This window comes from Eulemur rufifrons, chromosome 12, assembly GCF_041146395.1.
Source record: "Eulemur rufifrons isolate Redbay chromosome 12, OSU_ERuf_1, whole genome shotgun sequence".
NCBI lineage: Eukaryota > Metazoa > Chordata > Mammalia > Primates > Lemuridae > Eulemur > Eulemur rufifrons.
In genome coordinates, this window is record NC_090994.1 from 10,233,687 (window position 1) to 10,305,775 (window position 72,089).

Here is a 72,089-nt window from a genome sequence, read left to right on the forward strand (position 1 = left end):
GCCCGCGAGTTCAAGGTTGCAGTGAGCTATGGTGATGCCACTGCACTTCGGCCTGGGCGACACAAGAGATCTTGTCTCTAAAATACACGCATGCACACACACACACACACGCGCGTATATATATTTGTAGTAAACTCATACTACATTGATAAACACTTCAAAATGAGCTAATTGGTATTTCTGAGATCAAATGTCTATCATTTAAACCACTGTATTGATTTTAATATAGTTGTAAAAAGGATCTTAGAGAAAATTTCTAAGACTTTATGCAAAATCACTGAACAGCTTCTTAGCTCTTTCTTTCTTACACAACCCCTAGAAACAAAGGGTTTTGATGTTTGCCTGATATATTATTTCATGAACAGCAAGAGAAAAAAGAGAGAAACCTGGTAGCTAACATTGGCCAGCACTGACCATGTGCGTGCAAGGCACCCTTCTCAGCATTTCACATGGAGTAAGACATTTAATTCTTACAACATCTGTGAGGGAAGAGCTGTTATCTTCATTTTCCAGACAAAGCAGTTAAGGCACAGGGAAGTTGCATAGCAAATAAAGGGCAGGGCAGAGCCAGGGCATGAAGCCGGCACCGCTCCAAAGCCCTTGCAAAAAAGACAGTGGGCGGCCCTGGCACAGCAGCAGGGCCCCCGTGTGGCCTGACAGAGAGGAAGCTCCTCTGCCCGCCTCACCTCTGCACTCCACTTCCTGTCCTGGGCTTTTCTGCAGGTCCCCAGCACGACTCTGTCACGGGACTGTCAGTGGGCGAGAGGACAGGCTCAGGTTCATTTACATACAGACTTTTGGTATTGAAACTTCTCAAAAGACAGGGTCTAATATTATATGGATATGTAATATTTACCAAAGCCTAACTGTGGAATATGAAATCTTGAAATTATGGAAGGTGTATGTCTTAAGTATCTACACCAATGAAATTCATTACTCAATTCAATTGTGTTGGATTTTTTCCCCCTTGCTATATGTTTGCGAAACGTAGAAGAAAAATGCACCCCTGTTCGGACACTCATAAGAATTAAAATAAATTTTTAAAAACTTCAAATTTTAGGACAATTTTTATTTACAAAACAGGTTGATTCTTTTTGTTTTATAAAAATTACAAAAAAATGACTCTTAAAAATAGAATAGCTTCTCAGACTCTTGGGAACTACTTTTAAGCAACCGAGGAGTTAGAACTCAGATGGTCTTCTTCTTTTTAAGAGTTGTGACAGCAACATGTATCCGTGCTGTATGTCTTCCTCCAAAATTTTACAGCTGTGAGCTGTCTCTGGTGGCAAGGTCTCCGGTCAGGTCAGAGTCTGAAGGAGCAAGATCTTCTCATTAATGCAGAACCTGTGCAGTACCACCATCAAATTCTCACCACAGCGGGACACCTGGCGTTCCATGGCCAGGCGGAAGTCCTCCTTCACGCCTTTGGTGATGCCTCGAGTTACCGTGTGGTGCCTGAGGTCAGCGACAGGGAAACAGATGAAGACCAGGGGTTAGCATCAGCATCACTGATCACTACTACTTGGTAGGAATAACGCCTGCCTCTTATCTAAATGTAAATAAGTAAAACACGTTTTTAAAAGAAAAAAAGAAAAGCTGCAACCAAATAAACATTCCAGCCCATTCCTCCTTAGAGAGACTTAAAATTAGAGAGACATTTTCCCCACTCTAGAAAAGGTTATTTCAAGCATTTAAGTGTTGGGTAAAATGCCACCTGCTCTGCTTTTGAATTCCTGAAGCTCTTGATGTTACGCATCCCTACTGCTGACTGGGAACAGTTCAGTTACTTAGGGCCTGATGGTCCAGTCCACACCGGCCACAAAGCACTCGTGTCCAGCCAGGCAGCGGACTCTCCGGAGGCAGCAGCAGGGAGGAGGGAAACCAGAAAGAGCCAGTCACCCAAGGGAGTTCCCTGCCAGTCTCAGAAAGGTTTGCGTTCTACACAGCTGCGGGGCTTGTGAGATCCTCTGTCTCCCAGGACACCAGAACAGGGCAGCTCCTCTACAGTGCTGCGCCATCCATACTCTCATCTGCTTGAGAGAACGCGGGGAGGGGTGGGGGTTCCTGAGACAAGAATCTGCCCCAGGTCAGGAGAGAGAGGCAGAATCCCCAGAGACCACATCTGTCCAGATGCTCAGAGGAGACCCGCACGTGTGTGGAAGTGTCAGTTGGGCACAAGCAAAATGTCTCTAACTATGCCCCAAAGGTTGTGCTTTAGAAAAGGAAATTACAAACGAAATCCCGGAAAACTGAAGACAACAAAATAAAGGAAAAGAAAAATCTATCAAAAACGACTCAGCTCAATTAAGAGGAAAGGAGTTTTAACTACTAGTTCAGCAATTTGGTAGATTTTGACAAATAGAACCTCCATTCCCCACCTTATTGCCTAACTTCCCTCAGACAAAGTAACAAGGACTTAAACTTGATTTTTAAGTATTGGGCAAAATAAAACTGTTGAATGCACTCTAAAATGTATTTTTAAAAACTTACATGATCATATAAAATAAGAACAATAGGAGTTACAATGTTGCAGTACAACAGAAGAAAAAAATCAGGCTTTGTTAGGCAAGTAAAGCTATTATAGGACACTCTACAATGCCCATAGATGTTTTCTAACATAAAGAACTATGTCAGAAAACAGCAGGGCCATAGAGAAAATGCAGTTCTTTGTGAACATTTCTAGTCAAGTCTGGGTAGGTAGCTCAGTGATCAGGATACAGTGTCAGTGAGGTCAAGGCTGAGTCCCACTGGGAACAGATGCAGACAATTTTATGCTGCCCTGAGACACTGCCCTTCTAAGTTCCAGGCTGCAACCCCAATTGGAGTCGACCCTCTGACCAAGTGGAAGTTACTGGCATTTGCAGAGTCAGCTAAAGGGCTTAATACTACTCAAAATATAAGTAAATGTTACATCTTGCTGATCATGGTCCAATCCTATTGTTTCCATAAATAAAGAGCAACACTACTCAATTATATTGATATTAGAGCCTCTGTCCCTCTGGTAGTTTAAATGAAGAAGAGAATTAGTCAGCTTTTGTGGTTTAAGAACAGGAAAAACCAGCTGAGAAATGTGGCATTCTAGCCTATCAAATATTTTTAGTTCAGAATGGTAAGGTCTGAAAATAACAGCATCAGTGGCAGGAAAAGTGGTGCTAATGCTGTTTAGACCCAAAATAGCACTGGTCACTAGTATGAAAATCCAGAAATAAAAATCTGCTTAAACTTCAGCACCCTTAAATATTTATGACCAAAAGCCTTAAGTTTTATCAAAAGAGAATCATACTTTAGCACCTAATCGAATGTGCACTTAATCTAATACAATTTTATATAACTTTAATTTTTTTCCAGATCCATAATGATTTTTAAATCGAACACAAACACACTGGCAACTTATGGAAAAAAATAAGAAATGTTACAATATTACAACCAGATGGTTTGCCAAGGAATGCAGAACAAATTAAAAAAATAAATAAAGCATGAAAAAGAGCACTGAGGAACAAAGAGCAGAAAACCATGGGCAGTAAACATGTTGACAGACAGCACACTATGAGCAGGTGTTTGTTCCACTTGGTACCTGTCAGCAGTCTGTATGCTGGGCTGAAGCACAGGTAAGAATTCCTGCTGCAGCAACCCCATGGGAGGGCTAGAAGGCCTTTAAAAAACAGCAAACAGCAGCATTCAAACACCCACACCGACTCACCCTGCACTGCAAAAACAACACTCCAGAGAAAATACACAAGACTGGAAGCAGACTATACAGAAACTCGGTAACCTCAACAAGCCCCTGGCTGCAGCTGTGTTTTAGGAGCTTAGGGAGAAGCTAGCAAGCCCTCGCTGCACCCGCTGCCGGTGCATGTCCAGAGGCATCTCGGTTCCTGGTCCCAGAGCTCAGCCCACTTGAGATTTGGTATAAAAAGCAACCAGTGAGGAAGAGGACAATGGAATGCAGTTGAATGGCAGTGGGGAGCAGGGTCAACATTTGAGAAGACACATTTTCAAAGCCAGCCTCTTTCCACTCTTCTTGTGCCCACGCCAATCCCAGCAGTCAACCTGGTGACGTTTGGTAACCATCTTTCACAGGATTGAAGCCCCAACCTGGAGGGGCCCTTCCAAGAGGACTAGAAGGGCTGGCAATGTTTTTGATAAAGAAAGGGTGAGTTTGAATTTCAAACAAGTATTGAGAAAAGGAACTGATGCGGGGGAAAAAAAGAGTCTGGAACCCATGGTTTTGCAGAATTCTGTAACAAGGATTTAGTGTATACCTGGTGATCGATCACCTCATAGAACATCATTAGCCACCCTATTCAGAGCGTATACAGGACATCGTTTTCCATTTTAATCCAGTCTAATACAACCAAAGTACTGCAAATATCAGCATAGAAATATTTCTCTATTTTAAAATACTTAAGAGCAAAAGTTCTATACAACAAATTAAGAGCTTATCCGTCCTTTGGGTCAGGCACCAGGTGCCCTCAGTGTTTGTACTGTACCTGCTTGTATCCGAGATGCCACAACTATGGCAGACTCACAACCTTACCTAGGGGAGGAGTGTACACTGCTCACAACATCTCTGCCACTCATCTGGAGGAACCACCCAAAAGGTCTGCAATGGCTTCAGAGAATTTGTATGGAACCCAAAGGGAAAAGGAATATAGATAGTTTTATTCAAGATTCTAATCATACCTCAATTAGTAAGAGCTCTCTGTCTTACGCAGTTTGCTTCTACTGCTGTAGTTTTAGGCATAAGTAATTAACTTTGAGACTCACACAGTGAAGACTGGGCAAATTGCTATAAGTTCAGATCACTAGGTAACAATCCCTATTCCTGCTGCAAAACTGATGAAACTGCAGGTTTCCTAAGAGGCTTGTCTTCTATAGAAAGTTAGAGGAAATTAAGGGTTATATTCATCAAAGTGGGAGAACCTGGAATTATCCCTCAAAAGCCCAGAAATGCACTATGGTATCCTTTACACAAATAACCCCAAACAACCCCTTCCAGTGATGTTATCTGGTTATCTAGTACCCCCTTGCTTTAATCCCTTGTCCTAGGGATTATCTGCATGTCTCATGTCACTGTCAGCTCAGTAAAAACTAGTAAAAGAAGAAAGGTTTAGTACAATGAAGTCTGAGGTTCAACTGTTGATTTTTTGACAATCCATTCTCTCACCCTTCCACAAGCAGTTAGGCATTATCTAAGTAAAACAATAACTATCTATAGGTTTAATCCTATGTACACGGACTTTGGTTCTACTAAGGCTGTCTCTGTATTATGATCATTAGCCTGGTGACTGCTGATGGGAATTAACTAAAAAGTTTTACTAAAGGTATGTTTGTGTATCCAGTTTTAAAACCTAGAAAAAAAATCACAACACAAAAGGGGTTACCTGGGCTCCCATATGAAAAACTTATGCTCAAACACTGTTAAGAATATTTTGAATCATGCAGTTATCCTTCCCATAGTTTTGATTTGCAATCTTAGGAAAGTTGGAGATGGGGCATGCCAGTCCATTTTGCCTAAGCAACCTGATGTATAAAGGTCTTGCATATTTAAAAACAGAGCATTTGTTCTTTCATTTTAAATATTTAGAATATTTAGTAACATTTACCAGATAAAGGGGAAAAAAACAATCTTTCCACGCTTGAGAATGGATTCCACAAGACACTAACTACTCTTGCTAGGACATAAAAAGAAATGTTTGCTATGTACCAAATTACTGAAGTTATAGAAATCCAGAAAGAACATTTCTTACTGCCCTCCCTCAACATTTCTAAGACTCTACAAAGATAGAACAAAATGTGAATGTTTTTAGCCTTGGCCATACTTTCTTCTCATTCAGGGTTCAGTCTCTTGCAGTAACTCTAACACTGACTTACAGACACACTGAATATGCAGGAAGCAGAGGAGGAAGTATGAAAATAAAACTACACGTGGCATTTACAGCAGAGAGGATATATTATCCAAACTACAATGAGGATTAAAGGATAGAAGCAAGATTTATGAGCTATTTAAAAATCATAAATGGTCATACTAACTTGGCATTTTCATCTGGGCCAACCTAGAATTTCAGTAACATCCTGTGGGTACAGGGGGCCATGCCTGAGAACAAGCACTCCCACCATCATTTCTTGGGGCAGGTGTGTTCTTGGAGGCAGTAGACCCAGCTATTTTACTTCATGCTATATAAGCAATGAGGATTGCATAGGAGAGCTTCAAATGTAGTTTGTAAATCTGCAGTTTTTCCTAATCCAGTACAACTTTAATTAAGCATGGCTGTTCTTAATAAAAGCACTCTATGTCTAATCAGAATCAATCTGTAAATTTTGGAAAGAAAGAGATACGATGAGACTTTGTCTAGTGAAAAAGTTTCAAAAGTGACAGAAATACCCCAACTTAAACAATGTTTTTTTTCAGAAATGTAGTTAAGGAAATGCAAGTCTTTCAAAAGGTACCCAGAATCAAAAACTGACTCTCAAAAAGCAGAGACCAAGTTTGGATTCCTGTTAAATTTTTGAAAGGTTTATAGAAATTTACATGAAACAGAGCACTCAGCATGGCAGAACAAAGGATAGTATGCTTACTTGATCAGCATTCCTTGATTAGGCAGTAACTCCAGATGAATTTTCCCACCTTCCTGAGTTCTTAAGTAGGCAAATTCCTCCAGCATATCAATGTCTGCAGGCCAGATTCAGGTTAACCACGTGTAAAACAAGGGAAACAGGCTCTCAGCAGTTGAGTAACTTGTCCATCACCATCCCAATAACAACTGCAGAGTCAGTATTTGAACCCAGGTCTGTCCGATTCCAAAACTTATATCATCCAAACTGCTTCATACAGATAACTCTTGGAATAATATTTGCCAGGCTAAAGGATATGAGGACAACATGTTTTCCATATAGATGATAATTAGACAGATTTCACATAGTCACAGGAGCAAAATTGTTTTTTGTTTTCTTAATAAGAAATGAAAGAAGTAATGGGAGTAGGGAGAATTGTTTTGGGTTGTAGAATATGAAATTCATAAGGATAAAGTGATTATTTCTTCATACCTAGGGTACAATGATTTTTATAGACTTCTGGGGAGGAAGCTTCTGAGTCCCTCAAATTTATGCGAAATGTTGATGACATTCATATATGTATTTTTCTGGTGAAAATTTATATGACTGCCATCAGATTCTCAAAAGTTATCTGTCCCAGAAAGGATTGACAACTATCACTCTGGGCACTTGGACAATGATACCATATTCCCTGCAATTCAAAAATAATGTATGAAGGTAAGCAAGGAAGTAAAAACATCCAAACTGACATGTAACCTTCAATTCAAAGAGGGTCTTTCCCTAACAAACAGTGTGAAATAAAGCATTGCCTAACCTTGAAAGCAGCCACTGTGTTGGGCAGCATCTTTGGTGGGAACCCATTGGTAGCGCTGACAACTATGGCATGGTGCCGTAATACCTAATCCCAGGGGACAGCTGATGTCCCAAGAGGCCACAGGAGGCACTCTTTTGATAGATAAAGGCTAAAGAACTATTTATATTCCATGGCTAAACTAGCCACTCTGGACCCATCAGAACCAGGTAGGCTATAACTAGGCATCTTGGGTACCTTCTTAGAAGTCAACGAGAAGTAGAAAATGGAGCAGAGTTGAGATATTCCTGATTCCTTGAATTATGTCTTTGAAGCCTTTTACGATTTTTACAAGACCAGCTGCTACACCCCATTTTTAATCCGCATTCCTTCTCTTTTTCCCCCAAATAGTAAAAACCATTATTTCTACCCAGAATGGTTCATTGCTTTTTGCATCATGCATTCATTCTAAAAAACCAGAATTTGTTATGCTTAAACAAGAAAAAGGATACTTGTAACATAATTAAAAAAATTCTCATATTGGAAATTTCCTTGTTGGCAAATCTTATTGACAGCTTTCAAGAAAAGATTCTCTCCCCGTGGCCACTCTTGCTGAAGCAATACTATGACGTGTCCCAATGCCATGTCATCTCTGTTGTCGGTGAAAGCTCTAAGCTGCAAGACAAGAATTTATGCAAGACACAGAAGGAAAAGGAAGTCACTGTGTAATCTAAAAAACACCAAATATCACCACCTAAAAAACACTATACACACAGATGTGTAATAAAGGTCATTAGAGTAAGAGAACAAAACAGAAAAGTGCTGGCAAAACATCTCAACTGCCTTCTAAGGAGAGTGGATCCTAATCAAAGGCGGCTCAGGCTCCCTCTGTGCTGTGAACAGGTTGCCGGCAGTGTGTTTGGATGGGAGTTGGACGTGCATGAGTGGACCTGCAGTTTCTGAATTTGGGAATCAGGGCTACACACAACTGAGCTGTCCTGTGTAACAGAGAAAAAAAGGTAGAGATTTCTTTTAAGGGGACTGTTTGGGGTGGAAGGTGGGCAAGAAGCCACCCAGGAAATAAGGGTTTGAGGAAAACATGGGATTGGGGAGAAAGGAAGGCAGTGAGCCACATGGAAAGAAGCTGGAGTGTGAATTAGAGAATGGCCAAAGGACATTTTGTTTTAAATGAGCAGCTATGTGTAAAATCACACTTTAAATTGTTTCTATTGCCCCAAGGGATTCAGATGATGACTTAAGTTTGGGAATTACTGCACTAAAGTGGAGACCCAATGTTGTTACTCTCTTGTACATAAACCTTGAAACAATTAAGATTCTCTATTCTAAGGGTCTGTTCTACCTGCAGCCAAGGGCCTTGCTGTTCTTTCAAGAGTCCTTCAACTTTCCCAAAACTGTTGTGCCTTTACTAGTTTTGATCCCAAATGCCTAAAATGCTTTATAACAAACTCACCATAGCTCTATGAACCCAACTTCTTCTGTAGCTAATATAGTCTGGCTTGCATATTAATTCATAAAATATTTCCCCAACACTTCAACAGGCAAGATTACATTTTACGTATTTGTCCCACTATTATATGTAAACTTCTCAAGGACTGGGAGAATTTCCTTCTCTTCTTGGCCTAGTGAAGTTATTATCTAATAAACATGTGTTAATTCCTACCCCATGTGCTTTTCCCACTTGGCCAACCAGTCCTTAAGAAGTACTAAACTATCAATCCTTAACAAAGATCAAGTCATTTCAGGTCATCAGAATCATACTTCAAATTAAATTTTTTTCAGGCTAATCAACTTTAAGCTTACCTTAAAACAGGCTAACATTAAATGCAGGCAGTATGGCATGATGGCCTTGCTGGTACAAGGCAGGAGCTTCAGATCCGAACCTAACACAAGTCCACAATGTCATGTTATTGTTAATATATGTTGTTATCAAAGAAAACACCTTTGAAAAGCAAATGTTTAAGATGCTTTCATTAAAAAAAAGTAACAGCCACATGATTTCAATTATAGTCAAACATGATGGTGAAATTGGTTTATGATGGCCTGTAGATTTCATTTATCAACCGTCTTTCCTAAACTTGCTTAAATATTTGTTACTATAAAACAGTTCAAATATATAGAAAATTATATAGAAAGAATATTACAAACACTGGTGTGTTCACCACTCAGCTTCATAAAATGTTGACATTTTGCTTTAATTTTTTTTTAATTTTAATACAAATTATCACAAAATCAGTTGAAGGTTCCTGTGTATCCTTCTCTGATCCCATTCTCTTCCTCCCCACTCAGAGGTAGCCATAATTCTGAATGAGGTAGTTGTCATTCCTTTGTGTATTATATACTTTTACCATGTAACTTTGTATTTATAAACACAGAGGAATATTTTGCATATTTCAGTCTACTATATATTAATAAATGATGTCATATTGTACGTATCCTTCTGCAAATTGCTTTTTTATTATTCAACCTCATGTGTTTCAGATTTATTGATACTAATGTAGTATTCTGTCATTTACATACACTATGAGTGATTTATCCATTCTCTTTATGATGGATGGTGACATTTCCAATTTTTCATTGTTACAAACAATACTGAAATAAACATTCTCATATATATATTCTTGTACACTTGTGGAAAAAACTTTAAGCAGTGGCATTCACAGCAAGATTCCAATCTTTTCCTTCACAGTCTGTGCTCCTTATATCCTAAATCCTTCTCTACCTGGAGGCACGAAGTAGTAAGAAATAAATATATTTGTTACATGAGGATCCTGTATACACATACTTATATGTGTTTATATATCTAAAATAAAAGGTTCATAGAATAATATTTACCCTTTCTACCTGAGATGCTATCATTTTAAACATATTATATTCTATCTCATCAAAAAATAAAATTTCTAGTTGAAACTCATGACCCAGAGGATGAAGACACATTTTGAAAAACACCAATCTAAGGTATACAACTAAGAGATGAGGTATATAATTAGGTAATGATATGTTCAACTTGGTAATGCTAACTTGGTTTCCAACATGGTTGTATGAATTTATACACCTTCCAGAAGCATATGGGCAATGTGTTCATTCATATACTGATACTATTGCACTCGTTCATTTTTGCATTGTGATGTGTGTGAAATGATAACTTACTGTTTTAATCTGAATTTCCCATATTGCTAATAGGTTGAAAATCTTTTCAAATAGTTTTGGCCACTTGGATTTCTGCTTCTGTGAATCTGCTGTTCTTATCTTTTGCCTATTTTTCTACAGGGAGGTGGCTGGTTGTTTCTTACTGGTCTGAAGGAGCTCTTTCAAAATTCTGGATACTAAGTTCTTGTTGATTTTATGTGCTAGACAGTTTTCTGGCAGTCTACAGCTTTTCAATTTGATCATAGTATCTTTTGTTGGTATTTTAGTTTTAATGGGATCAAATTTGCTAATCTTCCCATTATGCTATGTGCTGTTTGTAGCCTAAGTCCTTCTCTACCTAAAAGGCACAAAGGTTTTCTTCTGTGTTTTCTTCTAAAAGTTTAACAGTTTTAGCTTTCACATTTAGATCTTAAAATTTAAAGATTTTTGTGTAGTATGAAGGAGGGAATCTCATTTTTTTGTTGTCATGTTTTACATTTGGATAATCAATTGTCCCAAAACCACTTACTGGATAAATTCATTCTTCTCTACTGAATTGTAATGTCACCTGTTTTTCAGTTTTTTTTCTGTTCTGTTGGTCAAACCCTCTGTCAACACTACACTATCTTATTTATTAAAGCTTTAAAATAAGCCTTGACATCAGCTATGTCTCATCTTACCTACTTAATCTGTTTCTGTACCAGAGAGATACTTAATTTTTGAAGGGGTTTGGGCTAGATCTATTTTTTTTTTAAACCTTTTGTTATGAAAAACTTCAAACGTATACAAAGTAATTTGCTCCAGCACCATTTGTTGAAAAGGCTTTCCTTTCTCCACTGAATTACTTTGGGGCTTTCACTGAAAATCATTTGACCGTATCTATGCTGGTCTACTTCTGGATTCTCCATTCTTATGCCAATATTTTGCCAATACTGTCTTGATAACTGTACTTTTATATTAATCTTGCTGTCAGGTTGTATAAGTCACCTAATTTTGTTTGCCTTTTTCAAAACTGTTTTGACTACTCTAGATTATATTTCCATATAAATTTTAGAATCATGTTATCAATTTCTACCAAAAAATGTCTGCTGTGATTTTCGTTGGAATTGCACTGAATCTATAGATACATTTGGGGAAAGTTGGCACCTTAGTAATATTGAATCTTCTGATCTATGAACATGATCTATCCATTTTCAAAAATGTTCTTTAATTTCTCTCAGAAATGTTTTGCAATATTCAACGTGGAGGTTTTGCACATCTTTCATTAAATTTACCTAAGTATATTATGTTTTCTTGATGTTATAAACAGTATCTGAAAATTTGTGTTTTCCAATTGCTTATTGCTATCATATACGAATTGAATTGATTTTTTGTACACTAAAATGTCTTGGAAAATTTTATTAGTTTTAGTAGCTTTCTGGAGATTCCCTAGACTTTTCTATGTAGACTTTTCTATATGTAACTGTGAATAAAGGTAGTCATGTCTGTCAATGGTCTTTTAAATCTTTATGTTTTTATTTACTTTTCTTGCCTACTGTATTGGCTAGAATCTCCGGTATGTTGGAACAGAAATTGCGAGAGCACATATCCTTGCATTGTTCCTGATCTTAGTAGGAGAAAGCATTCAATATTTCATAGTTAGGTATGATGTTGAAGTTTCCTTCTATTTCTAGTTTGCTAAGACTTTTTTAAAAATCATGAATAGGTATTGAATTCTGTCTGCATCTATTAAGACAATCATGATTTTTCTCCTTTAATCTGCTAATGTGAATTCTACTGATTTTCGTATATTCAAACACCTTTGCGTTCCTGATATATTTGGTCTCCTATATTGCTGTATTCAACTTGCTAATATTTTGTTAAGGAGTTGACATCTATGTTCATGATAGATACTGGCCTTTAAAGTTCTTCCCTTGTAATGCTCATTTGGTTTTGCTATAAGGGTTTTGGTGCTATCTCCTCCTAAATTCTTGGTAGAATTCACCAGTGAAGTCATTTGGACCTGGAGTTTAGTTTGTGGGAAGATTTTTGATAACAAATTTAATTTGATAGCTAAAGGAACATTCAGATTTTCTATTTCATTTTTGTGTCAATTTTTGGTAAGTTGTGTTTTTCAGAGAACTTTTCCTTTTTATCTAAAATATTAAATTTATTGGCATACAGTTATTCATAAGTTATTCTCTTATTGTTCTTTTGCTTTCAGTAGGATCTACAGTGACATTCCCTTTTTCATTCCTAATACTGGTAATTTGTGTTCACCTTCTTGATCAATCTTGTTAGGGGGTTTGTCAATTTTATAGATTTTTTTCAAAAGACGTCTGGCTTTATTAATATTCTCTATCTTATTTTCTATTTCATTGATTTCTGCTCTTAGCATTATTATTTCCTATCTTCTACTTTCTTCATGTTTAATTTACTTATCTTTTTGTAACTATTAAGGTGGAAACTTAGATAGGTTATAAATTTAGTTTTTCAAGCAATGTGAAACTTGAGGTGAGCTCAAAATAGTCCAACAGAGATATGCTGAGAGATACTTCCTAATTAATCAAATGTAGGTTTTCCTAGAATTGGTAAAGATATGAAAAAGAGTTCAATGATATTTTTCAAAGAGAACAAACTCAGGAAGAGAAGAGAGCTGTGGAAGAAAGACATTTACAGCTACTTATAAAATCGGAGCCAAGGAAAAACTTGGAAAGGCGTTAACTTTTTTATACAATTTACCAATTCCTACAGATCACAACAGTATTATCTCATTAGGAACTGGAAAACATTTTTCAGCCTTGAGTCCTAAAGCTATTGTTACAAAATAATAATAAAACCTGTCATTGTACCTTTTCTAAATTTGGGCTTTACTTTTGAGGGTTCCTCCTGTGCTTTGCCTCCATCTTGAATGGGGAGCACCATGTAGCACATCAAATCAAGGACTTTTTCACATGTCATCTAAAGAGAAAAGACCAAAAGGAACTAACTTGAAGCTTTTTGAACTGAAATGCGTAGAGAGATAAGAAATCTGAGTTTGTGTTAAATTATGGCATTGAATTTATACAGTACCTATATATATATAAATATGCTTATAATTTTAACTTAATTCAAACATTTATTGTGCCCTGCAAACCACTGTGGTAGGTGCCATGAGAGATTCAAAGTTAAAAAAACACGGTCCCCACCCTATAGTAGGAGGGGCTCAAAAATCTCCTGGGGGAAACACCCATTTCTAAATCTGCTCCTGCAGCACCCTCTCAGGTGTCGTCATCATTGAAATGGAGAATCTGAGGTTCAGGTAAACTAAATGTAAATCCTCTATTTCCCATTTAGTAATGGCCTTGTCTTTCCAAGCACAACAGAACTGATTTAGAACACTAAAAACAAAACCCTCCAACTAAATGGAGAAATAAACAGTAATTTTGACAAGTACAGAAGCCTAATTTCAGAAAAGATACAGTAAAGAGAAAATTAAAATCTCTGTGATTTTTACCCTCAGATTAATAAATCTAAGCAAAAAGATCAAATTCAAGCAAACATGCACTGAATTTTAAAAAGCCACTCTAGGAAAAAGAGAAAGCCGGGTTGGCCTTGTGCACCTCTGGCCCATGCAGGTGCCCAGTACTCACTCTGTACTCGCCCAAGGCGAAGTGGCACGTCGCCAGCTGGATGAGTGCCCTCTGATGCTCCAAGGTGCCCTGTCCCGAGATCTGTGGCTGAGAAAGGGATCCCTGAAGAGCTGCTAAATGGTGCAGGCTGGCTATCGCCTTTTTGTACTGACCCTTAGAAAGACATAATAGCAAGGAGGGACAAAACATTGCCATTAAAACAAAACAAAACAAAACAAAACCCTCCAGAGTTAATTAAGCAACTAAAAAGTAACTACAAATAAGGTCCCTTTGCATGATCATCTGAGGAGAAAAAAAAAACTTGTCAATAGAATCAAATCAACTTATGGTAGATGGAAGTTCTTTATGGAGGTACTCTAAAAGTACAAAGTTTTTCTTTCTGGTCTTAAGTCTAAATAAAATAACAGAAGCCCTTTGGCAAAGTACATTTTGGATATACCATTTTTTAAGAAATATTTCACTACTAACATCACTTCTTTATGAAGGATGGAAAGAGCAACCTGTCCACTTCAACAACATCTATTAGTGGATTATCAGCTCTCTCCATTCTAGGCCTAAGTAGCTGGAGAACAGCACAGCAAGACAGGAGAGAGGAGGGGTGAGAAGTACTCATCTTATATCGAAAAGGAAAAGTCTTACTTTCATAGAGGGGTGTGACTGCCCATACCAAAAGTAACATAGAAAATACGGCCCCGTCGTTTTGGAGTTATTTTGAGATGAAAGTGGACCACACTCCCTCAGCCACTGAAGACAGAACGTTTGTAAACAGCAATGGCCTAGTGCAAGAGTACTCATCCTGTACACACACAGGTACTTGAAATAGATGTAATACTTTACCTGATAGATGATCATATCAGTGAGGAAGATTCTTAACCAAAGCCAAGTATCTGTCTTCCATGCCAAACAAATTCTTGTAAATTCTGAGTGAGAATTCAAAAGCAAATTTACCAAAAATATGTAACATAGAAGCAGAAAACAAAACTAATAAACCCAGCAAGAGAGAACAACAGAGAGACAAATTACAAAAAAATGTATACTAACTTTAGACTTTGATTTCTAAAATCCCACTTTAGAATTTCAATTAGATAGTAAAATTAGAGCATAACACTTATCAGTAATACAAAAGAAAATTTTTTTTAGACACCAACACTTGCTAACCACATACCATGTACCAAGAACTATATAAAGTGCTTTTCATGTATTACCTCATTTATCTTTTAAACTACTTTGCTTTCCCCAGGAAAAGCTCTCATTTTATTATATTTACACCCAATTAAAATAATAAACATACAACAGTAAACATTTTTATTCTTTTTTTTTAAATCAATTTATAACTAAAGGAAAAATCCCCTCCAAAATTGTCACGTACATGACCGCAATTCTAGATGAGACAAAGAGAAACTGAATAATGCTATATTTACCTAGAAAACATGACGTGACACATCTGACCAAGGGCCCTGTATTGGCATGTGACAGGAGCCCAGGGGATGAATGTCCACTGACTAAACGGAAAATAATGGCCTTGATTCCAGATTAGCAAAGAGCTGGTGATTTCTTAGTAATGCTGAAATACTTAATAGTTTAACTGTTATACAGCTAAAAACCCCTTCTAGTTTTATGTCTGGATTCAAAAGAAATAGGCTTTCTGTAGTTTTTGGATTTTGAGTTTTTCAGGCAGTGGGGTTAATGCAGATTAAACACAGCAATACCTTTTGTATTCTTAGTCACAAGCAGCTTGAGGAAGATACAAAGCAGTAGGAAAAGAACTAAAAGCACAAAACAAACCCAGCAAGAAACAAAAGGCCAGCCATGCAAATATTTAAAAGAAAGACCAAATCATCTCCCTCAAACTCCACGCCAACCCTGATTATAATACACCATCAGAGTAGTAGCTAAGAGGTGACTCGTGATTCGAATATTAATAACTGATTAGGTATCATGATCTAAAAGAATTCTATAGAATGTGTGAACTACTATAATCAATTTAATTCTCCATAAGTGACATTTTGGGCAGCATAATGATTTTATATAAAACATTAAACAGCACCAATATGACAAGCACATTCTTACCTTTGTCAAGGAATTCCAGGGAATAGAGCAACTCCCAGCTCTCCCTGGCCAATTTAAAGCTTTCTAACACTTCAATGGAGTTAGTAAGTTCTGCTTTATTGACTACAATGTGACGATTTCTTCCTTTTGCTGAACAATCTTCGTCATCTGAACTCTGCTTAAAGAATGTGAAGAAAAAGATTAATTCGAAGTTACAAATATTATCAAAACACTATTATGTTTATTGCTGCCATTTCTGCCTACAATATGGATCTTATATCAAAGGATACTACATACATCTAACAAATAAATTTTTGAATTTAACAAGTTATCTTTGAAAATTAGTATAAATTTTTCATCTTTATAGTCAGTCTCACACAGTCAATTTTTCTTTTCAAAATTGAGTTTATTTTTTTCTGATATAGGTTCTTAATGTTTGTTTATGTTGGCTTTGGAGAAAAATTACAGAATTAAATTTTCCAATAATTTAAAAATATACCCATTTTATAAAAACCAAAAGTTAGATTTTACATTGAGAGATATAGCTTAAGTGGTGCTGCTTTAGAGGTTATTTTGTTTCCCCCAATATGTGACATTACTTAATTTGCTTCCAAATAATAGTTTGTCATATACTGAAATAAAATTAAAGCCTGAGTCCCCTAAGAAATAATGCCAGAGAATGACCGTTATTTATGTTTTGTTCACTACTCCTCTCTGCTGGCCACCCCCATCTCCAGCTCTGCCCCCCCAGTGCAAGGTGTCCAGTCAGGAATTACACTTGTCCACATGGATTTAGCAATGCGTTAGAAAAGGTTTCTACTTTTCTTGCTCCTCATCTCAAGTAACGTAAAGCCAAAGAAAATAGAGGGCTATGGAAAAAAGCAACTACGGGAAATGCCACTGGGTAGAGTCAGATCAGACATTTTGCCAAAAAACCAGAAAAGGTAAAAGAGCTCTACGGATTTTATTTTGCTAAGAATTTCTTGACTCTTTAATTCCACCTTGGTCATTTTACTAATTCAATGACCCAAATTAAATTCTTCCTGCAGATCTTTATACTCTGCTAAGATCATTTATAAATATGTACAAATGTTTTTGCTAAAAGTTCCGTTCCCCAGACTCATCTCAGCTAAGATAGGAAGCCGTTCGCACCTCCCTCCCACTGCGCACCCTTCTCCCTGCCTCCTGAGCTTGGTGTCCTCCTGCCATTACCCGCCTGGGGACTCTACCCCATCCCACTGCCCAGCGCCCATGTTTTTATCCGCCTTAGTAATGACACACATGCTTTCACAATCAAAACCTACCTGTCAGGTATTATTTCACCAGGGGCCATTTCTTGCCAAGTCGTGGCAATCTAATACCGTACACTAACATGAATGGTATGCTCATTAGTGTTGCAACTTATGGAAAACAATCCTGCTTCAAAATGAGATCAGGAATTTAGTAAAGGCCCCCAGGTGTGGCGGGAAGTAGTGTGTGGAGTTCCAAATGTTTGTAAAATTTAGAGAAATGGATTTTGAAACCTGCAAGTACAGTTTGAAGCTCCGAGGGCATGCTCTGAAACAAGGGCCCTGGCTGCAGGGAACACACACAACAGCGTGCTGGGTGGGGGGACAGACTGCCCACAGGAGAGGACCGCCCCCCAGCCCCAGCCGTCTGGCGTGTCACATGAGCCAGTGAATCAGGCTGGGTGGAGAAAGTACTCCCATCAACTGTGGGCAGCCACCACCCAACTCCAGTTGTGGGCCACCACAGGGGCCACTGTTGCCAGATGTTCCAGTTATAAAATGGAAGTTGGAAAGCTGGGTTATGAGAAATGCTAGGTTTCTAATTTTTAAATGCTAGATTATTAAAAAACCACAACATCAATACTATGAGCAAAGCAAGATGCATCTGTGAGCTGAACTCATGGGCCATCAGGTGTGTCCTCTGCTGTGACAGGACACACAGACTGTGGGATGGGATGAAAACCAGCAGAAAATCAGCTAAGGCAGTGAAAACAGAAGTGGATGGAAATCCCAGATCAGCTGGAAGGCCAGAGAATGAGAACAGGGCCTGCTCAATGAGCATGTGACAGGTGAAAAAACAGAAGGATAGGCGGGCTCAGAAGATGTAAAGTTACTCTACAGCCTGGATGCCCAACCTGGGAGGGGTCAGTGGGAATTCCCTCCTTTACCAGATGTTCGCTGAACGCCTGCTTTGGCTCAAGCACTGTTCATATGCTCGGGGCACAGTTGTGGATAAGCTGGACAAAGTCCTAGGCCCACGGAGCTTGTACTCTAGTGAAGGGACACACAGTAAACCAACCAACAAGCAAAACAGAGTTATACAGGGAATTAAAGCAGAGTAAGAACAAGAGAAAACTGGACAGCTACTAAAGATGCATGCTCAGGGGAGGCCTCAGAGGAGAAATGTTTGGGCTGGGACCAAACGCCAAGGACCTAGCTTGAGACCTGAGGGAAAAGCACCCCACTTACAGAGCACAGCCTCGACAGGGGCAGAGGCCGGGAAGCAGGGACTTGCTCAGGGAGGCCAGTGTGTCTGCAGCACGGAAGGTCCTGCTCAGGAGGTACTTTGTAAGGCAAAGTGAAGAGTCTGGATTTTAGTCTAAGCGTGATGGGAAGCCCTGAGAGGTTGAAAAGCAGGAGAGCCACGTCTGATTCATATTTCAAAAAGATCATTCTGGCTGCTGGGGCAAGAAGAGGTTGTAGGGCGCAAGGCTGAAAACAGGAAGACAACATAACTACTCTGACTGCCTAGGAAAGAGACTGATGGCTTGAGCAGGGAGGCAGCGTAAGGACGGAGGGAAACTGAGGGACCGGGGCTATGCTATATATGCAGAATTTTATGGGGGCACGGCATTACTTTTACTTAAAACTAGTAACATACAACGTGTTATCTGCATGGAAGAAAGAGGTGTCTGTGGTCTTCATGTGCAGTCCCTGGATCAACTAGCACCGTCAGACACCAGAGGGAAGAGCTAACAAGACTTACTCCACCTGGGAATGTCAGGCAAGCAGGAAAGCATAGACAGGCTTATGGGAGCACCTGGGAAACAAAGTTCTCAACCTGGGGTTTATGGGTGGGCTTCAAAGCAGCTGTCAACCCCTAAAATAATTTGCAAATTGTGCATATGTGCATTTTTCTGGGGGTGGGGGGGGGAAAGAACTTAAATAAGTTAATCAAAAGGGTTAATAACTTTATAAGCATCCAGAACAGCTTTATGTCTTCCATCTCCAAACCATCCTCTAGAGAGTCTACAGAGACATCAAATTAATGAATGTGATCTTAAGGTGTATCTCTCATAGTGCCCAGGATCTAGGAAAATGTTACCCAAGGATGGAAGAAGCAGAACAAAAAGTGGGTGAGGCTCTTGGCTCTCTTTGGACATTTCAACTAGAACAGGGATTAATAAACTATGTCCGGCAGGCCAAACTCTGTTTTTGCAAATAAAGTTTTATTTAAACATGGTTCCCTCATTTGTTTTTCAGATCATCTATGGATGTTTCTGTACTATCATAGCAAAGCTGAGTAGCTGCAATAGAGACCAGATGGCCTGCAAGCCAAAAGTATTTATTACTTGGCCATTTACAGAAAAAGTTTGCTGACTCCTGAACTGCAGCAGCTCAACTTTCCTGTTACACACTGGGCCTCCACTAAAGATTTTATTGAAAGAAAGGGTTCTTCTGCTTAAGTAAAAGTTTGCAAATCACTGTCATGCATAGCTTATTACCTGGCCAAGTTAGAAGACCAATGGATCTTCACATTCTCTGGCTCTTGCATCTTTGCATAAACTATCTCCACTCAACAAAGTCGGCCTCCCAATTCCAACCGATAAAGCCCTAGGTATCCTTCAAGGCTGATTTCAAATGCGGGACACCTTCATGAAACCTCTCCAGCATCTCCTTATGGCTTGTTCAGGCTACCCTGAGTGCCTCAGCACTTTCCATTCTGAGGCCAGAACCCAGCACAGCTTCCTGCTCTAGATGTCCAATGCAGTTTGGGCTTTGTTTTTTAAATTTAATCAATGCCATTCAGTCACAACATGTATAAGTAACATACCAGGGTTTCTCAACCTCGTCATTATTGACCTAATGCCATCCTGTGCATTGTAGGATGTTTGGCAGCATTCCTGTCCTCTACCCACTAGATGCTAATAGCAACCCCTCCCCACCAAGCCATGAAAATCAAAATTGTCTCCAGATACTGCCAGATGTCCCTGGGGGGCAAAATAGCCTCCAGTGAGACCACTGACTTACATAGTAATTATATTGTATAATTTATCTCCAAAGCCATATTACATAAAGATTCAACTCTAGCAAACCATAAACATATAATCTGTTAATAATTATATCTGAAAGGATTACCATGGTTTTCTCTCTTCCCTCAGCTAGTTTCCTCTTTTTATGTATGTGCTTGTTACGATCAATTTCTACATCACCATACACATTGGATACATCTTCAAGAAGCACCAGCGGAACCTGGCTTGGGGCATTAGGACCTAGGGATAGAGAGAAAACACTATCACTTAAAAATGCAGCAAGGAAAAGAACACTTAATATGAGGGAGAAGTTTACTCAACTGTCATGAGAAAATAAAGATCATTAAAAATATGTTCAGTGTGATCCCAATTAGGTAAACAAACAAGTATGTGCATATAGAGAAAGAAAGACTGTATAGCTATACACCAAATTGTTAATAAAGATTCTCTCTCAGTAGCAGAATACGAGTGACAGTTCCTTCTTTGTGTTTGTTCTTATGTACACGCAAATTTTTTACAATGACCATGAATCATAAAATTACCATAAAAAGACTACAAAATTGTACACACATTATGTTACAAATTCCACACAAAGTCTAAGTACATGTAAGACTATATATAAGGCAATACATAAAAATGAGAGCTGTATTATACTGGAAGGATTATGGGAGATTTCACCCTCATTTCTATTTTTCAAACTTCTTAGCCTATATAGATGCATATATTATATATAAAACATGTATTTTACTTAAGAATCTTTGCCTATTGTGATATACTTCAATAATCTGTTTTTACAAAATAAAAGCATTTAATATGTGTATTTAGTTTCACATTACCACCACATCCTTTGATAATAGAAATTTTTAATGAAAATATACTTATATAAAAGCTACCAACTAATAAGCCAAACTAACCGTAACTAAATCACCAGCTATAAAAAGCCACTGGTACCACCCCATAGCTATTTGGATCCAACGATAGTGGTTAAAGTAAACATTTTCGTCATTCTTACCATCCCCACTGAACCAATATTTTGGGACATTCTAAAATTTGTAAACCAACCTTGGAAAAGAGAAGGCTGTATGCTGTTGACATACTGGAATGCATTTTTAAAGAAGACCAACATAGTGGAATAAACCACTTGGTTTTTATATTTTGCATGTGCTTCGTTATCGAAGTTATTCATGTATCTGCAGAGATCCTTCATTCTATGCAAAATATCACCATAACTTCTGAAAAATAAAAAATGATAAAACTTAGTCATTTACTCTGGGCTTGTTGGCAAAAGGTCTAAAAAAAAGCTCTGGTAGAAGCATTACATTTACCAATTGTAGCTCTAGGCATGTAAAATTATTCTTTACTGTCTGCATATGAATGGCAAATTTTTCTTTCTGAATCAGAGCAGTGATCAGACCAAGATGTCATGACACAAACATACCAAGCAGCTTCTCTTTTCTCTGAACTACCAAGAAGAGTTTCAAACTCAACATCACCTTAAGAGTTCATACTTCAGTTAGGAATCCTCTGATAAAGTGGAAAACTACCCTCTTTTGCATAAATATTAAATGTAACAAAATTTGCCCAAAGAGGAGTGTACCTGTGCACTGTATGGTTTTTAAAAGTGTCCTATTATACTTTTATACAATAATCAAAAATTGAATTGATTGAATTATGCAACCAAAAGATTTGATAGGCTATCCTAGAAATAAACTATTTATTACCGTCTTCCTTTATCCATCTGCCATTCACATCTCATTCCAACAACATTCAAAATCTTGAACAACCTCTCCCAAGGATCCACAATCTGGGACGATTTTTCGGTCAGCCCTTCTATTATGTATTTCTGAGAGCTACGTTTGCTAGGAGACATTAAATCAGATGAATCTTGGGCACCTGTGATATGAGGAAAAAAGTAGCCTGCAATTAACATTACTACTTAATATTTATACGCTACTTGATAAAGGAAGAAAAAGTCTGATTCTTCATTCAAAAAAAAAGAGTAAAGAATCTCAACACATTATATGTTTTGCTCAAGGACCCACAACTGGCCCTTGGTATAAGCAGGAAGTGACTTTCCCTACCTTGCAAATGTGGTGCATGTGTGACGTTCAGGGCCCTGAAGCTACAGTTCAGCAAGAAGACTGTTTTGATCAAGGGGTGGCAGTGGTTCTAGGAAAGTCTCATGTCTTAACTCAAGTATCGTTTCCTAGACACGGTCTTTGAGAAACACTATCAAACTGGAATGCATCCCAAGGAGAATGATCAGAATGCTGAGGACTTCTGAATTTGCAATTTTACTAAAGCCTGTCTAAATGAAAATGCAGGGTATTCCCACTTACCTTGGTGCTGATTTTCTATCTGAGTAGACCTAGTGACGTAGTTGATATAAAATTCAGCTGCTTTGTTCAAATATTTATATAATAAATTGGCAGGCAATCGAACATCATGGTTGTTAATTATTAGAGGGAGGACATCACAAACTGTTGAAGGGGAAAAAGAAAGAAAAACTGATTAGGTTGTCTACCCTAGGGTTCTGGCAAAAACAAAACTTGTTTTAGAGTTCACTTAATGTGGTATCTAAAATACACAAGATGGGGGAATCCCTCATGGCACATTTATTTTAAAATTGCCACACAGAAAGGCACTGGCAGACAGAGTCTGCAAGGAAACCCACGAGCAGATTCTACACTGTGGGTGGAGGTCTAGTTCTTACCTAGGTGGGGGTTCAGGTGTTTGTTTATTATTATGCTTCATACTTAAATGGTTACATATATTCTTTCAGAGGTATCAAATACTACATAATAAAAGTTTAGACGTTGTTTAAAATGCTTTCTAGGTCGAAAAAACAAGAATTTAAATTCCATAATATGAAGAGCTCCTCTGCTTTCCACAGATAAACTTGTCCCTAAAATGTATTTACCCAGCATATTCCATTTATCATAAGGAAGTAATACAGATGACACTGTTTCTTACCAAATAATTTTCTAAAGCAGTTAACAGGAGACTCCTGTTCTTCAATGGTTTCAGCCTCTAACAATGCCTCCCCAAGGCCGACCTGTTTCAAAATGAAATTAATGATTTAACAAAGTCAGAATTACATGAAGAATCAGGGTATTTTTTTTTTTTTTTTTTTTTTTTTTACTTATAAGTTTGTATATTCAAACTTCCCTGAGAAAAAATTTTTCACATTTTAAAGACTAGAAAACAAAAGAATGCATCAGCAACACAGCTAAGAAGGCCAAACTGATCTGACCACTGTCTTGGTTAGTCTCCCCAGAATTAGTAGAATTAAAATGCTAACAAAATATCTACAGAAACTTAAGGGCAGCACTAGAACTAGAGTTAGAATGGTGATAGAGATGTAGAGATTTTCTAAGAAATGCAGAAACTAACTTTATTATTCTCTACATGAAGATGTACAGATAAAACTTATCATTTTTAAGGTAAGTTTTTAGGAAGAGCCCGTCATGCAGTCTGAGCTGGACCAGACAGAACTGTCTGAGATTTAAGGCCACCTTTCCACTTCCGATGTGCCCTAGCATACTACAAAGCCCCTCATCAAGATTTGCTAAGATGTTTGTATTACCTTCTTTTGCAGCCACAAGGGATGCTCTATGGCAGGGTGGAACAGTATGAAAGACTACGTAACACAGGTTAAAAGTCAGAGTAACAATTGGGGACTGTACTGGGTTGAACAGTGTCACCCCAAATTCACATCCACCCAGAACTTCAGAATATGATCTCAAATACATTTTACCTTTAAAAACAAACAGTGGCTTTGTAGATGTAATTAGTTAAGATGAGGTCATACTGGATTAGGGTGGGCCCTAAATCCAATAACTGGTGTCCTTACGAGAGGCCATGTAAAGACATGGACACAAAGGGAAGGGGATCATGTGACGAAGGCAGAAATTGGAGAGATGCAGCTGCTGGTCGAGGAGTGATGACTGCTAACAACCCCAGGAGCTAGGCAGACATAAGCGAGGATTCTCCCCTAGAGCCTTTAGGGGGAATATGGCCCTGCCAACACCTTGCCTTTGGACTTCTAGCTTCCAGAACTGTGAGAGTGTTTCTGTTGTTTTAAGCCACCGGTTTCTAGTACTTGGTTACAGCAGGCCTAGGAAACTAACACAAGGAGGTACGGAAAAGGTGAACCAGGGTCAGAAGCCCAAAAAATGGCATGGGAAAGAATTAAGCCACAGAGTTTAAATGAATGGAGATGAATGGTTTGAACCCTGACTACTCACTGGCTACGGGAAGTTACTAAAACATTTAAGACTCAGTTTCCTTATCTGTAAGGAGAGACACTGTTTACTTCTGGGGATTCAGGAACACAGAGAAGCAGATACTTAACACTCACCAATGCCTGCCAGTAGCACTCAATAATCATTACAGATGTAGGGAAGTGGCAGGAATAGAGGGAAGAAGCACATGAAAAACATATCTATTAAGACCATAAATTATAGCTCTCATTTAAATTCAAAAACATATTGTTGGGCTGGGTATGGTGGCTCAAGCCTGTATCCCAGCATTTTGGGAGGCTGACATGGGAGGATCTCTTGAGGCCAGGAGTTCGAGACCAGCCTGGGCAACATAGTGAGACCTCATCTCTACAAAAACTTTAGAAATTAGCCAGGTGTGGTGGCACATGCCTGTAGAGTACTAGCTACTCAGGAGGCTGAAGTAGGTGGATCGCTTGAGCCCAGGATTTTGAAGTTGCAGTGAGCTATGATCATGCCACTGTACTCCAGCCTGCGAGACACCCTGTCTCCAAGAAAAAATGAATAAAAATAAATAAAAAATAAAAAAACACATTGTTGAATACAATGGAAAAAGATTATTTTTTCTGTACAGATTGCAAAAAATAGTACTGTCAAGAGTTTGGTGACTGTTTCCTTACACTGATAAGAAACTTCTGGAAATTTATAAAGTTTGGTAACAATGATATCCTTTCAGCTTTACCGACATAGAATTCTTGATTTAAGTTCAATCTTATCCAGGGCTCCTCATGATCTCCACTTTAATATAACACACACTACAGATCCTAACTGTACTAATCAATCTATCAATGATCCATTTTATTTTCTCTTAAAAAAAGGAGAAGAATGAAATCTTACCCCATGCTGTACCACTGTTTCAGGGAAGCGCCGCAGAAGTAGAAGCAGCATTTCTGATCGTTCCAATGTGTTGAAGCATTGTTCCGTGACCTTTAGTAACATTTCACACTGGACCCGACCAGGGAGAGTTTCAAATAAACCTGTACACAACACATTTCACTTTTCAAAGTTTCTTTCAGAAAGAAAATACTGAAGCAAAAGTGTTAAGTAAGGCATTTTCATGTACGGAACAGTGAACACTACATAAACGATCACTGTGGTCAGGTTTCACCTACAACCTGGCAGGCTTTTGGGTCCGATGGTATTTAGCACAAGGTGTTTGCTGAATAATCATAAAGTATTTGGAGGCCTTATTGGATACAGAATACATGAGTGATGTATGTGAACCGTCATAAGAGTGCTTGTTGCAGGTGGAGATAAAGAACACATGCTTGTTTAGGTTGAAATGACCTAAACCATCTACTTTCTTTTTTATCTAGACTTTGAAATCATTGACTGGCTACAGCAACAAACACAGAAGTCTAAAGAGAAAGTTTCTTTCCTGTTTTGTGGCGATCTGGTTAATCTATAGATGTTTTCTGGTTACTGTAAAACCTGTTAAAAATATATCCTGATTTCTGATAAATCCATATCCTTTAAAGAAGCTTAAAGGGTTCTAAGCAAATACTCAAGGTACTGAGTGACATTATTACAGACTTAGGTTGCCAAGAATAAAACATACATACAGGCACCAAAACCACAGGTGTAACTTTTTTTGTAAAATTACTATATATGATTTGGTATTCCAGAAATGGTCATGTGTATACCATTAAGTTATTACTCCACTCTTACTTCTTAAAAATTGGGTTTGTTTATCCTGTGAATCGTTCCTTAATGCTGATGTAATAATGCTGATTTCTCTCCACACCACCGGCTGGTCTGGGAAATTCACAAACCTATTTTAAAATGAATGCATTAAATTAAAATGTCAGATTCTATACAGTATCCAAAAAAAAAAAGACCATTAGAATTTGGCAAAAAATATTTTTCTTTATTCCAAGGGAATGCTTAGATGTGCCAAAACAACCAAAATAAAGATATAAAAACTAAAAACTAATTAGTTTAGAAAACTGAGAATACTTACAAAAGTCTTTAGAGATTATTATAAGTGAAAAGACAAGCAACCATAATATACTAAGAATTCCTAAAAATCAACAAGAATAAAACTATCCAAAAGAAAAATGAGCAAAGGCAAATCATAGAGTACAAACAGCCAAAGAGAAGAGCTGAAACAACACTCAACCTGAGTAATACAAGTAGCACAAATTAAAAAGAGACAGATAATATCCAGTGCTGGCAAGGGTGCGGGAAAACTGGCACTCTTGTACACCATAAGTGCAAATGTAAATTGGGATAGTACTTTTTGGAGAGTAATGTCATAGTGTATCAAAATTTAAAATGTGCAGACTCTTTGCCTATGAAAATATTTGTGTTGGAATCTATTCCACAGAAAAACACCAAAATATGGGTACACAATTGCTTACTGACACTCTGAACAAAGTTCCAAATAATTGAAAACTATCTCTCCAAATGTCCACCAAGAAAAGAGTGGCCATGAAATGCTATATAGGCATGAAAAAGAATGAAGTAGAACTCTACATACTGACATAGGAGGAGGTCCAGCACACTAGGTGAAGAAGGGAAGATGCAGAATGAATAATGTGATCTCACTTTGGTAACCCCTCTCCCCCCAAAAACGTATTTATATGTATTATGTATATTTGTACAGATATACTGCACACAAAATTTAATTCTGGTCAAGTTTAGAAGCACTTTCACTTTTTATTCTCTACAATTTAAGTATTGTCTGAACTTTTGCAATGAGCATGTATTATTTCTAAAATAAACACTTACGGGAAAGACTTTTTAACAAGAATTACACATAAGAATAAAAGACTTCTCTGAAGAAGGCGTGTCGGCAATTAATGGAGGGCCTAGACTAATTAGCAAGTAAGTTTGGGTACCAGAGACATGGATGAACTTGAAGATCTTCCCCCATCTCAACTCCCACTTCTAAAGACAGAAACAAAACCTCGTTGAGAGACCAGTGCAGTGAAAGTTCTGCAAACATCTTCACTCACATGTCGTACAGCAGCCTCCCAGCGGTGGCAGTCCGCTCTGCGTTGCGCTCGATGGTGTACATCTCGTACTGCAACACAGATCAGGCCCACTGGTCACTAACCTCCGCCTGGGGCTGGTCCTACCTCATCTCCAGCATCGCTTCTGGGCTTTCAGTGAGTACCCTCCCCGCGGTAATGGAGAGCCTGAGAGCAAAGCATCACCTGGTGGGACAGCGCCACATACGTGGTCGCCTTGCCACACGGATTAGGGGTGTGACCCTCTCGCTCACTTGCAACCGCTGGACGCCCAGGATGATGTGAGATGATGTCTCAAAAGTAGCAGGCGCTGGACAAATGGCTGCCATTATAAATGAAGAAGCGAATGGCCTTTTCCTAGGGGCGATATGTGCCGCCTAGGCCAGAGCGCACATCACAGCCCCACGGATCCAAGCAGATCCGACCTCAAGTGGGTCCGCTATCTCTCAAGGTGCTGGGGGAGGAGGCTTGTGAAAGCTGCGAGGACGGGGGTGGGCAAGGGAGGGGAGAAATGGGAAGAGAAGGGCGGGCGGGCCCGCAGCAGGTGGCCGGTCCCAGGCTGGCTCGGCCCGGACCAGGGCGGACCAGGGCAGCTGGGCGCTGGGAGGTGCGCACACCTCCACGCAGGGCGGCCGCGTGCACGGCCCTGACCTCACCTGGATGTTAAAGTCAGCCGGGTAGAGGCTGCGGGCCGTGATCAGCCAAGCCTTGGCTGCCCACAGGTCCTGGGGCACCAACTCCCGGGCTCGCTGCACCAGGAACTCGCAGTCTCCCTGGGCCGACATGACCCGGGAGACACTGAGCCACCAACCCACCGCCGCCGGACCTTCCGGCTCCGGGGACTCAGCAGCAGCCACCGCCGGCGCCGCGGGAGGCTACTGCGCATGTGCGGAGGCGCACGGCCGTCCGCGGACTGGATCGGGAAGGGTTTCCGGGTTTTGCGAACGGAGTCCGCCCTTCGGCTCTCAGTTACCGCCCGCTCCGTTCCTGGAGGAGAGGCTGGCGGTTTTCTACTGCTTCCAGGTCACATCCAAAATGTGGACAAGTGGATTTCGATTCTTGCTGGCTGCAGCGTGACTCTGGTCAAGTCAGGGAGCATGCGCGGGAGCCGGGGGCGGCGCTAGGCCGGCTCGCCCCTCGCAGTCTCCGAGCTTTGCTCAGTTTTCCGGAGACGCGGTTGAGGGGACGGGCAGTTCTGGGGGGTCGCGTGGTCCCTGGGTGTCCCCCGACGCCTGCAGGGTGGGAGGAAGTTTGAAAGGAAAAGCAGAGGGGGTTGGGAAGGCACAGGAAGGAGGGGGGCAGCCCGGGCCGGGTCGAAGACCCTTCCCCTGGGGCCACCCAGCCCCCCCCCACCACCCCGGGCTGAGATGCACGCGAGAAAGTCTGGGGTTAGCTTTGGGGACTAAGCACGCAAAGCGTTTGGTCTGGTGCTTTTTATCCTGCTGAAATCTGTCCACGTTTTGTTGTTATGTCACTTTTATTCACTGCTTTCTCCAACAAACGTTTATTGAGCAATTAGTACTTGGAAAGTGCTTTGGGGGATGCTGTGGGCGCGACAAAGATGATTAAATCACAGACCCAGCGAGGTTTTTATCATGTTCCGACCTATGACCGACAGGAAAATAACTACCCTATTTTAATTTTCTCCTCCAACCAGAAGCAACAGCATTTTCACCAAAAGTCCAGATTTGCTTTCCACTGGAGACAAGAGAAACAAAATAATCTCCCTGCTCTGGTGAAAGGAGGCAGCACTGAGCAGGAGAAAACGGTATTTATTTACCTAATAGGAAGAATGTACCAAAAAAGTGAGTTCTGAATAGTTCATTAGCGTTTTCAGTCTGAGTTCTATGTACAAACGTGTGTGATCAACTTCTGCCACTGATACGGATTTAAAATCACCTCCTACTTCTGTGAGTATTGGCTGCTGACTGCTCATGGCTGCTTTCTTCTCTATCCAAGTGTCCTTGGCTTCCTTGACAAGTTAGCCACTCCCAAGGGGGTGCTGCAGGGTAAAAAGTTAGTGCCCTTGCCTCAAGAGGGGACAAATGTGTGGCCAAGGTCCTCCCCTGGTGGGTGAGGCCAAGACTAGACTTGTCTGAGTCCACATCCTCTTTCCGCTTCTCTACCCTGCTCCTCCCTTACAGGTTTTTCTTGACAAGCACTCCCTCAAAAAATCGTGAGCTCCCAGTCACTTCTAGATAACCCAACCTACGACAATAGTTATTACCGGACATAGGGGTAATGTGACGTGCCTCAGTGAACCCTCTGGATGCCAGATGTAGCCCCTCCTGCATCATTGGTGTAGCAGCCACCATTTCCTCTTAGTAATCAGAATCAATCATCTGACTGATAAAGTAACCCCTTTCTTAGGACCCCCAAATGGTCAGGTGGCAGTTTCACTTCTAGTTCAATGCAACCATGACTGTGCTCCCTGCAGAAACTCTCCTTCCTTGGGAATTAGGACTTCCAAATTCTCATAATACAAGATTAGTAAAAATTCCCATTAGTGGGTTATTAGGTACATTTTGAGAGTCCACTCCCTCCTACCTTTGGTTGATTTAAAGCATATACTTGTCTATAGGACAGTACCCAACTTCACAGGATGTGGCTTAGCTGACACCATAACTAAGCCTCCTGTAGATCATGTTCCCCTGTTTTGTCAGGCCAGCGAACAGGGACATTCTGCTCTTCTTATATAATGGTTCTACTTTTCCTGCATACTGGCTCCTACTCCATTAGTCAGGGGATCAACTGGAGGATTCTTTGTGCTACTTGCTAAATATGTTTATGGGGAAATAATCACAAGATCATTCCTTAATGATCGTTATCGGACTCACTGTGAGATGGACTTGGACCAAAGCTTACTTGTCACTTGACTGGTAGATCAGTGTGGTGCCCTGGGTGCCCAGGAGTCAATATTAATTTAGAGTCAGTATCTAATAGCTCCAGGAGGCCTAGGTTTTCCTTTTCCCCCATGCCCAGTCACCCTGGTAAATGGCTATAGATCCCTCAGCAGATAACTTTGAGTAGGATGTATGGTATAAAGTTGTGACCAAGTGGCAATTCTTCCTTAAAGGGTGGCAACCCCTCCACCTCAGTGAGGGAACTCTGGATCTATAAACTGGCTGAAGTCTGGGAATTGGGTATTTTCCACTGTGGTCACTCAAGTCAGAGTTGGTGGTGGAAGTTGCAACAGTGGCTGCCTGCTTCTGTGTCCAACTCCTCTGTGATGAGAAGCACCAATTAAGGTCACAACACAGGTGTCCCGTCTTTAGAGAACAAAGTCCTTGTTGCCCACTCTGTCCCCTGCAAGCTACTCTAGGACCACTAATATGGCTACCTGCCATAGGTCTGTGGGTGGGAGGATGCATAGTTGCTACTGTACTGGGCTGAAATTGATCAAAATTAACTACAGTTTGCTGGCCACACCTTTCCCTGGAGGCTGCGAGCCTTTGAATAGACTCCAGAATTCCAAAATCCTTACATCACACAGATTCTGAGAGTATAATTATTGTCCCAGCGAAGAGACAGATTCCTGGTGGCTTTCTATTCTGCCATCTTCCCTGACATTCCAAGCTGATTTAGTCTTAACATTCTGGTACAGTTCATTTGAAATTCTGTGTCAAAATGCTAATTTAACATTTATGAAAGCTGACTGCAAGTTGCTGTGCGGAATTTAGAATTATTCAGAGTCATAGCTGGAAATTAATTTTTTTCTTTTAGGAAATTAATTTTTAATAACACTTTAAGGGCTTCTTCAAGTTATATTCCAGATTATGCAAGGACAAAAGAAGGCATGTTCATGTATATAAATAAGATGTGGATCATACCATATATTAGCAGAGAAAGGATTGGAATCTTGGGGAATAAATGCTTTGAGACCATCTTAAAACCATTGACTTGCTACTATGATAAAGATAAGAAGGTAGCATAAATTTAGACTGAAAGAAAATCTTAATTGTTGTAGCTGGGCACAGTGGCACATGCTTCTAGTCCCAGCTACTGGGGAGGCTGAGATGGAAGGATCCCGGAGCCCAGGAGATTCCATCCAATCTGGGCAGCATAGCCAGACCCTGTCTCTTAAAAAAAAAAAAGGCACAATTTACTATTGTATAGTATTACCTATTGCAGGACAGAGTGCTCAAGTAGAGTACCAATAATGGGTAAAAAATACATACCCAAAGTTTATGGTCTTCTTGTATTAGACCTTATTTTCTGGCTTCATTCTACTTTTAAGTCTGTTTTCTTTGACTCCTAGCATCACTTACACATTATGATGCATTTCTTACTTCCATAAGGGCTTGACTTATGTCTCCAATTAGATGGCAAGCTCTTTGAGGTCAAGCTTTCTTATGCTGCACACTATTGGGTACAGTAACTAATGTTTGATATGAATTATTCAGGGTATGAAAAATCCAACACCTCTTAACTTGTGACTTATCAGGATGGAAATGCTTTTATTTTAGAAGCTGCTGCATTAATAGTTCTGATAGGAGTGAGCACAAGAATTCTTCTTGATATAGAAATATGATTGTCCTAATTATGGCTCAGACTTCAAAACTTTTGTTTCTGTTGGATCCTATTTGGCATGTTAATAATTCATTGATATGTATATAAGGTTGATAAATTGATGTTTTAAATTTGGTCCTAAGGCTGTGGTCCCCAACCTCTGGACTGCGGCACACTACTGGTCTGTGGCCTATCAGGAAATGGGCCGAGTATCACCATCTGAACTCTGCACCACCTCCCCCAACCCATGATACCCCAACCCTCCACCATCAGTGTATGGAAAAATTGTCTTCCATGAAACACCAGTCCCTGGTGCCAAAAAGGTTGGGGACTGCTGTTCTAAGGCATTAAACAAAATAAACAAAACCACTGAAAATTGGAAAATGACACTACCATTCAATTTTAGCTGTAGAACACATTGTAATTGTTAGGGAATCGCCACCATAAATCATCCAAATATAGACTGAACAGCCCTAATCTGAAAATCTGAAATCCAAAATGCTCCAAACTCCAAAACTTTTTGAGTGCTAACATAATGCCACAAGTGGAAAATTCCATACCTGACCTCATGTGATGGGTCACAGTAAAAACTTTGTTTCATGCACAAAATTATTCAAAATATTGTACAAAATTACCTTCAAGTTATATGTATAAGGTGTATATGAAACATAAATGAATTTCATGTTTAGACTTGGGCCCCATCCCCAAGATATCTCATTATGTATCTGCAAATATTCCAAAATCTGAAAAAATCTGAAACACTTCTGGTCGTAAGCATTTCACATAAGGGATACTCAACCTAAATCCCATAAATATAACAGTTCAGCATTCAAACTTTATTCCCTAGACAGTATCTTTTGCAAAAACCCATTGTTTTTATTTATTAAAAAGTCATGTAACACAACTTTCTGAAAATAATACATAATCATAGGAAATTAGAAAAGTGCAAAAAAGCACAAGGAAAAAAATATAAATTACCCATAATTCCATCATTCAGAAATAATTATCACCTTCCTACAAGTCATATGGGGCAGGCAAAAAAAAAAAAAAAGAGAAAAGAAGTAAAAATATTTAAAATTAAAAATATGATGATCACCATTGTCGAATATACATGCAATCTTTTTAAAATATCTTTTTCTCCACTTATATTCTGTACTTTTAAAGAAAAATACACACAATCCAATAGAAAAAATGAGCAAGAAATTTGAATAAGCACTTTATAAATGATTGTGTCTAAATGACCAATAAATCCATTAGAAATAAGGAAAATACAAATTAAAATCTCAACAAGATACTGCTGCATAACTGTGCAACTATTAAAATTAAAAAGGACTAACAATAGTCAGTATTTTTAAGGATGTGGAGAAATGGAAACTCACAGCACTGATGAGAGTGGCAAATGGTTATAGGCAATTCAGAAAACTGTTTGACATTATCTATTAAAGCTGAACATCCACATATCATTTCACCTAGCATTTCCACTGCTCAGTATTCATTCAACAGCATTGTGTGTTCCCATGCAATAAAAGACATACAGAAGAATGTTTATAGCAGCATTGTTCATAATAGCCCCGAACTGGAAACCAAATGTCCTTCAAGAGCAGAATGAATAAATAAATCATGGTATATTCATGCAACCATTTAGAAAGGCTTTCCCCATTCGAATACGTACACAGCAATGAAAAACTACTACTGTACAACAACAGGGATGAACTTCACGACCAAAATGTAGTGCAAAAGATGCCAGAGATAAAAGAGCACATATTATATGATTTCATCTTATTGTTTGAAAACAGACAAAAACTAAACTACATCGTTAGCTGATAGATACACAGGTGGTGAAACTATAAAGAAAAGTAAGGAAATGATCACAATCATCAGAAATGTGGTTCATTTGGAGAAAAGAGAGGGTATAGAGATTGGAAGATGGAAGGAGGGTGCCTTGGGGATGCTTGAATGATTCTATTTCTAGACCTGGGTGCTGGTTACACAGATATTCTGGTTTTTTTTTTTTTTGGTTTGTTTGTTTAAAATCTCCTTATTTTCTAAAAGATACTTTGTGATAAGTCAGCTATCCCTGTTTCTTTTGTATACAATTATTTATGTTATATTGAACAATAGAAATGTTTAAAAGTAAACAAACGTATTGTGCTAGAGGTTGCTTTTAAACTTGCTTTTTGCAAAACAATATCTTCTAAATATCTTCAATGTCATTGAGTGTTCTACTTTTTTATGGCTGCATGGGATTTGCTGGAGTTGATGAGTTATTTAACAAGTTTTTTATTAGACATTTAATTGTTTCTAGTTTTTTAAAAAATATAAGTAGTGGTTTGCTGAATATCTTTGTAAATATGCTTTTTCAAACTTTCACGATCATTTCTTTGGGCTAAATTCTTAAAAGTGGAGCTATTTCAAATGCATATAATTTTAAAGTTTTGTTGAAATTTTTTTAAGATTAAATGTTGCCAAATTACTCTCCAAATCAGATTCCCGTCGGCATTGTGGGAGAATGCCGATTCTCTCTATCCTCAACATTAGGTGTTGTCATTTAATTAACCATATCCAATTTGATCAATCACATTCTTATTTTTGCTTGAATTTGCATTTCTTTGATAATTAGCAAGCTTGGACTTTAAAAAATGTTTTTGGCCATTGTAGGTTTTCTATGAAGTATCTTTGTTTTTAAATTGAGCTAAGTTTTTCCTTATTAATTTAAAAAATTATTGTAAAGTAAGAATATTAATCTTTTGCTGTCATAGTTGTACTTTCACAGTGTACCTTTTTGATGTTGAATGATGATGAATATAGGAGACCACATAAAACAAAAGTGTTGCTTAGTGTATTATTCTAAGGTAAACACCTTTGTAAGTACTTCCCAGGTGAAGAAATAGAACTTTTGTCTTCCCAGAAACCCCTTCATATGTCCCTTTCTATCTCCCTTCCTCCCCCCACAAGTAACCACTATCCTGACTTTACAAAATAACTTCCTTGTATATCTTTGTAGTTTTATCACTGACGTGTGTATCCCCAGATACGATAGTATGGTATTGTCCATTAAAAATTAATATGTCTCTTTATTTGTTATTTAAAATTGAGATATAATTTACATACCATAAAATTCACCCTTTGAAAGTATACAATTCAATGGTTTTTAGTACCATATTACAATTGTACAACCAAAATCACTATGTAACTCTAGAAAATTTCATCGTCCCAAGAGAAACTCTACACCTGTTAGCAGTAACTACCTATTCCCTTTTCACCTTAGTCCTGGCAAGCATTAATCTTCCTGTCCCTATGGATGTGCCTGTTCTGGATATCTTGTATAAATGAAATTATTTAATATTGTATCTGGCTTCTTTTTCACTTAGCATAATTTTTCTTTCGAGCTTCATCCATGTTATAGCGTGGTTGTAAATATGCTATGACGTGGATGAAATGCATTCCTTTTTTATGCTCAAATAATATTCTACTTTAGATATAAACCACATTTTGTTATTCATTCATCAGTTGCTAGCTATGTGTGTTGTTCTGACTTTTTGGCTAGTACAAATAATGCTGCTATGAACATTTGTGTACAAGTCTGTGTGTGAACATACATTTTCCATACTCCTGAGTATAGTCTTAGGAATAGAATTGCTGGATCTTATGGTAACTCTATGGTTAACTTTTTTTTTTTTTTTTTTGAGACAGAGTCTCACTCTGTTGCCCAGGCTAGAGTGAGTGCCGTGGCGTCAGCCTAGCTCACAGCAACCTCAAACTCCTGAGCTCAAGCGATCCTCCTGTCTCAGCCTCCCGAGTAGCTGGGACTACAGGCATGCACCACCATGCCCGGCTAATTTTTTTTCTATATATATTTTTAGCTGTCCATATAATTTCTTTCTATTTTTAGTAGAGATGGGGTCTCGCTCTTGCTCAGGCTGGTCTCGAACTCCTGAGCTCAAACGATCCGCCCACCTCGGCCTCCCAGAGTGCTAGGATTACAGGCGTGAGCCACCGCGCCCGGCCTTATGGTTAACTTTTTTAGGAACTGCTAAACTGTTTTAGCCACAGCAGCTGTACCATTTTACACTCCACCAGCAATGTGCAAGGAATCCAATTTCCTTGCCAACCCTGGTTATATTAGTCTTTTAAGGTTCTTTTATTCTATATTGTCCCCTACCTCATCCCCTTTTTTCCCCTAATGATTTACTTATAGAAGAAACCAGACTATTTGATCTGTAGAGTTTCCCACAATTTGAGTTTTGTTGAGTGCATACGCATGGTGAAGTTTAAAAAGTCATCTCATTTCTGCAAATTGGCAGCTGGATCCGGCTGGGCTTGATGTATTTGGCAAGACTGTAGATGGTGGAGCGTGTTCTTTCATCAAGAAGCACAGGATGTCTGATGTCTGATGGTCTCTTGTATTGTGGTGTTAGCAGCTGTGGATGCTGAATGCCTAGATGCATTAATTCACTGGGGATTATGAAATGGTGATATTCAAGTTCTGTCATTTCTCTTTCATTTGTTGGCTGGAATATTCTCATAAATATAATTTTGGTTACCATACTGGTACAGTTCATATAGGATGCAGTTCATACAGGACCAGAAAAATAAATGCTTCATCTATTTCCTTTAGTAACCAGTTTTCCAAGATAATTAATTGGTTTCCTATCAACCTCCAAAAGCAACTAATTTGGTTCTTAAAAATGTTATTTAGTATTCTTATGAACTCTTGGATTTAAATGTATTTGACAGATTTCAATCCATCCCAATTGTTAGCCTTATTGAAAGTCTATTGTCCTATCTTTGGTCAGTGGGATCCTCTTCCAGTTGGCTACGTAGAGTTGTTTTGTCATGACCTTGGTAGTCTTTGACAGCTTCCTTTTCACCAGGTTTAATGAGATGTTCCAGGGTCATCTTCTGCATCTTTTGTTTCAGACAGACCTCTTAGCCATTTCTTCAAGAAGCCTTTTTTGTTTGTTTTTTATATTTCCGATAGATTTAGGGGTCCAAGTGGTTTTTGGTTACATGGATGAATTGTATAGTGGTGATGTCTGGGTTTTTAGTGTAACTGTCACCTGAGGAGTATGCAGTGACATTTCAGTGGGACATCCCTTCCAATTTTTGCTTCTGCTCTCAAGGTGACCTGCTACGTTTTACTGTGAATGAATACCTGTTGGTATTCTATGGTGTGCTGTTCTTTCATCTGTCATATGCCTCATTGCTTCCTTCAACCTCCTTCTGCAAAGATGTCAGAACCATACAGGTATTGTGGTGTTGTGGTTTGGCCTGATCTACTTGTACTTTGGGGTTTGTGGGAATACCCTGTCACCTAGGTTTGCTGCAAATGCTGGCCATGATTTTGACATTGCTATCTTGTTTCTCTGTCTATTGATACATGGCAATTGAGGAAGTACCAAAAACTATGTCATCTTTGCAACCATCATCTTCCCAGAATCTTTTATGGTGTTTTTTTTTTTGATTTTCAGACATCTTAAATTTTAATGTTGTCAAATTTATCAATCTTTAATGTTACGGTTTTATGCGTCTGCTTGTGTGCTGAGAAAAGCTTCCTCCATTCTGAACTCAGATAAGTAATCTCTCATATATTTTTAAGTACTTTTTACTGGGGTATTTTTTTTTGTATGTTAAAAATATAATCAATCTGTAGTTTATTTTAGTATTTGGTGAGATTTAGGGATCTGCTTTTATTTTTCCAAAACCATTTATCCAATTATCTCAGAACTGATTTAAAAGGCCTCCTTCATCATGGACTAAACACCCTTTGTAGTTACATCTATTGTCAAGCTCTCTAATCATTTCCATCAGTCTGTGTATTGGTGTGACCACATCACACGGTTTTAATGACCAAATGTTATAATTTTCCATATCTGGTAAGTACGAGGACCTCTCTTTTATTTACCCTTTGCAACATTTTAAAAAACCATTGCTTCTTATTTATTCTTTAAGATGACTATTAGAACAATGTTATCAATCTCTTGGGTATTTTGACTGGAATAGCAAATAACTTGGAGAGAAATGATATTTCCATAGCCTGCGAATTTTTCCATCCAGGAAAAGAGTATATTTCTTCATTTATTCTTGTCTTCTCTTGTGGTTCTCAGTAAACTTGTCTCAATTTCTACCCATAAGTCCTCCACATCTCTTCCTGATTAGAAAAACATAATCCCTTATCTCCTTCTTCCAAGAGGCAGAATCGGTTCCAGAGTGTGAGCTGCTGCCTCCTCAGATGGGGTTAAATGTTGCATTGCTCCCTAGCTGGAAACCTGCAGAGACAGGAAGTAAACCAGGTGTGGCTGTCATGAGCATGTGCCTTGTAGCTGTCTGACTTCAGGGAGCATAATTAGCAAGGGCCAGAGCTGCTGTGTCCTGATACCCATAGCTGCGTTTGTTTGCATCGGACTGTCCAAAGCTGGTGTCTGGGTGTGTCTGAGATGCTAAGGCAGGCCCGTGCCTGGGAGACAGCCTCCGCTGCTGGCTGACTTTGGCTTGGCGACTCCTCAAAAGCTTTGCTGTGGAGATTTCCTTAGATTGCATGGCCACAGCAGTCTAGGATGTTACCTTCACTTGGATCCTCTTTCCTTGTGTCACAGTGGTGGCTGTCCCAACTTCCCAGCTCCCCATCCATTTTCAGGAGTTTTCTTTAATATAATCCTTGCATGTTTAATACCAATTTTGTGTCTACTTCCCAGAGGACCTGGACTAACACACAGGACTTTGTCATTTCATATTTTAAAATTATTTTACTCTTAGAATTTAATAAAAACATATGGTATGGTTAAAACTATGTGCCAGGTAAGTAGTTTTTCTGAAGTATTGCTAGGATATCTAATAAGTGGCTGAGCTGGTAATCAAATACTGGTCTGATTCAAAAGCTCATCCTCAGCTCACATGTGCGGTTTACACTTTCAAGGGCATTGAATATCAGGACCATTGGGCTGCCATGGGGCTCCATGTTAATAAGGAGAAGTATTTAAGGAGAAAAAGAGAGGTTGGGGCTGGAATCTGGACAGTTTGAGTACTTGGCTAGGGCATTTAAGGAGTTGTGAAATCTAGCTAAGCACTGACCTGTCATCTTATAGTAATGGTCTAAGTTTCTCAGTGGCAAGGGAATTTAGTGTTTCAAAAGGCAGTTTAACAATTTATTCCAAAATTTCAGATGAATGCCTTCCAACCCAGCAATTCCACTTCTAAAAATTTGTATTGAGGAAATAATTAAGAATATACTTAAGATATATCTCTAGTATAATGTTCAATGAACAGCTGTTTGAAATAATGCAAAATGAGAAAGAATGTAAATGTCTAATGATAGAAGATTTGGTCATATAAGTTATGATATATACATCCAGCATATAAAAACATTTAAAATGATGTTTACATGAGCGTATCTGCTGATACGAAAGGTGTTTACAATATACTTTTTAAAAATTGCATTGTTTAATTTTTAAAAAAACTTTTTATCTTGAAATAATCTCAAACTTACAGAAAAATTGTAGAAACAGTAAAGATTTTTTTCCTTAACTATTTTAAAGTAAGTTGCACACAGAATGTCCTGTGCCCCTGAATACTTGAGTACCGTGGTTAGTTATAGGTCATTCTCCTATATAACAGCCATACAACCATAAAAGTCAAGAAATTAACATTTATATCTGTATTAGGGTTCTCCAGAGGAATAGAACCAACAGGATGTATGTGTATATATAGATAGAAATTTATTTTAAGGGATTGGCTCATGTGATTGTGCAAGGTAGGCTGGAGCCTCAGGGCAGAGGAGCAGTTCATGGCCAAAGGCATCATGCGGCAGAATCCCTTCTTGCTCAGGGGAGGTCAGCCTTTGTCCTATTGAGGCCTTCAACTGATTGGATGAGGCCCACACACACTATAGAGGATAATCTGCTTTACTTTAATCCTACATATTTAAATGTTAATCTTATCTAAAAAGCACCTTCGAGGAAACATCCAGAATAATGTTTGACCAAATATCCGGGCACCATAGCCCAGCTGAGCTTAATATATAATTAACCATTGCAGTATCTTACTACCACCTAATCCTCAGACCTCAATCAAGTTTTTATGATTGTCTCCATGATGGTCCTTTATAGCAAAAGGATCCAGTTAGAATTACACGTCACGTGTAGTTGTCATGTCTCTAGTCTCCTTCAGTCTGGAACAGTTCCTCAGTCTTTCTCTGATTTCATGATCTTGACATCTTTGCAGGTTACAGTCCAGTTATTTTGCGGAATATTGCTCAGTTTGGGGTTGTCTGATGTTTTCTCATAACTAGATGCAGATAATGCCTCTTTGGCAAAAAGATCTCGGAACTGATACTTCTTGTTGCATTCTCTCTGATGGTATAGCGTACAAGTTCAATTTGTCTTATTACGGGGTCACTTGATTAAGGTGGAGTCTGTCAGTCTTCTCCAATGTAAATTACCCCTTTTTTCTTTTGTAATGTGTTTTGTGGGATGATACATTGAGACTAGGTAAACTTTTCATTCTTCATCAAGCTCTGTATTTAGTTATATATATATATATATGTATATTTTCATATATAACATTTTATATAGAAATTATATATATATATCATTTTCCTATGTAACATTCTTTATGTATATATATAAGAAGCATGGATTTCTATTTTTTTATTGGGTTATAATCTATTACTATCATTATTTACTTGATGTTCTATTCATCCCATATTCGGCCAGTGGGAACTTTTTCAAACTGTCCTTTACGTTATTATTATTTTTTTTAACATGTCCTCATCATTCTCTGAACTCTTTCTGACCTTTTGGCCCAACAAGGTTTCCAGGATCCATCACGTCTGTAGTGGGTTGAACAGTGGCCCGCAGAAAGATGCGTCCCCGTCCTAACCTCCAGAACCTGCGAATGTGACCTTCTTTGGGAAAGGGTCTGTGCAGATGTAACGAAGTTAAGGATCTTGAGATAAGGAAATCATCCTGGATGATGCGGTGGGCCTTCAATCCAGCGACAGGTGTCCTTCCAGGAGATAGAAGAGGAGAAAACAGAGACACAGAGAAGTTCATAGGAAACTTGAGGCCGAGTTTGGAGCAATGGCCACAGGAATGTCTGGAGGCACCAGAAGGAGGAAGAAGCAAGGAAGGCTCCTCCCCTAGAGCCTCAGCGGGAGCACAGCCCTGCCGACACTTTGACTCTGCACTTCTGGCCTCCAGAACCTTGGAGAGTAAATTTCTATTGTTTCAAGCCACCGAGTTTGGGATAATTTGTTACAGCAGCCTCAGTAAAGGAATACTATGGCCTTTCCTTGCTCTGGCCCTAGAACTAGCTATTTCTCTAGGAGTACTGGTTCCTCTTAGTGCGGAATGGTGTTTAGAAATCAAGATCTGGGTGCTAAGTGGATTTGTTATTACATATTTTTAAGTGAAAAAGGTTATAAAAGTACATTTTAGGGGCAAATTTGTACATGCAAAGAAAAGAATTTGGACGTGCATGTGCTAAGATTGCCCACAGTGGCTATCGCTGGTAGATTGGGCTTGTGTGCATTTTTTTGTTGCTGTTTCTCTTTTTGCTTGTCTCAGTTTTCTTTTCCCTTCCTCCTCCTCCTCTTTTTCTTCCTCCTCTCCCTAGTCTACCTTCTCCTTCTTCTTTTTTAGGAGGAGAGACCAAAGCCACAATTTGTTTTTGTAATAAGAAAAATAACTAGAAACTTTATTTTTGAATATAAAAAACAAGGTTTATAATTAAACTCTTTTTCCCTCTTTCCTGTGTACAGGGTAACTCAAACAGTATGGTTCTTGGGATGAACTGAGTTTTTCTTTTAACTTAAAAAAAATTTTTTTTGAAGCTAGCCTAGCCAGAACATCATGCTGCTTGTTTTGTCTGTTAATTGCTTGAATCTGAGGATATATCTCTTTCGATTGCTAACTGATATTGCTGACATTGTCCCAGCTGGTTTATTGATTCACTAAAAGAGAAATCATTCTTCTGTGCTGGGCAATGTGGATAGTGAGGGGAAAAAAGTAGAAAACAAGTTCCCTGGTCTTTTTTATCCTCTCAAAGTCTAATAAAAAATTGTCAACATTCCAATTGTGTCAAGTTGAGTTGGCTCAAAACTAGCTAAATCTCTAACCCAACCAACACAATCCATGGCTATTTGAACTTCCACTTTGCAGATATTGGTGGAATGTATATGGTTGGTTGTAACCAACCAGTTGTAGAAAGCTGGCATGTAACCTGTGAATGCTTTGTGATGTTGTTACACTAACACAACTCTGTAATGTTAGCTGCATGCAGTTGCTTGAAATCTTTGTTTCCTTGATTGGGTTACTTACAGTAGAATTAATTCACATTTACCCGTGGCTGTTGAAAACAGACTGCATTTTTTTTTTAGAACAATTTATCCCATGAAGTCATACTCTTTTCTCTTTGGTGCTTTCACCAGTGAAGTTTTATTTCTTTGTATTAGTTATTTTGGCCCAAGGAAGCTTTTTCCCACTCTGGTTTCTGAGTAAGCGACACTTTCCTGGGCCTCTTTAGGGTCCAGCTGTAGAGATTTTGGGCTTATTGCAAAATTGTTTCATATTACTGTGTAAAGGCAACCAAATGTGTGAAACCCTTTGGCTTCAGGTTTGTATTTTTCTGATTCTTTTGTTTGGGTTCTTTCCTTCCCCTTATGTCCAGTGCCATGATTTTAAGGATCCCTTTTCAGGGAAATTAATTAGACCCTTGATACATCTGCTTTCCCATTTGAAAATTTTCTTTCTGCAACAGGACTGGAAAATAATAGAAAACAGTTCGTACAGCTGCCTTAGTTACCAAGACAACAAAATGAAGAAAATACTGGCTACTTGGCTTTTTTCTCCTTCTCTGAACTGCCTTCCAAATACAGTAATCTCTGTCCTACGAGCCATGTACCTGTTTGAAATTACTAGCTTGAGAGTACTAGTTGATAGTTACTGTATTAGTTTTTTAGCCAAAGTCTGATGTGCCCTGACTATAGTCTAACAAAACGGTTTTTTATTTTTTTTTCTTCAAGTTTTCTTTTGAAAGATTTTAAGCATTACACAGGTAATATATTTATATGTGTTAAGTATAAGAAAGTAAAACTTTACACAAGTATATAGTGTAAGACGTGTAAGTCTTGCCTTCCAGGTCAGTTATCTTGACCAATATCAACATATTATGGTGAATATGATTTCAATAAATTGGCGCAGAGTGAATTTCAGAACAGCAATACAGTAAGATCAGTAAAAACCACATATGTTAAAGATTGAAAAGCATAAAAACCTCTTAAAATTTATATAAGTAATATGTGTTTCTTGTATGAAACTCAGAAAAAACAGATAAGCAAAAAAAGAATATATAAATTACCCATAATTCCAATACCCAGAAGTCACCGCCCTTAATAATATTTAGCTTTTAATGATTTCTAAATGGTTTTTATTTTAAAGTAATACATGATCATTAAATTAAAAAAGGCTGGACGAAGCACATATTTCCATTAATGGTGATAGTAAAAAAGGACTAATGTGGCTACTCTTCAACATTGAATACTTCCTACCTGCCATTCCTATAGTATGAGCTGACATGCATGAAAACAACTATTTGGGGGTAGCATTTGACATATTCATTTCTGATCCTTTCTTTCCTTTGGTATATAGGCATTTTAAGAAGTATGTAGTTATATATGTACATATATTAATAGTATGTACTGTATAGACAGTTTTGAACTCCGATTTTTTTTCTATGATTTATATATTCTTTGATATCATTTTTATAGCAAAATATTAGTTTTTTAAGTATTCTTTTATTGGTTGTCTAATATTTTATTGAATGTAGGTATATAGTTCATTTAATCATTTCCATATTGGACATTTATTAATATTATTTTACTTTTCAGACAAAGCTCCTTTTATAATATTTCTTAGAATGGATTATTTCTTAAAATGGGTTTATCAGAAAGGAAATAATTGGGTAAAGGTTATGCAAAGTTTTAGAGCTCTTAAAAGTATCGCCAAATTGCTTTACCAAAGCGTTCTATCAATTCGTTCTCCCATCATCGTTACATAATAGCACTGGGAATTGTGTTTCCTACTATTTCAATTTGATAGAAGGAAAACAGCAAGTATTTAATTAGTTTCTCTTTGATCATGACTGAGTTTGTTTACCCATGTTTACTAGTATTATTTCCTTTTTTAATGAATTCTTTGTATGTTGTGATGCTGCATTTTACCCTCAAAAATGTGTGTCTTCTTTAAATCACAAGAGTGGTGCATGCTTGTTGTAAAATTACAGCAACATGAAATGCACTTAAAAATAGAACTTTCTCTCTTCCACTGCGTCGCCGTAGTCTCACTCTCCCAGAGTGGTTTGCTATGTACATCTCAAGACTTTTCTCTAAGATTAGGAGTTAAGATACCCCCTTTCTTTGGTGGTCGTGGAGTGGGGATGGGTTTGATATGGGTTCTTTATCGAGCAAAGATACCCAACTTTGTCTTTTGTCCTTGCTAGAAACATATAGATAGATATAAATGTAGACGTAGATATTCTCTGTTTGTTGTTAGCCTTTAATTTTGGTGTTTTGTTGCTACTGCAGTCAAGTTTGTTGATCTTTCCCATTTTTTTTTTAATTTTTTTTTCAGCTTAGAATGGCCTTTTTCATCTAAAGACTCACTAAATATCAAGTTCGGTTTTCTGTTATTTTTAAATTTTGGTGTATATTGTAAGGTGGTGATCTGAATGTAATTTGATTTTTCATAAAATTTATTTTGGTATATATTGTAGGATAATAATCTAAGAGCAGGTTTTGTTTTGTTTTGTTTTGTTTTATTCCAAATTGTAAGTCAGGTGTCCCCAGACTATAAGCTGCAAAATCTTGATCTTTCCCAATGATTTGCAATGTCTCCATAATCATGTTGTAAGGTTTGAAGTGTAAGAAGGCCTCTTTCTGGTGTATCTTATTTCATTTATTTGTATGCCATTTAATGGTTTTTTTTAAGTCTTACATAAAAAATCGGTGTTATATTTCAGTAAACACAAAATAAAGTGTTTTTGTTGGTGACTTGAGTCAGGATAAAAGCCTATGGCTTTTAGTTCTAATTCTGCAGTGTTTTCAGAACACTGTAAAATCTAATGTCACTGTGGTGCAACAGCATCCAGCTGCAGCATTTCTGTTTTAGCAATGACATCAGATGTGTCACACCCCTAGGGGTCCCCACACTCTGCAGAGGATGAACTCAGATGATTGACATAGTTCATGTTCTCTTTATTAACCCATTGTTTTATTTCTGAACTTAACTATAAACTTGCATGTATATAGATACACACTTGGATGAATTTTTTTGGTAGCACTTTAAAGCTTAGACAGTAGATAACTGTTAATCAATAGCTGTAAAGTCAAAAACCATAAAACAAGCTTCACGCTTTTCACTTGTGATCATAGCAATTATGGTTTCTAGAAATTGGAAAGCATTCAAAAGAACTAAGAAAGCCAATATCCTCAAGGTGAATGGAAAAAGTCTCATTGTTCTATTAATAGTAGAGTTTAGAAGAGTCGATGGTGTTATTTCAAACCAGAGATAATGGTATTAATAGTCTGAACTGGCACAAAGCTTTGGTGAAGCAATTTGGCAATACATTCAAGAGCTCTAAAACTATTCATAATCTTGAGCCAATAATTTTATTTTTGAAAAATCCATTCTAAGAAATAATCTTAAATATATAAAAGGCTTTATATAAAAAATAGAAAGCTTTCTGTATAGAATTTTATACTCCCCATGACATAATTGGGAAAGTTTAAGTAAAAGCATGGATTTTTCTACAGCTGTAGAAGATTAAAGTTTGTTATCAGGACAAAACAGAGAAGTTCAAGCGCCTTCTCTTCAGTCTATATCCAGAGCACTTTTGTGAAGTGAGCTGTTAAGAAAAAAACAAAAAAAAAATCAAACTCACTTATTTATCCCTAGTGTTTCTATTGGATAATGTGGTCAACATTGTTTTGGTGGCAAACGAAACCCTTACGTTAAGGAACTAAATAAGGATTTACTTGTCAAGATAGGAAAGTGGAATGAGATATAAAAAAGTAATTTCAGTGTGGAATATCTAAGTGTCAATTGCATCAAGAACGCTCTAGAACAGTGGTTCTCAACTGGTGGTGATTTTGTCCCAAGAGACATTTGGCGACTTCTGGAGATATTTTTTGATTGTCTTCACTGGGGGTGGGGAGTGGGGATGTGCTACTGACATCTAGTGGTGAAGATCAGTATGGCTGCTGAACAGAGGGGTGTCACTTGCAATAAAGAATTATCCAGCCCAAATGGTTGATAGGACTGAGGTTAAAAAACCAGCCCTAAAGAAAGTTGTGCATGTGATTATACTATCACAATGATTAATTCACAAAGATAAGGAGACTGTAAGAAATAGATAGATTTTGACTACACTATTGCTATGAGCATGGGAGGAAATCACCAATGTACTATATTTGAACTGCAAAAGAAGGGAAGAAGAGTCTGGCATATGGGTAATCATGCACCAGAGATATATTCTATTCTGTACAAAAACTTCATATAATTCTACACCCACCCCTAAATTATTCTAAAATATAACAAGAAATTAGGACAACTGTGAAAGAGTATAAATGAGTTAGCATCCCTTCTCCAACAGATCTACATGATAATATGTTATTACAAGAGATAGTACCCTCTTTAGCTTTATTAAGGTATAATTGACAAATAAAAACTGTATATATTTATGGTGCGCAATGTGATGCTTTGATATATATATAATATGTGCATATATATAGTGAAATGATTAAATCAAGCTAATTAATATATCTGTCACCTCACATACGTATCATTTTTTGTGGTAAGAATATTTAAGAACATCTAATCTCTTAGCAATTTTCAAGTATCCAATGCATTATTATTAGCTAAAGTCATCACGCTGTCCCATAGATATCCAGAACTTATTTATCCTATCCAACTAAAACTTTGTACCCTTTACCCAACATCTCCCCTTCACTTCTACATAATGGGTGTTTTTAATACCTAATATTATTAGGTAATATTTGGCACAAAATATATGCCAGTAATTATGTGCATATAGCATATATAAATATTGTGTATATGATGATATAAATTTATATAAGTAATGACATTAAATAAGTACCCATAGCCAGCCACCCATTTTATGACTTAGAACGTTACCAATACTGTAGGCTGCCCCCAAGTCCCATCCCCTGCTTCTCCCTAAGAGATAACCACTATCTTGAATCTTCCCTTGCCTTTTAAAAACAGTGATATAATATATAGGTATCACTAAATTGGATGCTGTTTAGTTTTGCTTTGCTTTTCCTGCCTGCATAAAAATGGTATTATAATGGAGGTAGTCTTTTGGGACTTGCTTTTTTCACTCAACATTTTCCATCTTGTTGCATGCAATTCATTCATGTTACTGCTGTATAATATTCCTGTGAGTCATTATTCCAACACTTATTTATGTATTCCTGTTTATTATGTATACATTTGGGTTTGTTATATGCTAAATTGTGTTTGCCCCCAAATTCACATGTCGGAGCTCTAATCCCCAGCACCTCAGAATGTGACTGTATTTGGAGATGGGGCCTTTAAAGGGGGATTAAGGTAAAATAAGACCATTAGAGTGGGCCCTAATCCAGTTTGATTAGTGTCCTTATAAGAAGAGGAACTTTAGACACACAGAGACGCCAGGACGCATGTGTACAGAGGAAAGCCCACGTGAGGACACAGTGAGAAGGTGGCCTTCTGCAAACCAAGGAAAGAGGCCCCAGAAGAAACAAAACCTGCCAAGATCTTGATCTAGGACTTCTACTGTCCAAAACTGTGAGAAAATAATTTTCTCTTGTCTAGGCCGGCCTGTGGTATTTTGTTACGGCAGCTGTAGCAAGTGAATACAGGGTTGTTTCTTGTTTTTAATGTTACGAACAAAGCTGCTAAAAACATTTTAATTTCTATACACATGCACACAAGTTTTTCTTCTCTATATGCTGGAATGGAGCTGTTGGGTTGTAGAGTCTGCATATTTCACTTTAGTAAGATACTGCCAAATAATTTTCCAACCAGGTATGAAATTCTCATAACTACACAATCTTGCCAATACTTGGTATCGTCAGACTTCTTACTTTGTTGCCGTTCTTGTGCTTTTTGTAAAATTGCATTTTCTTCTTATTCCCTCTTACCTTGTCCACTGGGTTAGAAGTTATACTGTATTTCTTTTATTTTAGTGGTTCCTTTTAGTATTTTATCATACATCTTTAATCTAAAGTTAATTAGCATCTTTCTCTCCCAGGATCATATAAAAATTTTAGAACATTTCCTTGTGTTCCACCCTTTCCCAAATTATGTGCTACTGTTGTCCAGTATTTTGTTTTTATTTTTGGTTATTTATTATTTAATTTAATTTTTTTAAGAGATGGGGTCTTGCCATGTCGCCTAGGCTACATTTGAATTTCTGGGCTCAAAGGATACTCCTACCTCAGCCTCCTGAGTAGCTGGGACTACAGGTGTGTGCCACCATATCCAGCTGTTTTCCTTTTTTTTTTTTAAGCCACCAAATTCAACATTACTATTTTATACAGATGATATCTGCTTTAGGTATACTTGCATTTACCAATTTTTTTGCTTCCTTGTTCATTTCATTCCTCCTTACATTTCACACTTTGTTCCTACAGCAGGTTTTGGTTTTGATTTTCTTTCCTTTCTGAAAATCTATTTGAAGTTCTTTTACTGAAGCACTGTATATAAACTCTGTTTTTGCTTATTTGAAAATGTCTTTCCTTTGCTTTCTTCTTGAAATAAGAGTTGTTTTTTTTTTTTTTTTGAGTTCATAATTTGAGGTCCACAGTTGTTTCCTCTTGAAAGGATATTATTTAGATATTATTTGACAGTTCTCTGGCTTCCACTGTTGCAGTTGAGAAGCCTGCTGGAAGTCCAGTGATTGTTCTTATGGGTGATCTTCTTTTCTCATTAGGTGCTTTTAATAGGATGACCCGGCATCTGAGTTTGCCTAAGATGACCATTTTAAGTCTGTTGTCTTAGGATAATTATTAAGAATGCTCTCTTTGACTCTAAAAATGTATTCCAGTTTGGATGATAAATAATTATGGTTATCTTAGCGTTGAAGATCTTCTTTTTCTTTCTTGTGTTCTTCAGTTTCACCAAAATGTCTAGAATTAGACTTATTTTAATTCATGCCACTGGGTACATGGCACATTCTTTACTCTTTACTTCCTGTCTCTCTTTGCAGCAACCTGTGCTATCTCTTCTGATTTATCCTCAAATGTGCCAATTCTCTTTTCAGCTACATCTAATCTGCCATTTTATCCATCCATTGAGCCTCTAGTGTCAACTGATTATATTTTAAAGATCTATTTACTTTAAAAAATGATTTGTTGGCTTATTTCTGCTATGTTCTGTTGCTTGCCCATTGCTCAGTTTTGTGATTCTTTTACACAAAATTTTTCCCTCTTCATACAAACTTATTTCGTACTGTATATCTGATAACTCCAATACTAAAGTTCTTTGCATTCTAACTTTATTGTTTCTGGGCTTTTATTCATGGCGGCTTATATTCTTGTATGTTTGATGATTTTGCACCATGAACTCATGTTTGCTTGATTTTAATCTGTTGGAATACTAAGGGCCTAAATCAAGGATGGTTTTCTCAGAAAAAAATGTGTTTTGCCTTCTGGTGTGTGCCACAGGGTGCTACTAATCTGGGACCACTTTAGTCCCCTTCAGAAGACCAAGCTTAATGTGAGAGTCTCAGGTTTAGCTTCCAGACTTTGTAGCAAGCTCAAGGAATGTGGATTTTCCCATTTCATCTTTCAGTTCTATCAGTTTCTGCTTCCTGCACTTTGAAGCTCTGTTGTTCAGTGCATGCACATTGAAGATTGTTATGTCTTCTTGGAGAATTGATCCCTTTATCATTCTGTAATGCCCCTCACAATCCCGGTAACGTTCCTTGTTCTGAAGCCTACATTGTCTTATACCAACATAGCCACTCCAACTTGTTTTAGTTAGAGTTTGCATCATATATCTTTTTTCTGTCTTTTACTTTTTTACCTATCAATGTCTTTAAAGTTGGTTTCTTGTAGATGACATGAAATTGGGTCTTGCCTTTATTATTCTAATCTAACAATCTATCTTTTAATGGAAGCTGATAGAATTAATTTCATTGTATGGAATTTATAGAGGAGGCGCCTAAAATTTCCCAACTGAAAATTTTGGGTAGCATTATTGACACAATAATTTATTAATAACTAGTAATCAAAAATTACTAGATTATACAGTATCAAAGTTCTAAATGTTGCCCAGCATGTAATAGATATTCAAAAATTATATACTGCACAAATAGCTGAAAATGTTTAGGGTTACCTAGGTTGAGCCAAATACATTTATTGAATGCTTACTGTTTTCTAAACTTTTTATGGTGCCAACCCAGTTGCAACAAAGAAAATACAGTACTCTGTTGACTTACATTGTTTCGCCATTCCTTTCCTGTTTTCATTCTGAAATGATAGGTGGAAATAGGAGTGATACCAGCAGTTTCTCAACAGGCCAGAATCAGTGGTCCCCAACCTTTTTGGCACCATGGATGGGTTTCATGGAAGACAGTTTTTCCACGGACGGGGTAGGAAGAGTGGTTGCGGGGGTAGGCAGAGCTCAGGCAGTGAAGCTTAGCTCTGTCGCCTCCTGCTATGGGGCCCGGTTCCTAAGTTTTATGGAAGACAATTTTTCCATGGAAGGTGGGGGCAGAATTGTGGGTAGGGAGCTCAGGCAGTGTGGTGCAAGGCCCACTTCATAACAGGCCACAAACTGGTAACAGGCTACGAGCAGGATGTATTTTAAATAAATACTGAAGCTTGATTTGGAAGATTTGAGTCGACTTCCCCATTTCCGTCCTGTTTCTCATCTCCCTGCTCCCATTTAATGCTACAGTGAGACAGCAGCATGCTCAGATAGTTTGTGACCGGAATGGCCCATGTGGGGTTTGGAGCCCAGAAGGTGGTTGTTAGAATCTTGGCTCAGCCCTTAATTTGCTCGCAGACCTTGAAGTAGATTCAGATTCCTAAGCAACAAACGCATGGTAGATGCTGAGTCCTGACCCCTGCCCTATTAAAGAATTTAGAAACCCGAGGATGACGTGAAACGTATTTTTAGAGGCAGAAAATGTCCTAGATTATTTGTTAGTGACTTCCTAAGAAATTTTTATGATGGAAAATTTCAGGTGCAGTCAAAAGTAGAGGGACTGGTATAATAAATCCCTGTGTTCTCATCACCAAAACATTTGGCCAAACTTATTTTACTTACCTCCCAGCCCAACTTCTTTTTTCTTTCATTTCCTGAAGCATTTTAAAGAAAATTGCAGATATCACATCATTAAACCCATAAATACTTCAGTATGTAAGTAAATCTTTTAAAATTACATTTACTAATCATTTCTTAGTCCTACTCCCTCTTTATTAGATTAGGAAACTAAGAAGGTTAGTGATTTGCCCAAGGCCATATAATTAAGTGGCAGAACTAAAGTGAGAACTTTAGTGTTCCTAATACTTAATCCTATATTCTTTCCCCGTGTCATGTGCCTCTGAAGATTGCCTATTTACTAGCGTCTTAGTCCATTCAGGCTACTATAACAAAATACCCGTAGTTTATACACTGGGTAGTTTATTAACAACACAGATTTATTTCTCACAGCTCTGGAGGCTGGGAATTCCAAGATCGAGGTGTCAGCAGATTTGGTGTCTGGTGAGGGCCTGCATTCTGGTTCATGTATCTTCCAGCTGTGTCCTCACATGGAGAAAGGTGCAAACAAGCTTCCTTGGCCTCTTTTGTAAGGTCACTAGTCCCTTCCTGAGGGCTCTGCCTTGCTAACCTAATTACCTCCCTTTTGGGTGCCCCATTTCTTAATACCATCTCATTGGGGGTTGTGTTTCAACATATTGTTTTTCGGGGAACACAAATGCTCAAAACATAGCAATAGCTAAAAAGAAAAAAATTGCAATTGGATTCTCTGTTAGTATCATACATCAAAATCATCTTGGGAGATATTAAGAATGCAGATTCCTGAGCACCCACCCCCAGAGGACCTAATTCCTTGTGGCTGGGGTGGAGCCAACAGTGTACTGGAGTCAAGTTATATCAGTTCTTGAGAGGCAACTTTTAAGTTATTTTATGAGCCAATTACTAAAAATCATTAAAAATTAAATTATATAAGCTTACAATTACATAAATTATATTAAAAACAAAGATGATAAATATTGAAAACTCATCACTTCCTATCGACTTTACTACACTTTGCTATTATCTATGCTCTTAAGGTTATATGTTCATTCTATCTGTACGGTGGGAATACTGTATAGTGGTGTACTGCTAAGCATCTTCCTAACTCCATATTCAGTGGGAGCTTGAAATTGGCCATGTGGGAGTATTTACACCATGGAAATTGGCAAACATAAACCAGGCTTGATTTACTGCTTTGTTGATTGTCTAACAATGATAGAGAAAATGTTAATAATGTAGATTAAATGTAAAGTGTGCCATGCCTATAACCATTTTATTATTAATAGTAAGAAAATGAGGAAATAGTCTTCCAATATTCAAAAACTACCAGATTCATCAAAGAAGTCTCTCACATCATAAATAATGTGAGATTAATAAATGATGTTTCACTTGGTTTTACTCATTAAACAAAATTATTAACCAACCAACATTCATGTTGGAACTACATTTGTTCATCAATTGCAACCATAAATTGACTACAGATGGATAGAAGAGTTTGGCAAAAAAACAATAAAAGCATAATGTAAGAATCCATTAGATTTATAAGATTTGTAATACAGAATACTGGATGTATTATTACCATTTAAAAGTTGAGTACTACATATCCTTTTTATCAGCAAGATATATAATATGCTTATGTATGTATAGAATGCCTACTTTTTTTTTTTTTTTTTGAGGACTGTTTGTTAAACATTATCATCCCCCTGGGTGAAACCCTGGAATCTGCATTTCAAATTAACATCTCAGATATTCTTACACATGCAAAATTTGGAAAACCACTATTTTAGCCATTGAACAAAAAGGTCAGGATCACTTAATCTCCAAAGGTTCTTCCTAAATCTTACTATAAGGAAGATACCAGAATGTGTTCTTTCAAATACACAGGCCTATTTTTTAAATTTTAAAATTAATTTAAAAATAGTTTTAGAGAGGTATACTTAACACACAATAAATGGCACATATTTGGAGTATACAATTTGCTAAGTTTTTTTTTTTTTTTTTTTTTTTTTGAGACAGAGTCTCACTCTGTTGCCCGGGCTAGAGTGAGTGCCGTGGCGTCAGCCTAGCTCACAGCAACCTCAAACTCCTGGGCTTAAGCGATCCTACTGCCTCAGCCTCCCGAGTAGCTAGGACTACAGGCATGCGCCACCATGCCTGGCTAATTTTTTGTATATATATATTTTAGTTGTCCATATAATTTCTTTCTATTTTTAGTAGAGACGGGGTCTCACTCTTGTTCAGGCTGGTCTCGAACTCCTGACCTCGAGCGATCCACCCGCCTCGGCCTCCCAGAGTGCTAGGATTACAGGCGTGAGCCACCGTGCCCGGCCAATTTGCTAAGTTTTGATATATGTATACCCTAGTGACACCATCACCACAATCAAGATTGTGAACATATCCATCAACCCTAAAAATTTTCTTGTGCCCTTTTGTAATTCTTCCCTTTCACCCCTTCTTGCCTACCCCACACCCAAGCAACCACTGATCTCCTTTCTGTCACTACGTGTTAGTTTCCATTTTCTAGGATTTTACATAAATGAGATCATACAGTATGATCATACAGATACATTGCCAAAATACTCAACAGAGATAGGGGTATATGGTGTTTGTTTTCCAACTCGAAAATGTCTATTTCAAAACCAGTGAGACAATTAAATTTTATTCAGGACTGGGGCTATATTTCCAATTTATTTTAGTGTTATGTTAGTCTTCTCTTATATAGTTTCCTCTTATAGATTGTCACTCTAAGAAGCTGCCTGGAAGGCCTTTCAATTTATCTGGCTCTGAGTGGTCCTTTTGAAGAAAGAGAATCTAAAAGCTTAGACTAGGTATGCTATGATCATGTAAGTAGACTTTGCAAAACCCCCAATCTAAACGAGCATAGCTGCAGTTAATCTTCCTGAACTAGGAATTCAGAGCTGCGTGAGGACATCTGCAAGGACATGACCACAGGGAATTCTGGTTAGAAAACATTCTCTGTGCAAGTGTTGTGCCTTCTGAATTATTTCAAGTCACTGCATTACTTCCCGAATTTTCTTGGGTGGGTTGCTTGGTAGAAGGATTGGAAGAGAGGCTGAGCCTCACCAACGCTGACAGTTGCTTGAGCTTCCAAGAGCCTTCCCAGCAGCCCCTTCCTTGCCGGGGGAAGAGGCAACTCGTGCAAAGTATCCCAAAAAGTAATGAACAAATGGTCAATTCTCCTTTGATGAATCTGCCTTGTGGTATTACTAAATTATTTATTTTGTTATTTTATCTGCAATCCCCATGTTACTCAGAAAAAATATAACTGTACATATAGCAATAGAAGTTTAATATCCACCCCCCCCTTTTCCTGGGCATTATTCTCCAATGCATAGCAGAAGTTATGTAAAAGTCTTCAGAAAGCTCTTTATCAGTGAGGGAACAATCTATCTTTCTCTACCCAATGAAGATAAAAGCTCTGTCTGAAGGCAAGTGCTGTTTATAGATCCTGGGACTGGTTGTCTTCCAAGATGCTAGTAAAAAAAATATATAGGAAAGAGAAGTAGCTGTTCTGTGAGAGGGAAAAGAAACAAAAAAGCATCTCTACTTAGTTATATAAACACTGTTAGTATGACTCCAGTTCTTGACTGCATAAATTGAGAGTACACAAATAACATTGACCATCACCTCAATTAGAGTGCAAAACATGGTATGATATGACTAAAAAAGAAAGCAAATGACTCAAGAAGGAGATCCATTCATCAAAATCTTGGCAGGATGCAGTGGCTTATGCCTGTAATCCTAGCACTCTGGGAGGCCAAGGTGGGAGGATTGCTTGAGGTCAGGAGTTCGAGACCATCCTGAGCAAATGCGAGACCCCATATCTACTAAAAATAGAAGAAATTAGCCCAATGTGGTGGCGCTTGCCTGTTGTCCCGGCTACTCAGGAGGCTGAGGCAGGAAGATTGCTTGAGTAGAAGGCTGCAGTGAGCTATGATGACACCACTGCACTCTAACTAGGGCAACAGAGCAAGACTCTGTCTCCAAAAAAAAAAAAGAAATCTTGTTTAACTTTCCATTGTGATCCTTCATCACCCTTCCTGATAACTCAGATGAAGTTATATTTAGAACATTACAAGAGCACCCAACTGGGAAGCCAGTGAGCAAATCCCAATTCTGGATTTACCTTGTTTTCAGGGGGAATATTGGAGAGCTCAGTGTTTCCCAGCTTTTCCATCACAAAGAAACTATTTTTATTATTTTTGCCCTGTAGTTATAATATTTTGAAGTATTTTATTAGTTATCTAAACTCTTTCATCTCAGGCTGTAAGGTATGGGAACCCCAGGGGTGTGTCCATGGGAAAAGGAAGCCGGCCTGCGTGTGAATCCTGGCCCCACAGCTTATGAGCTGTATGACCTTGGGAACACTCTAGAACCCCTTTAAGCCTCAGTTTCTTTATAGGGTGTAGCAAGTATATAAATGTACATATGGCTTAGAGCAGTGCCTGGAACATGGTAAAAGTCAAAATCTTAACTGTAATAAAAATGATGATGATACTATTATTATAATTATTATTATTTGAACTAGCCAGATGGAAGGGTTGGCCCTTCTGAGAGTTGACTAGCAGTCCCACCTACCATGCCCTAAGGGAAACTGCAAACTTTGGTGTGAGTGATGTTTCTGTCTTGTTTGAGAGTGTGTAGGAGTGGGCAATAGAAGTTTGGGTGCAGAGATGCTACTGTTTTTCAGGTGTAGAGGCCTATGCCAATTTTGCCTGGGCTGTCACGGTTGGAGCAGGGTTAGGGGACAAGTTCAGAGTTAGGGAGTAGTAGTGGAGGTTGGGGGGAAAGTGAAACTGGAAAAACAATCAAGAACAGATTGGAACACAGGTTATATCGTTCAGGCTTCAAAGCAGAGGTTGTTACCAGAGGGGGACTCAGACCTGCAGAAACCAAGCCCAGTCTTTAAAGCTGCCTGTGAGAAGAAGGTGTTACAGGGAAAGTGTGCAGCTGGCGGCAGGCAGATACTCAGGGTCAGACTGGGGAGCACGCCCAACTCCGTGGTGGGGCTGTGGTTCCTAGTGGCCGTATTTGCTTAGGACAAACTCAGGCCTTGAACATGGATGAGTCTGCAGGTTGAAGGTCTCGAGAGCCTGTAAGTGCAGAGGTGGTAAAGAAAGAGACCTATAAAAGTGATTTCCCCCCCATTTTTATTAACATTATTTTTCTATTTCATCTCTGATCCATCCAGATTTTAACCAAAGATTTGCCCTCATTGGAGGTACATAATACATTTACCATACGGCTGACATGGTTGTGATATTAAAAAACCATCAGAATAAGTAAGTATCTAGATACATATGCACTGCTCGCTGCTTCTGGCTGCTTAATCCTGGCTATCAGTTTGTAAGGCAAGGTTGGTGGCATGCTGGGTACTTTGTGTACAGTGACAGGGTCACCATTCCCATGCCAGAGCATCCCAGGTTGTCAGCAACAGTGAGTGAATCAGTTTGGGCCCATTGTGAAATTTTAGTGTAACCACACAGATTTTATGATTCTGGTAAAAAACAGAAACTTTTAATATTTAGTTACCCTATGTAGCCTCCTTGTGGGACAAACATATACCTTTTCTGTGGGTTTCTGAAATGCTGATAATGGCTCATATACAGCTAAAGAAACTTCTTGACTAACTTAATGGACACTACAGAATTTTATGCTTGTAACCATCACCCCGCCTCCTGAAACTCTCTGGCTCCTGTGACATATTACTTACTGGTTTTCCTGTCTTCCTCACCACTCCTTCCCAGTATGGAATCCTCTAATGTTCCCCAGATTGTACTCTTAGCCACCTTCTCTCACTGTATCTACTCTCCCATTGATCTTTTCATTCTCATTATTTTAATTAAGTTTATACTTTCATAAGTAGAGGACTCTCCATTCTCCCATCCAAGTACTAACCAGGCCTGACCCTGCTTAGCTTCCAAGATCAGATGAGATCAGGTGCATTCAGGGTGGTATGGCCATAGACTCCATTCTCTTTATATCTCTAGCCCTAACCTATCCTGAGTCCTTGATCTGTATTTCTCATTGATAACCAGACCTTTCCTCTAAGATACCCCACAGATTCCATAGAGGCTCAGCTATTTTTCCCATTGATTTTTCCTGTTGGCTTAAACCAATCCTAATTTAATTCCCTACCCCTACCCAGAGCTAGGGGTATTGTTGATTGCCCATCTAAGTTCTTATAACAGGCCACATGGAGACAGGCTCTGAACAAAATTAGGACTCTTCCGGCAAGAAAGAGAGACTATTGATCAGGCAGCTAACAGTGTCTGCTCACGTCCACACATTCCCACACTACTAAAATTCATATAATAAATTCTTTATCTGGCTTTCAAAGTCCCCCACAATCTAGACTCAGGGCACTTTTAGAGTCTAACCTTTCTCCCTATATGTCCCCTGTGTTCTGGTCATTTGGGATCCTCCTTTTCAGGACACGCTCAGAACTTTTCCGCCTCTACTGCCCCTGCTCATATGGTACTTCTTGGGGGCATGGTCCTATTCTCTCTGCCCATCAAAATCCCACTCACCTTTCAAGATATTTCCCAAAAGCCACTTCTAATGAGACACCATCTATGGGCAACTCAGGGGTCTCTCTTTCTTTTTTTCCTCCTTTGAATTCTATAATAGTGTGTTCAGTCTTTAGTACTAGATTTTAGGTTCCTCGATAAAGACCGGGCTTAGTCATTTTTGTAGTTCCCACGGTGCTGAGCACACAGTAACTGCCTAGTTGACTGTTGCTGGATGAATAATGATTTGACTAAAACATTTTCTGGTTGTGTTTACAAAAAAGCCAAACACGTCTCATATAGCAAGAGGAGCAACACGGGCATCATTTGGTTTGAAGGCAACATTGGCCCTCAGCTGCCCATGTGTGTGTCTCCGCAGAACGAATCCCCTCTGTGTGCAGGGCTTAGAAATATGTGGAAATAGGAAAGGAGACATTCTTGTTTCTGAAATGGGTAAAGCTTGTTTCCCACATTATCATCTGTGCCTTGCTATGTCTTTGTCATGTTTTGGTGGGTATCTCACTTGTCCCTTTTCCTTGGGTATTTCTTATTTTTGGACATATTGATTCTAACTGAACTCCCCCTCCCCAGACTACTTTCTCTGTCCAGTATTGATATTTTATACAGTAACTCTTCAGTTTGAATAGAGTATACCTTTACCATCCTATTTCTACTGTTGGTAATAAAGATTCTTTAAATAAAAATAATGTGTGTTGTTAAAATATGTTCTCTTATTGTGTTTAGAGCAGTGACAGGGCACAGAGTGAGGTCCAAAAGTGGGCTAGGACTGTGCAGATATTGACTTAAATGATAAATGATCTATTTTTAAAAGATGCTGATAACTCTTGGAAACAAACAACAAAAATAATTTAAAATTGCTCATCCATCAGAATTAAAAAATGAAAGCTGGAGTGAAAGTTAGAAGACCCCTTCTGTAAACTACAGAGTTTTGAGTTATCAAAGAGAAACTATTTGGAAGCCAGTTTATTTATTCATAAGTAAAGGCCTCGCGTGAGCTAGATCTGCACATGGGTGAATTAGTGCAGTTACTGTAGAAATAAAAGGCACCATTTTCAGCGGATCTCCATTCAGATACCTGGGTTTTATGCCAGGCAGATGCAGACCGGATATAATCTCTGCTGCCTTCCTCATCTTGTTTTGCTATACTAGTTCCCTCTGGAAACCTTTTGTTTTCTTCCATAGCTAGGGGCAGTGAGGGTGTTGAGTCCACAGAAGTAGAATGGAAAAGTCAACCTGTGAAGATCTCAGTGACACTGTTGAAAGTGTTGTACCAGAGACCTGTGCCTGTCGCCTGTCATTTGAAGAAGATAACTTGGTAGTGGTGCCATGACACACGTGGGACACATGTTTCCACTTTAGTCCTCCTTCTGGACTGACCTAGAGAGAAACAGCATGAACACGGGAGAGTGTGAACTTGAAAATATTAGGAAACAACTCACTTATTTTCATATGTGCATTTAAAAATGTTAATGCAAAACACCCAGAAGAAGTTAAAAGCATCCCTTATTCAGTCAACAAATATCAATTAAGCCCCTACTATGTTTGAGTTACAATGCTGTATGGAATGCGGTCATGAACATGTGTGATCTTTTATCTCAGGAAAACAAATACATGCAATTTACCTCTTTGGATCAAACATTTATTTTGCTCTTTTAAAACGAAAATTTATACAGAAATATATTTCATATTTTCCAGGTTCCTTAAGTAGAATATATGGAATATAATTAGATCCTATCTTAATGACTTACCACCCACAGGAGTACTGTCTGGCCAGCCTTTACGCTTGAGTACAGCAGCCTCTTCCATCTAATGAGCGATCTCTGACTACACAGCACATTTGCTGTGATCTAAGAAGTCAGATAGCCCTGATTATTAGAACCGTAAAGAGTCAACATGACTTGAGTACATCTCTTCGAAAGTAAAGTAATTGAGTTTTAATGAATGAGTTTCACAACTGTACTTTCAGCTCCTGGATGGCTTTCTCAAGAATCCTGGTGAGGTTGAGAAGTCTGACCTTGAACTGTATAAAATATTTCTGTACTTAAAGTTTAATACCTATGCAGTATATAGTCAAAACAGGTTATTAAAGAAAGTAAATATATTATACATACTTTGCATTTTATAAATGTGAAAGTTTGCCACTCTAAATACATTTTAGAATGTATTTTTTTACATGAACTGCCTTTTTCCCCAAGGGGATAAAATCACTCTGGCATCATGACTTTACTTATTTCTAGAAGTTTCTATATATTTCTTTACTGTTACCACAGTACCAGCACCATATTAAGCCATATTCATTATGTCCTCATAAATTCAAATAACACATTTTGATTCACAAATCCTTATGTTTATGAAAAATGTTTACTAAAATCCATGTAGAAAGTTACCCCCCTCTTTTTTTTTTTTAAGTCTCAAAATTTGGTTTTTACATCTGGGTTTGGTGTTCAACTTGGTATTCTGGTCCTGTGGTCTTTGAGATCTAAAGGAGCCCATCTGCCTACTGGTTTCGCTGTCTCAATTCTGCCAGGCAGCCTTAAGATAGGGAGGCTGCAGAGTGAGCTGGTTGTTTGTTTCCTTCATATAATGTTGCTTCTCTTCGTGATGGATACTAAGTATCAGGAACACCGCTTGATAATAGTAGCTCCCTAAAAGATAACCCAGAGGCTGTTTCATATCCACTTTCTTTCTGGTTAGTACATCCAGAAAAATGTATCACATTTTTTCCTCACATTAGGATGTTACTTAGTTTCATAGATTTATTGTATCACTTTTCAACTCTCTTCTTTTTTATTAATATATGTTAATTAGCATCAAAATGTACCAAGGGGGCATCAAACCTTTAGCTAGAATCGGCTTTATGACTTCAGATGCTTATTGATATATACTGATCTGATACATATTGATATGTACATTGCTATGCTGATATATCAGTATCCAAATGGAAAAAGGTTGGAAATGGCAACTTTAGGTACGTTTATAGGTGTGTTAAGAGCTCCTAAAGGAAATGTAATCGATCCTGAAGTGCTCTCTCTGTCTTTCTTTTAGATAACAGGAATAGAGGCAATTGCAGCAACAAACATGCCTGCTTCATCTGCCTGGAGTCAGTGCCCAGCACCTAGCATCTGATCCCAACTGTGTGTGTTTGTGTTGGGCCGTGGCAGCTCCTACTCAAGTCCTCTGCCCATCTTCCAAACCAAATTCTATGCTCTAGCCCTATTTTATAATTCTGGAGACAGCACTGGACAGAAAGACTGGAGATGCTTCAGGGGAAGAAGGGAAATCAATGTGCTGACAACACATCTATCAATATATAGAGGTGTAGGATGTTTTGGTGGCAGTTGGAAGGCTCTGAAGATGTTACTTGGTTATCCAGAGAGCTGGACTGTGAAAGCTCTAAGCTTTACATGAATCATAACTAACCCCAGCCTCCGTGTGGTGCTCTCCATCTGCAAAGTGGGGGTTGTCCTATGGTTTGCCTTACGAGGATGCTATGGGATATTGTAATATGTGGTGAGGCTTGGCCGATGGCTTGTACCTACACATGAATGTGTGCCTGCGTGTTAACGATTTATTTATTACCTCCAGTTCCACACAGCATCTTGGGGCAGTAACAGGACAGATATGTTTTTCATTCATTTGGTAAACACCTGCTCCCTCCCTCTTTCCCAAATCTCAGTGGAGTTGTTGTGGAGACATTAGGTCACAAGAGTGAATAACTCACTCAGGGGTGTGGGGATGGGGACAGAGCCACCTGGGGAGTCTCGGTAGGATGCTTCCTGCAGGTAAATAGGTGCTTGAGAGAAAACCAGCTGCTTCAGGACAGTGCCTAACGCCCCCAGACCTATGAGCCTGTGCTGTGTGCTGTCTCCTGTGTGACATAAAGTCTCCTGCGCTGGAGTCCCCCAGACGGGGACTTTGAGCACTGTCGTGGCCAGGCAGTGGGAGTTGCGCTGCACCAGGAATTACAGGGCTGGTTTCTAGCTCAGGCTGTGCCATAACTCAACTGTAGGGGCTCTGCAAGTTGTTTAGCTGCATCTGCAGGTGACAACCTCTACCAGCATAACACTGGCTTCTAAATCTTCTTCAATTGCACTGAGAATTGGGAGTGATGATATTCCCAACTCCCTCTCCCACAGAGAAGTGCTGGAGCATTTACACATAAAAGGTGACCTGTGGCCAGCAGGGTGTGAGCCTGTTGGGGGTGGCGGTGAGATCTTATTTTATCACTGAGCACCCAACTTCTCTCCTGGCCTTCCTGTGGCCGTCAGGGGTCCCCGCAGACAGCATGTACCCACAGTGGTGGGTCTGAGAGCGAAAGGGGTTTCTGACCTTCCCTGTAAATAAAAGCTCTCTAGTGAAGACGTTCTGATTGACCAGGGCAGCAAAGACAGCTACTATAGAATTCATTCTCCCAGGTGCAACTGACAAAGTTTGTGTGTGTGAGTGGGCCCCGGGTGGGGAGGGCTGCCAAGTAAGGGCAAAGGAAACAGAGGGGCTCGGGTGGGCTGGGGGGCTGAAATGAAGGACCGCATGTAGAATGGGCACTCGCCCACGTCTCTCCTCGGGCACGGGCCACGCCACAGTGTCCTAGCCCTTTCCCGCAACTCCTCCGCAGCTCTGCGAGCAGTCACGTGTGATACTGCCCCCGGGCAGGGAACCCCGGGTCCTTCGGAGAGGCACGGGCATCGGCCAGGGCGCCCCGCTCCGACGGGACAGAGGGACGCAGCGCAGGGGGCGACGCGGGTGGCGCAGCCAGGCGCGACCCCGGCCGGGCCTTGGCCTTGGCCGCCCCGCGGGCCCGTGCACCCGCCGGCTCCCACCCCGCGGCGGGGCGCTGGGCTTGGCCGCGGTTCAGCCCGCCCGCCCGAGCCGCCGCCGCCGCCGCTCCCCGCCCCCCGGGTCCCTGGAGGCTCCGCGGCTGCCGGAGCGGGAGGTGGAGCCGGGCCCGCGGCGGCCGCGCAGGAGGGAAAGTTCAGCGGCGGCGGGAGCGCCGGGAGCCAGCCCGGGAGCCAGGGGGCGCCTTGGGTGAGTCGGATCCCCTCCCGGGTCGGCGAGGCGGTGGGCGTCACGGGGGGGCGTCGGTGTCGCCGGCCGCTCGGCGCGGTTCCCCGGGGCTGTCCAGCTGCGACCTCGGGGTGGCGGGTGCAGCCGGGCGGGGGCGGCGCCGCGCCCTCCTTTCTCTGTCGCCTCCTACGGGAGCCGAGGGCTTGGGCGCGGGGATGGGGTGGGCGCCCGAGGGTGGCTCGGCTCGCGGAGGGCGCGGCGGCTCCAGGTGGACGCGGGCGAGGCTTCCGGGGAGGGTCCAGGACCGCTGCGCGCCCGGGGTCGCTTTGGCTTCACGACCCTTTCTGCCCGTGGCCTTTCGCTGTCTGATGACTTTCTCGAAAACCCACTGAAAAGTAGCCTTTGCACGTGCCGCGCGGCGACTCTCCTGTTATTGTATCATTTTTGCTGGGATGGAGAGGGTGCAGGGGGCGTGCCGGGGGTGGCCCGTGGGCAGCGTGCTCGCCGGCCTTGGACCGGGGCCACGGAGATGTGTCTGAGGGTCACCGCGATCAGAGGACGCCCCGAGGAAGTGTTCTGTGTGGTCCGTGGGGAGAAGCTGCGCGAGAGCACGAGCTTGGGGTGGGGTGGGGGGTTGGAGGGCGGGGAGGAGAGGAAGGCTGTGCAAAGCGCAGGCAAAGTTGTTTGTTTCCGCCTCCCTTCCTGCACCTGCACTCCCGTCAATGATCTGAAGTTATCTTTTCATCGATCAGCAAAGAGAGAATGTGAGAGAGGAAAAGATGTTAACAACACCGTACATGCCAAAAGAGTGAGCCCTGGGAAATACTAATAAAAAACGAGAGCGTGGTTATATTTCACAAACTCCACTTTTATTCTGATTTCAAAGCCTTGGCTCAGTTTGGACTTCCATGTCCTTAGATGCGTCTAGGTAATAAAGACCGTGTACTGTCCTTTCACCTTTTCTTACTAGAAATTTAAATTTCATTGTGTAAGATTTCTTGTTCTACGCGAAAGTCAAATTTTCAGAGTGTTATTTGCAACAGTGAACATTAATAAACCCGGCTTTGCTGTCATGTTGCTAATTGGAAGGAGAAAAAGTCCTTCAAACTCGGAAATAGGAACATAAGGCAAAGACAGACTTTTATGCCTCAGGCATAAAAAGCGACTTGAATACATGTAACAGTGCATGATATGACAAGGGTTTCTGTGTTGGGCACCCAGAGAATGTCAGTTCCTGGAAAGCAAGGCACGGGCCATACCCATTGCAGGAACCCAATAAATATTTAATAATGTCTCTACATTGAACTACCACACCATGTGTACTCCAAATAATGCAATATTAAAATCTTTTAATTTTATTCATCTTTGTGTTCTGAATTCCATATGTCTATTTGTAAACCGTATTAATGGGGTTCAAAGCAAAATCTCAAACATTTGGATTCACCATTTCCATCATAGTGAAGCAAGCTTGTGCTCTGCGGTTTCAGAGACCTGGGCTCTGAGTAGCGTCTCCCATTTATTAACTGTAGGACCCTGGGCGAGTTATTGATACTTACCCTTTCCCAGCCTTGGTGTCCTAATTCGTAAAATGCCAATCATACTCCTCCCTTCATAGAGATGTTTGGCAGGATGAAATAACATTAGGGTCCAATCCTAGTGCCCCGAGCACGCAGTACATGCTCCGTAAATGTTGTCTGTTGTCTTTCTTTACTTTTAGGAATCCCCAACTCTGGCATATTTTGATATTTTTTTAAAAAAAAATTTTTAAAGTTCCTTCTTCTATGCAATCTTACTTTCCATTCATTCACCCAACCATTATTAATTGAAGAACCTCAGACACTGCCCTACGTAGATGTTTGAAAATGAGCAGCTGACATTTGGGGGGAGGCAACACTTCAGGTTTTCCTGTTGGTGGGAATCTTTATATTGTCCCAGCTCTGTTCCTAATGTAATTTGATTACATTAAAAAGAAATAACAGTAAGCGCCGTGATGGTGCCCGATCTCCTACTTCCTTCGTGTCCAGTGGCTGGCAGGATGGAAGGGCTTAATAAATATTTGTTGATTTAAAATGCAGAATGTGATGAAGTTATTCTTCAGGTCACATCCTTCTTTTTATATTCCCGATGAAAGGACCTTGGGATTCTAAATGACAGCCCTACTGTATATTAGGGCTAATAGAGGTTATTAAAGAAGCAAACCTCAGGAAGACTTTATTACCTATTGATTTTGCCCTCATGATGAAGCAGTCTTATAAAATGTATAAAGCCAAGTTGGAGTGTTGGCTTCACCACTAGAGGCCCCTTCTGCCTAGTGTATCACCCCAGGCTGTCATTTATTACCATTATTCTGTCCTTTAAGGTAGCAAAGAAATTTCACTTCCTGGGTTCTCGACATGGAATACTTTATTAGAAAAGGGCAACCTTGTGTGAAAAGCATTAACTGAAGGTCTAAAAATAAAGGAAAGTGGTCTTAAATAATGGATTTGGTAGCATTTCTGAATAAATTTAAAGGTTTAAAGGAGATTTAAGAATTGGGCTTTTTACTTTGTGTAGCCTAATATTTAAATATATGATTTTTTAAGAAAGGTTTAAACAATCAAAATATGATTTTGATCTAGTATTTTAAAGTTTTTCCTTTTTTTTTGTACGTATTTGGTAGAGCTTATTTTTATCTTTTAGTATGTTAAAACTGGATTTATTTCCTAAATAGGTATTTATAGCACTAACAGCAGTATGAGTTGCTATTTTTCAAGAAATTTTATCTGGCTAGTAGAAGCTCCCAGTATCTTTCCTTTTTCTTAAAATGGGGCCACTTTACATCTCACCTTTAAAATAGGTTTTGTCACATTCCAAGATACATCACTGAAAAGCACCTTTCTTCTGTGTGGATACTTGAAAAGTCCTCTGATTTCTAAATTCTAATTTGAATGAAGTTAGTCAGGCTTGAGAACAATTATTGAACAACTCAAAGGTGTTTTTATTTGTTTGTGTTTTCATTTGTCAGATATAATTTGCCATTTGGTAGGAAAAAATACTGACAATGTACGTAAACAAACATTATTACTGAAAATATTGCCATATTGTTTGCAAAATGAATGAGAGAACATTACATTTTCTGGTTTCCAGTGAAATTTAATTACAGTGACAAAAAAAGAAACCCAAAAAACCAAAAACGTTTAATCTTTAAAGTAAAATTAGCAACAGTGAGAGGAGAGTCCAGCACATTGCAGGCCCTGAATCTTACCGAGGGATTTCTTACTTTATTTAGCAGAGTGTTGTTGAGTTCAGAAAATTATCAGCCATCCAATGCTGATTTTTACATAGTGGGATTTTAGAACAAGGCAGTGTGTTCTAGGTCAGTACTCTTTAGCAAACAGAGTATGAGGAATAATTTTTGTGCGAAGGTTGTAGATACGTTTTAATTATCATTTCCCTGTGATTAAGCTGAATATTTGAGATTACTTTTAGGATTCTGTGCATATCAAAAAGTTATAGAGATCCCATTTGCACAAACTAATGCCTCTCTACAACCAGAAGAACTTGGCTTTACCCTGAAGCACCCAGCTAGTGAAGGCCATGGTGTCTCCCCGCCTCTCCTTAAGTTTCCTAGACCAAAGCCGAGTTCAACCAAAATGATACGTCTAAAGCTTTCCGTAGAACAGGGCAATTTAGTTTGGGCAAGAGCCCTGAGCCGACCAAGATTATGGATGCCTGAGGTGGGAGGAAATGAATGCATCTTTATACCTGGGTGTCATTTTTAGGAACCTGCACTTGGGAGGTGCTGCCTGGACAAAAATGACAATTGCTTGCTACAATTTTCAGAGAAATGTTTGAACTGTTTGAACCTATCACTTAGTGGAACATGACTTTGTTGCACAGACAATTATTGTTGTTGTTTTTAGGCAACGCATAAAATATAACATTTGGTTACCCTGGGGTCGTCTCTGATATTTTGTTTCATTCTCACACACAAAGGACATTTGAGTTGCTGGCGGAAAAGGGAAGCAGGAAACAGGGAGGAGGTAGATGTGAATTGCCTATTTATACTGAACACCAGGGCCGGCCTTATTTTTTTGTTCCCAAAGCACATGGGCGCATGATGTGCAGCTTAATCATGGGAATTATTCACTGGTGATTTTGTGGTGTATTCATTTGCTTTGTTAATGAAATTACTAAAATGGTGGTCTTGACTTAGGTCACTCCCAAAAGTGACTTTCTACTTCTGTCTCCCACACGTTAGAAACTTGCTGCATGAATGTAACAGTTCATATGGAAACAGGGCAGATGCTAGGGGAGCTCCCTCTGCGGCAGACCTCCTGTGCCAGGGTGCTCAGCTTGGGAAAGCAAGAGTAGGCAGGACTGTAGCCCACTCATCTCCCCGCTGGGCACCCTTTTGCGGCACAATGTCCAATCTGCATGGCAACCGCGTGTGTTGCTCTTATCTGTAAAAATGGTTAGAACAGTGCCCGACACAGTAAATGAGATATGGATATATCTGCTGGTGGTTATTATTTTTATCGTCATGATTATAGACCGCATTGATTTCAGGGTAGATCATTCTAGTGGTCACAATCATATGGAATGGAGGATTCAGGTGAATCTAGTGCTTATAATAATGTTTGCAAAGGCAAGTAATTCATTTAAGTCTTCCTGTTGCACTTCCATTACAGTTCTTCTCTTCCCATGATAAAAAAAAAATGGCTAACGCTTATGGAGCACTTTACTAGGTAGCTGGTGCTCTGCCAAGAGTGGTGCATGAATTCTTCATTTAGGCAGCTCAGCACCTCAGGAAGATGCATTGTTATTATCTGCATTTTACATGTGGGAAAACCAAGGTTTAGCAGGTAAGTCAAGGTCAGCTAGTAAGTGGTGGAGCTGGGCCTTAGCCCACATCTGCCTGGCTCTGGGACTTGAGCTCATAACCATTTCACTGTCTTCTCCAGCATAAGTACTCATGGAATTGGCAGTCTGGAAAATGCCTTAGAGTTCTGAGGGTTGAAAAAGCTTGCAAACCTTGATTTTCCTTAGATTACTGGATGTGTATCCATTTTGAGATAGGATGGAACAAGATAACAAATGTATTTTTACCAGTGGGTCTGCTTCAGCACTTATTATTTATAGGTTTGTATATGTAGCTTTTTCTAGTAGCTCAAAATACAATGTAGAGCAACATCACTGTACAACATTTAACTTCTTATCAAGCCACTTTGCAGGCATGTTATAAGCAGAATATATGAATAATATCAAGTGTGTGGGTTGCAGAATATTAAGGTGTTGAAGGCTGGAGTCACCCATTCATGCATTCATCTAAAAAAGATTTTTATGCACCTGTTCTAGAAGGCAATCTGCTAGACACTGCAGGGAGTACAAAGATGTGGAAGGCAGTGCAGGAGAGAGGAAGCGTTTGAGACTTTGGCGGCCATGAGCAATTCTGGGGTTTGAATCCCAGCTCTGCTCCCCAATAAGTGTGTGTGTGGGGGGCGGGGGAGTTGTCCCATTACTGAACATCTCTGAGGCTCAGTTTCCTCATGTGAAAAATGAGGTTAATAGGCTGGGCGCGGTGGCTCAAGCCTGTAATCCTAGCACTCTGGGAGGCCGAGGCGGGTGGATCGCTCGAGGTCAGGAGTTCGAGACCAGCCTGAGCAAGAGTGAGACCCCGTCTCTACTAAAAATAGAAAGAAATTATATGGACAACTAAAATATATATATACAAAAAATTAGCCGGGCATGGTGGTGCATGCCTGTAGTCCCAGCTACTCGGGAGGCTGAGGCAGGAGGATCGCTTGAGCCCAGGAGTTTGAGGTTGCTGTGAGCTAGGCTGAAGCCACGGCACTCACTCTAGCCCGGGCAACAGAGTGAGACTCTGTCTCAAAAAAAAAAAAAAAAAAAAAAAAAAAAAAAAAATGAGGTTAATAACATCTTATAGGTTTGTTGCAAGAATTAAATGAGATGTATAGGTAAAGCACCAAGCCACCCAGGAAGTAGGAGGCACCAACCAATAGCGGTGCCTGTCAGCAGTGCCTGTCGTCTTCTTCCTTCTCATCTATCTCCTCTCACCCTCTCCCTTCCCTCCTCTCTTCCCCCCAAAACTTTCAGGGGGTGGTAGAGATAGAGTTATCTAAAACCCCAGGTAGAATGTGATCATGTCCTTTAAAATAATACTTTCTGGTTCTCCCTCCTGGGGCCTGGGAGAAACCTGGCTGCAGTGTAGGGTGATCTTTGAACTGGTGCCAGCCAGCATAGGGTCCCTGTCATACTCGGTTGTGACCTGATCTGGCAGAAGAGGATGAATCCCAGGAGGCAGTGGCAGCTGGGAGCCCAGGATAGGTGCTTATGATGTACAATAAGGTTTGGGTCCAAGGGGTGAGTGGAAAGAGTTTGGGCCCCGGGGGAGAGCAAGGCAGGCACATGAGCAGCCTGTTCATGAGGGGCCAAGGGGGGTCAGGGGCTCAGCCATGTAGCACCGGCTAGCGGGGCTCTGCTGAAGAGCTTAGGGGAGCGCTGCAGCCCTCTGCACCCCGAGATTGGTGCATTGACTATTATGGACTGCTGGCTCCCTGGCTTCCTATTGCAGGGTTTTTTTCCAAAGGCATTGCATCTGTGTTAGCAAGTATCTAAATCAGAATTATTAGTTGTCTGCCAGTTCCCACTTGAGATCTTCAAGGGGTAGCTGCGGTCACAGGAGAAATGAGCCTCTTTTTTTTTTTTCCTCCAGTTGGGGATTTGGTTAAATACAACCAGGTCTGTTTCACTGCGAGGCGGGGAGCCAGGTCCACAGGGCCCTCTGTATCGGGTCCTGTAGGCTGTGTGGTTAGATCAGGGAGGGTTTTTACAGAGATGTTCCTAGTGGTTTTATGATAATGCGCCACCTTGTTTGGTGTCCAGGGTAGATGCCGTGTGTGGTAGGGAGGGAATGCGGGTTTCACAAAATCATTACAGTTTGGGAACATCTACCTCGCCAGGAGCAGGAAGCCTTGACTCATTATTTATTATGCCACGGCACATAGGCATAAACCAGCCCTTCTGTGAATAAGCAAACAGAACCTGCCCAGGTGCAAGAGAAGCTTGATTCAGGGTTTTTTTTTTTTAATGCCCAAAATTTAAAAAGCAGTATCAAATTGGGGCATGGTTTGCTTAAAGCAAGTTACTGTAGTTTTCCAAAGCCCATTTTACGGAATTAATAGAGTGTATTAAAATGAAATGAATGAGCAAACTTACAAACAACAACAGAAGGAAGGAGAGCTTAGTGGGAAGAAGAATGGTCCTTTAAATGAGATACACGTTAGCTCATATGGTTCTTGGGAAGGTTAGTGTAGAGAATTCTAATAAGCGAGAAAGTAGGAGAACCAGTGAACTGAGTGAGGAAGGCAGCCTTGGCGAATGGGCTGCGGAGCTAGAGTCATACGCAAAGGGACAGAACGCCACTCTTTCTGAACTGTGTGATATTGGGGCAAGTCTCTTAATTCTTTAGATTCTAGTTTCTCATCTATAAAGTGGGTATAATCGTGCTCACCTTATTGGGTAGTTTGCAGATTAATTGTGACAATGTACGTAAACTGCGTGGCACACGGTAAATACTTAATACATGTCAGCTGTGATTATGATGAACCGAGCCAGGAAGGAAGGAAGCATGGAAGAAAAACAAGTATCAAGGAGCATTTGGAAGACGAGGAGAAGAATGCTATTTTGCTCTCGATCTTGAATCACCTAATTCTACTCTTGGATAGTTTTTTAATGCCTAAGTTCTAGATTATTATAATCAAATGTGTCTTGAATACCCACTGTGCATGTCAGTATGATGAGGTGCTTGGGTACGGAAACTGATCTCAAAAAACCACCCCTTGGTATCCTTGTGTAGCTTAAAGGTCTAGGCTGAGAGGAGTGAGACAGTGACAAGGACATGTGTTAAATAATGAATTCCCAATGTCCCTTGGCTACTTTAATTAGCTGTACAAAAGATAGTAGCTTTCTTTTTCTCTTTTTCCCATCTACTCTATAAACAAGTGGATGGGAAATAAATCTGTCTCCTTGGACCCTCCATAGACATAAGTAACTCAGAATACACAGGGTAACTGCGTATCGTATGTGCCTTAGAAATAAGATTTATTTGAGTACATTTGTGGCTACATAATGGGGAACTGAGGGAGGAGATTTGTGTTTTGGGGGCTATTTCTTTGGATATATTCATGACCTCTAAGCCCTGGCCTCTGTCTAAGGAGGTTCCTTTTGTTTTCTCACTAAACTCATGGCATATAGATTTCTGAATAACAGGAGAGAGCTGAGTTTGAGAATTTTTTTTTCTTTGTATTTCTCCTCCAAATGGAGATGTAGACAAATGGTTCCAGAAGAAAACTAGTTTGGTAGAGAAAGGATTCTAGAGCTGACTGCTCTGTGGCCATGAGCAAGTTCTTAATCCTTAAAGCAGGAATTTAATCATTGAGATGCAGGGACTGTTAAATGCAAAGCAATGAAATTTGTGGACTGTGAATTGATTCATCCATCCTAGTGGTGGCTGAAGCCAACATCTGAGCATAAAACTTGTTTCTCTGTTGGGTCAAGTAAGCTGGTTCAACACCTAGGGTTTTTGGTTGTCTCAAAAATAATTTTGCTTTGTAGAGAGCATATTATTCACTTAAATAAAAATCCTGAGGGTTTTTCCCATGAATATCCTTGGGTGTGCAGGGGAATCTATCCAACTTCACAGGAATTAGCTTTTTGCCTTCCTCCAGGAATGAGTCTGGACTAATGCCGGGGCCATTGTTAGTGTGGAGAGCAGAGGGACCCAGAGAACACCCGCTTATACCCTTAGTGCAGAACCGGCATCTTCATGTTCAGTGCTCTGATGGAAATGAGGATAAAGGAAATGCAGGAACTGAAGGCTTTTGGGGTTTTCTCCCACTCAAGATGGTGACCTCCTGAACCAACTGTAGAAATTATTTGTTCACTGAGTACCAACACTATGATTCCCACCCCCACGCTCCATCCACCCAAGATGGTGAATTTTATTGGTGGCCATGGGGTAACCAGTGAGTGTTTGTACTTTTCACCAGGGTGGG

At 39.5% G+C, this 72,089-nt stretch overlaps 1 protein-coding gene across 14 annotated transcripts; it reads right to left on the reverse strand.

Annotated features, from left to right (window-relative positions):
- Positions 1 to 1,048: 1,048 nt before the first annotated feature.
- Positions 1,049 to 28,553, reverse strand: INTS10 (integrator complex subunit 10). 14 transcript variants are annotated; one of them, XM_069484880.1, is made up of 18 exons: positions 28,322 to 28,553; positions 27,651 to 27,718; positions 26,362 to 26,465; positions 25,531 to 25,670; positions 23,387 to 23,468; positions 22,753 to 22,893; positions 22,198 to 22,306; positions 21,476 to 21,645; positions 20,520 to 20,653; positions 16,174 to 16,327; positions 14,941 to 15,023; positions 14,104 to 14,256; positions 13,324 to 13,432; positions 9,167 to 9,246; positions 7,858 to 8,020; positions 6,580 to 6,673; positions 3,575 to 3,652; positions 1,049 to 1,455 (listed from the first exon to the last, which is right to left on the reverse strand). In XM_069484880.1, exons 1-18 carry the CDS (start codon positions 28,448 to 28,450, stop codon positions 1,299 to 1,301), a joined length of 2,148 nt encoding a protein of 715 aa, XP_069340981.1. In that variant the 5' UTR covers positions 28,451 to 28,553; the 3' UTR covers positions 1,049 to 1,298. The 14 variants fall into 14 exon arrangements, with proteins under 14 accessions (XP_069340981.1, XP_069340980.1, XP_069340979.1 ...); XM_069484879.1 differs by having other exon boundaries at positions 21,476 to 21,642; positions 22,135 to 22,306; XM_069484878.1 differs by having other exon boundaries at positions 16,174 to 16,330; positions 21,476 to 21,642; positions 22,135 to 22,306.
- Between the last annotated feature and the right edge of the window lie 43,536 nt (positions 28,554 to 72,089).

What these genes read in the sequence shown, in the direction of transcription:
- INTS10 (XM_069484875.1), bottom strand. Translation starts at nt 28,450, where the DNA reads ATGTCGGCCCAGGGAGACTGCGAGTTCCTGGTGCAGCGAGCCCGGGAG. An exon ending in GGGAGGCTGCTGTACGACAT is followed by an intron (nt 26,466 to 27,650) that starts GTGAGTGAAGAT and finishes ATTTTAAAATAG; the next exon opens with GTTTGTGAATTTCCCAGACC. An exon ending in AGCATACAGACTGCTGACAG is followed by an intron (nt 1,456 to 3,574) that starts GTACCAAGTGGA and finishes CGCTGACCTCAG; the next exon opens with GCACCACACGGTAACTCGAG.